The sequence below is a fragment of the Haliotis rufescens genome, unplaced genomic scaffold (assembly GCF_023055435.1).
Source record: "Haliotis rufescens isolate VD_foot unplaced genomic scaffold, xgHalRufe1.0.p SCAF_31, whole genome shotgun sequence".
Classification (NCBI taxonomy): Eukaryota; Metazoa; Mollusca; class Gastropoda; order Lepetellida; family Haliotidae; genus Haliotis; species Haliotis rufescens.
The window spans coordinates 3,420,495-3,486,340 of record NW_025964013.1 but is presented as its reverse complement, the minus strand read 5'-3'; the positions used below and the strand labels follow the sequence as shown (position 1 = coordinate 3,486,340).

The 65,846-nt window shown below is 40.6% G+C and overlaps 3 protein-coding genes across 7 annotated transcripts; all 3 read right to left on the bottom strand.

Annotated features, from left to right (window-relative positions):
* Window positions 1-6,004: 6,004 nt before the first annotated feature.
* Window positions 6,005-12,900, bottom strand: LOC124136740. Its single transcript, XM_046502738.2, has 7 exons — window positions 12,754-12,900; window positions 10,731-10,904; window positions 9,402-9,491; window positions 8,432-8,485; window positions 7,844-7,936; window positions 7,448-7,529; window positions 6,005-7,035 (listed from the first exon to the last, which is right to left on the bottom strand). Exons 1-7 carry the CDS (start codon window positions 12,860-12,862, stop codon window positions 6,873-6,875), a joined length of 765 nt encoding a protein of 254 aa, XP_046358694.2. The 5' UTR covers window positions 12,863-12,900; the 3' UTR covers window positions 6,005-6,872.
* A 5,107-nt stretch (window positions 12,901-18,007) lies between these two features.
* On the bottom strand, window positions 18,008-23,977 carry LOC124136829. Of its 2 annotated transcripts, XM_048380477.1 has the most exons (8): window positions 23,748-23,976; window positions 22,008-22,184; window positions 20,860-20,916; window positions 20,407-20,481; window positions 19,658-19,684; window positions 19,330-19,377; window positions 18,999-19,080; window positions 18,008-18,850 (listed from the first exon to the last, which is right to left on the bottom strand). In XM_048380477.1, the coding sequence occupies exons 1-8, from the start codon at window positions 23,833-23,835 to the stop codon at window positions 18,466-18,468; spliced, it is 939 nt and encodes a 312-aa protein (XP_048236434.1). In that variant the 5' UTR covers window positions 23,836-23,976; the 3' UTR covers window positions 18,008-18,465. The 2 variants fall into 2 exon arrangements, with proteins under 2 accessions (XP_048236434.1, XP_048236435.1); XM_048380478.1 differs by lacking the exon at window positions 19,658-19,684 and having other exon boundaries at window positions 23,748-23,977.
* An 8,682-nt stretch (window positions 23,978-32,659) lies between these two features.
* On the bottom strand, window positions 32,660-65,644 carry LOC124136742. Of its 4 annotated transcripts, XM_046502739.2 has the most exons (19): window positions 65,468-65,643; window positions 60,483-60,662; window positions 59,752-59,802; window positions 58,652-58,732; window positions 56,780-56,806; window positions 56,352-56,399; window positions 55,537-55,615; window positions 51,569-55,191; window positions 51,173-51,226; window positions 50,640-50,819; window positions 50,095-50,196; window positions 49,319-49,363; window positions 39,231-39,404; window positions 38,534-38,596; window positions 38,055-38,129; window positions 36,918-36,941; window positions 36,655-36,702; window positions 35,306-35,396; window positions 32,660-35,121 (listed from the first exon to the last, which is right to left on the bottom strand). In XM_046502739.2, exons 8-19 carry the CDS (start codon window positions 51,669-51,671, stop codon window positions 34,977-34,979), a joined length of 1,104 nt encoding a protein of 367 aa, XP_046358695.2. In that variant the 5' UTR covers window positions 51,672-55,191; window positions 55,537-55,615; window positions 56,352-56,399; window positions 56,780-56,806; window positions 58,652-58,732; window positions 59,752-59,802; window positions 60,483-60,662; window positions 65,468-65,643; the 3' UTR covers window positions 32,660-34,976. The 4 variants fall into 4 exon arrangements, with proteins under 4 accessions (XP_046358695.2, XP_046358696.2, XP_046358697.2 ...); XM_046502740.2 differs by having other exon boundaries at window positions 35,306-35,387; window positions 55,537-58,732; XM_046502741.2 differs by lacking the exon at window positions 36,655-36,702 and having other exon boundaries at window positions 55,537-58,732; window positions 65,468-65,644.
* Between the last annotated feature and the right edge of the window lie 202 nt (window positions 65,645-65,846).

Below are 65,846 nucleotides of genomic sequence, written 5' to 3'. Positions count from 1 at the left end.
TATCAGCCAAGCAGCTCTCCGTCGATGCTGGCAAGATATCATAAGTTACCTCCCTTTAATCGCATACCAAGTTTTCAACGCCTGTTACAAACATTACGACATTGGTCAATATCATGCTCGGTCCAACTGCACCTTCCTCCGCGGATGACATCATTGTTTTATTTTGTCAAAACTGAATACTGTAATTTTATTCTCATCATATTATTTAGATGGACTTTGTACAACTGCAGGTACAATTGTATCAATACAACGCCATCCACGCCACCCACGTCTCCCAGAGGACATAACTTTTAGAATTTGGTGTGAAAGCAACAAGCAACCAACAAATGGTAAACAATCAACAAATGTATTACAAACTCCACCAAATACTGCACAGCCTTACATTGGCAGAATGGTAATACAATATTCAATAGCAATACATAATATAATGGCAGTCTTCAGTTTCAAATACAAAAATACAGTAGTCATAGCAAACGTCAGTGATAATAATATGTAGCTGAAAGATTTGATTATTTCGGATTGCGATCTGAGTTTTAAGACTTCACAGGGAGGGGAGGTAACTCAGAAGTTGGAAGGCGGTTCGATGGGTCCGGTGTGCTTCGCTGCGGTGAAGTTACCACATTGTAGGCATTTGGGGGTCAGAAAAGATGTAAGTATGATTATGTTAAGTGAGCAACATGTTCATCTATCCAACAATTGCATAATATAAACCTGACATTGCCAAATTCAACAATAATGTGCTGTTATATCTAACCATGCGAACATGTCTAGACCACGTGGGTTAGCCTGAAATGGTGTTACATGTTTTCGTTAGTTTTACCTAAGAAGCACTTCAGTTCACTGTGGGTAAAATTATTATTATTATTATTAATATTAATATTAAAGTTAATAACATTCAAAGTACAGTTTCATATTTGATATGATATTTGAATATTATCTTGACTTAGTAGAATCATAGTATTTGTTTTATCTTGAACTGACGACTAGATCAAGGAATACTATGTACAAAACACTGCGGTGTAAACAAAATGAAGAAGTAAAAATCGAGTACAAGACACAATTCCCTTTTGTTATGCCTACATAATATATTCACCCAGCGGCGACAGTTATATTGGTTCCGAGGAAGGCCAAAGCGAAGGATTAAGGGGTGATGAGTGATCTTCTCACGAAAACTGGTCTTGATAATGTCAGATAAAATGTGTGACAAAGTGTTTGAGAGATACGAGAGGCGCGCTGTTGGCCCCTTATATACAGTCTAACATGCTTCTGGAAATGTCCACACAGCGCCGTCACATCACAGGATATTTCACGTGTTTCTGTAACGCTCTGTCTCAGTCCACGGTATTCAGGATGTTTACACTCGACACAAACATTTAAATATAGTAACTTCCACACCACTGCTTACATTAAACATCACTACATTCCTGAAAACTAATCTTTGTCCAAATACAGTGCAATGAGCTTCTATCGAATCTCAACAGAAACAATGTAGCACAGTCACAGTCATTGTTTAACAATAAAATAAACTGACATACAATGGGCTCTTATACCAAAGAATTCAAAGATCGTCTCACCCAAGCTTATGACACAGCATCCGCCACAGGCAAGAAATCTCAGTCCTGGCACCAGAGAAGCAAGAGCAGCTGTGTTTGAAAAGGGATGCAGAGTGGTTGTTAAGGTTGATGACCGGCACAAGTTAGCATACAAACGGGAGGAAGGTATTTGTCATCTTGGACCAACCAAGTCCATCCATACAAGTGTTTGTCATTGGTAAGGAAAATGGGCAAGGACCTTTGGGACCTTTTCTGACACGAGAAGCGCTGTGTGTTTTTTGGATGCATGTTTTTCTTATACAACAAACATCGTATACATTGAGAGGCTTTCAGTCTGAATTGTATGTGTCTGTATTTATGGAGAGGTGAGGTGAATATATATTGCCAATGCAAGAGAAAAAACAGTTTACATTATCCGCCGAAGCAACTGAAATTTGGCGTGAAGGGCAAAATAGCTGCGAAATTATATGAATGGAACACTGAAATCAGTGATGACACCAGGTGTTCGCAAAAGGCGTAAACAAGTCCTGCCCTACCAGTAGCACCTATCATTCACACAATTTGCATTAAAAGTAAGTATGTATCGACTGACGCCGCGCTGCAGAACTCCTGCCATGCGACGGCTGCCTGTAAACAAACCAGACAATCAAATGGTCGATAAACCAGAAAATCTAGCATCACGATACTGCTTTGTGTGTATGGATGCTTGTACTGGTCAGTGCTGGTCAGGATTAGTGCCTATTTTATAGTGCTAGCCCACTTAGTTACAATGCCACAGTTTATCACGGATACCCCACTCGGGCACAGTATAGTAACTCCGAGCCGAGTAGTCCATGTTTTACCCCCTTCGTGCCGAGCGCCAGCAGGGTAACTACAGGTACCAACTTTTAACGTATTTTAGCGTGACTCGGTCAGGGATCGAGCCACTGATCTTCCTCACCGGACAGACGCTCTATCCACGAGACCACGGACGAATACATCGATTAACAAAGCCGTACGTGTTGATAAGAACTAAATCACATTAAATTGTCCTTAAAGTACCAAAAATATATTTTGCATCCTTGAGTAAAATTCATATTATATAGACTTATAGCATGTCACAGTATAGTTATCCAGACTGTGTAAACGGTTACATAGGTTTGCTGTTCAATTACGAATTGAGATATTAACATTTTAAGACTATTACTGCCTGTGTTGTTAATCCATATCACTTCCACGTCAAGAATTCCCGACTCCAAAACGACAAGACCATAGGCCACCTTCAAATCATCATGGGTGAATATGGTTCCACTTTTCTGTCTGCAGTTGGTCTCTGCCATGGGTGAGTGTGCAGGTAAATATGATCCATGGAAACTTTTTTTCATGGAAGGACTTCAATACTGAATGGCGTGTCAGGATGGCGCCTTTGGCATGATTTGTAATTCATACCTTTGTAAAGCATATATGCATGTTAAAATACCGATATTTGAGTATATCGTCTATCACTGAAATTATATCTGTTAGGTTGATATGAGATGATGAAATGTCTTTTTAGTATTGAGATAGTAAACAAATAAATAAGAGCAGCGTGACATAATTTTGATATGACCCCGCATTAACTTACTGTATCTTTGTTAAACACCATTTCGCGATGCAACTTGTTTTTTCTATCATCACGTAAAACGAATGTCACCAGCGGGAGTTCAACCCGCGAAGTCCGCACCGAAGCACGTGCCCTTCGAGCATGGAGATGAGGTGCATGAAGACTATTTCGTCTGACCCGTAACGGGCACTCCAGCAGCTTGATGGAAGTCTGCAGCAATTTGATTCGCCGTTTGGACTCGATTTCGTAGAGCCTGGTTTTTGGATCAGTCGATCCTGTACTCTTGTCGTTGACCTGGGACACCTTGAACGGGGTTGATCGTCAACATTGCAGGTTTGCTGATACCTGTTCCAACGTCAATTAATCACAGACTGTGAAACAGTGTGTGTAAAAAAGCAATGCCACCTGACGTCTGTCAGTTTCCAGGATGCCAATACCCCGAAGACGCTCCGGGCATTGCAGACGTCGCAATCATGATCATGTGTTTATGAGTCACTATGAAATAGTGATAATATCAGGTGTTCGCGAACAAACAATGACTGAAATCAAGTAAATCACAAAAAGCAGAATCAATAAGATTGACAGAAATAATGGTCCACAGAGATTAACCGACCTTCCTCGAAAGTGTAACAATCAGGAATGACACCCTACGCACCAGCATGGCGCTATTGCGTGCGACACGTGCAGACTATAGGATGTGTTTTGGTGTATATATGTTAATCATAAATGTTCTTGTATAATATGTTGGTCGACAACATTAATCTTTATTCTAATACTTAAATATTAACAAATATATATATATATTAAACTATATATATATATAATCACGATCCCCTATTTTTCTAAGAGTATCTACGAGCGGAGAGTCATGTCATATTTACATTCACAAAGGTTTATTCCAGGAAGTCAACTGTCTTTTTTAAATATACATGTATATCCTGTGATATAATAGATATATGCATGTTATTAACATTTATGGTCATCTTCTGTGTACACACATACAGTCAGGCGAAGCTTATGGTTCTCATTGCCGTTCCCTTGTTAAGTCCCCTGTGACCGGTTTGCTATGGGTATTGACGCGGATAGAGAAGACATAAAGGAAATTAGCAATTAAGTGTGAGCAATATTTGAAAATTATGTCGAACTTGAATGCTGACTGTGTTACTTTAGCATCATCCAGGTCAGTGTCAGTAACATTATCGTTGCAAGAGAAGGACGTACACAAACAATCGTTGCTGTGTCGTGTTCATGCCGACAGAGCCTGAGAGTGCTTACTCAGCTTCCGAGTAGCCGAATGACACAGGACGGGTTATTGAAATCAACACTGGTTTCAGGGTTTTATCGAATGAGGAGATGACTCGGGGCTTGTGTGTTTATGTGTGTTTTTGTTTAAGTGTGTGTATGTATGTGTGCGTGTTTGTGTTTACGTTTGAGTGTGAGTGAGAGAGAGAGTGTGTGTGTGTGTGTGACTGTAGAGTGTGTATGAGTGTGATTTGGCATGAGGGCGTATGTATGAGTGTATGTGCGTTTAATATGAAAATGTAAGCTAATAATATACTGAACACCAAAAGAAACGCAAAGTCTTCAAGTTCCTATTTAATATTGGAAAATGGTTGTGAAAACGGTTGGCTGCTATGGCTCCATTGTAATGGGCTTTAATTGTTTCAAAATGACCCTAACCAGAGTTAAGGGCAGTGAACTCTTAATCCACAGATCTCAAACGCACCGATGTTGAAGTCAGTGTGGGATGGATACGCACGAAATGCACGTGCTGCTTATGCCGCAAAAACTGTCCGTGAAGATGTTGTCTTTAAAAGCCACGAAAGTGTCACTGTGAATCATTCACTCATGAACGTCAGTGACAATGCCACCACTGTCACATATCGATCGAGAGAGAGCTATTGGGCAACTTCAAGCTGGTGAGAGTGTTCAGCGAGTTGCAAACACCTTTAACGTCCACGTTTCCACCATCTACAGTCTGCAGGAAAGAACCCAGACAGCACCAGAGACAGGCATCGTACCAACACAACGTCAGGACCGTCACATTCACAGGTCACATTTGCAAGGACGTTTCCTGTCGGCCAGTGAAACTGCTAGGAACGTCGTTGGAAACCACGGGAGGGCTGTAAGTTCCAACACAGTAAGACGCCGACTTCGTGACAGAGGGCTTCAGTGTAGGCGACCATCACAAGGTCCTGTTCTCACTCAACGTCACCGTCTCCTGAGACTACAGTGGGCCCAAGCACGCTTGAATTGGCGTCATCAGCAGTGGAGAAGAGTTCTGTTCTCTGATGAAAGTCGGTATTATGTTTATCGTGCCGATGGACGTGTTAGAGTATGGCGACGTCGCGATGAGCGCTATCATGACCAGTGTGTCCTTGAACGGAACTCGTGGGGTGGTCCTAGTGTCATGGTTTGGGGTGGAATAGGGTTAAATCAGAGAACTGACCTTGTAATCTTTCAGAACGTTTGAGCTGGTAGGGGCAATGGTGTCACTGCTCAGCGTGTTGAGGTGTTGAGGTCCCCAGGTTGTACCGTTTTTTGCAAGACATGGCAACTTCCAATTTCAACAGGATAACGCTCGTCCCCACACCGCCAGGATTACTCAAGCCTTCTTGCAACAGCACAATATCAACACTATGCCCTAGTCGGCTCTTAGTCCTGATCTCAACCCTATTGAACACTTGTGGGATGAAGTGCAGAGACGTTTGAACATGGCGCGTCCGAGGCCAAGGACAGCTGCACAGCTCGAGGTTACCATCCTGCAGGTGTGGCGTCACATCCCCATGAACACTATCAACCGTCTTATTCACTCCATGCACAGACGGTGTGTCGCGCTTGTGAATGAAAATACCAGGTATACCAGGTATTGAGTTGTACCCATACTTCAGTTGACTTCAGCATGGTCACGTGGTGTTGTGTTGATGGATACAGAAGATGTCTGATGTCCAGAGAACTGACTCTTTCTTATTGCTAATGAATTGTGTTGTATCCATCATTATTATGTTTATACCAGCTGAAACAAAATACATCATGTTTCCTATACCTTCTTGATTTGCGTTTCTTTTGGTGTTCAGTATATATTCACCACTAACGTTCAAATGATATACCGACTGTTAAAGTGTAAATGACAAACTCGACTTTAATATCCACAAACATTATGAATGTGATTGATATTGTGCACATGAGAAAGGAAAGGAAACTAACGCGTTTTTCCAGCTAGAACCGGACAACATACTGTGGCATCAACACGATTCTGAAATATTGAATAGGAAAAAGATAGCACCATATATTATAGTAGAAGTGGTATTTGACGTTGGTGGTCTTATTAGACACTGTACAAATCATATCTGAGAGACAAGGACAAATTATAAAGAAATAATCCTGTTTGAGTTTTCTTCTATGATTTTCTATTGCAGATTGTTTTGTGATAAAATGAGACCATATAATTGTTGTTGCTTATGGCGTTAATACCATAAACTAATTGCCATTGAAACTGTAAATACTTTTAAATCGTTTCGTCTCCACGCTTCCTCAGGTTTAAAAATTTGTATACACGTAGAATACGACGTATATAGAAAGGAGCAAAATAACTGACAGTTTTCTCGTTTCTAAGGACGAGAATTTGTGGATGTCAATTTCTTTATTATGGAGCAGTAAGCATATACCCCCAAACGTTGTTCCTCATAATAAAGAAGTTGACATCCATGAATTATCTTCCTTAAATCACACAGAGTTCATAACGAGACATTCATGCCACTGTTTCCACCGTCAGCTTCTGTAGGACATATCAACTGCACATCTGCCAGTTGCGGTTCTTCTACTTTCCCAGGATCCGGGTGCTGTCTGTGATACATAGCACTCTCAGCTCTCACTGCGTACTTGATTGGTTTCTTTTTGCTGAATAAAGAAAAAAAAATGGGCTGAGCATAAGTGTAAGAGATCCTGGGTGAAAGAGATTATAATGTTATTTTTTTCTAATCGATACCCGGGGTCACGGGTGGCCCAGTCGTGTATGGTGCCGCAATTCGCTGTGCAGAGTTCCGTCCCTTGGGACACCAGAAACCTATGGTCATGGGTTCGAATCCCGGTTCGCCCCGATTATATTTCTAGGTTTGTTAGCACCAAACCCGTGCTCGTGGGTTTCACCAAGGTGGTAAACATTCCAGACCTGCATCACTTCGGGCTTTCCTCCCACATTAAGCTGACACGCGGTGATATAACTGGAATACTGTTAAAAGCCGCGTTACATACCCATTCATATTAACATAATTATTAAGTAAATTGATGTGATCAATATTTGAAATCTCACCGATTGATGATATAGCAGACTGTGATTATGAGAACTGCAACAAGAGCCACTATCACACATGTCACAGTGGTGATAATTGTAACTGAGAAAAAAACAAAACAAAACATTTGAAAATAGGATGCTGAATGTTCATGTGATTATCATGATATTAAATTTCAATCAACGTGTAAATAAAAACAGAACTTACTTTGGGGGAAAATATGAGCAAAGAGATATTTGCAGCTCAAACTATATCATTCAACACACAGGAAATTTGATTCAAACATTTTTTCATACAAATATTGTTTATTATAATCAATGAAATAATTGTCTCAATAAATCACACGACCTAAACTCCGACTACAAGATGGACTACGGACAATGTAGCATCAAACAGTTTTAAGTCTTAAATAATACCTGTTGTGTATGCTTCTGGGCTTGTGGTGTGATTCCGTGATGTCGACACTGTTGATCCTGCAGATCCTGATGATACTGTAGATCCCGTAGACCCTGTGTGATACCAGCAGATATACAAATATATATGCTGCCACAGTCCGTTCATGTGAGCGAGGACAAGCTCTTGATAGCTATAAAGAGACACACGATCATATGGATATCGACGTTTGTATTCTCTCTATGTGACGTTTCCGAGGTACTTCTTGTCCATTCATTTGGTAAATGAAGGGCCGAATGCTAGCGTCGACATTCGTGTTTAAAGAATTCATAAAGGGAAAGCTATATATGTATATCGTATGTCTCTGTAGCATCAACAAGGATATAGATCTGTACTTACTAAGGTAAAAGTTGATAACTTCGTGATGCATATTATTAGATCTTGATTTACGCAATTGAATACTGTTTTATGAAATTAAGGCGTATATGTTAATACATGTATACATGATCCAAAAATAATCGCCAATTAAGATTCGTTCTGCTTATCAATGTACATGTCTCAAATAGAAGACGTAACACTGGTCGAATACTAAGGTACTACTGTATACGTACCTTGCGTGGGCGTGTCCGTATATCTGTTTGGACAATGCACATACCAATTAGAACCTGGCAATGTAAGATAATTTAAACTGTGAAGGAAAACGTGATTGTTTGTTGTAATATTTCCATTTAATTATAACAGAAGTGTTTCCAATTTTACATGCGGCACTCGTCAAATCGAGTTCCGACAGCCTACAATGTGGCAGCCGTGTTGTGACATCTTTCGCATTTGACAAAGATGGATATGTCACTGGTCGTGTCAAATTGTAAGTATTTGTCCTGAGAGTTGATGCCTAGGTTAACCTCGTCACATCAGCGTGTAGTTTTGTATTTCATATGCGAACACATAAAGTTAAACAAAAGAGACGAAACCCTGTCAATACCCACAAGAAATCTCAGCTAAAAGCAGATTCCATTGAAGGACGAGCATGTGTTTATGAATCACAACCAAGTAATTATAATACCAGGTGTTCGCGAAAAGGTTAGCGTATCCTACCCCAAAGATAGCATCCGTCACAATTACGTAGAAAGGAAAAGTCATCAGTTCAACCGAATGAAAACACGGGAACATATGGTAAAAGTCAAAAGGAGGGCATTGCATCGGACATCATTTGTGTCACAGATGCGTCAAATGTGAAACTATTTCAAACTTTTACTAAGGCCTTGAAAGTTGTAACCTTGATGAAACAACTTTTGAACAAGAGTCGTACGACGCTTTTTGAAATCTTCGTCACGAAAGAATGAACGATATCTGATCATCGATATTCTTGAAGCTTAAGTTGAACTACTTGGCAAACTTGCCTTGTTTTGACCTTGCCAATCAGAGCAGAAATCCCAATTCATATGCATAAAGAAACTGATCCACAAGAAGGGGAGTACAATAGCAGCCTATTCTCACAACTGTCAAGATTCATTGTCCTGAAGATACATGTGTACATGTATGACCAAATGTCACAAGGTACTTTCTGTAACAGATACTTACTGGTACTTGTCCTTGATGTGCAGACATAATAGTTGGTGTCACTACAGACAGCCGCTTGGAACGTATCATTGAACGCTGCCCAGCATGTACCTGTTGGATAAAGTACACAATATATTTTTTATTAATTTGAAGTTCACACAATATACGGCTTTTCGGTTGGACGAGCGGTCGGTCACGTAACCGCGAAATTAACGTTCGTAAGTGTATGAACGACACAATTTAACGTTCATACGTTTTTCATGAGATTGTACTCTTGATATGACGTAAACACAGACGGACTTCTCCCTCATTCCTTGGGAAACCCCTAGGAATTCCCTAGAACAGATAAATATAGAAGCGTTTTTTTCTGATCATTTAGACATTTTAATCTTGAACGCACTGTTTTAGCATACGTTGAGAAACGTCAGAGGGTTTCACTGCATGTTCGTTCACGAATATCCTCGCTACGACCCATCCTAGCGAACAAAACGAAGAAATGCACATCCAAACTATCGTAATATGGACTCGATTCGTGTATAGAATGACAGTGACAGTCTGCAGCAATCTATGAATTTACGATAGTGTCTATTTGGCACATCTTTATAATCACCTTCCAATGATCGGCCAAATGATCAATGATGACCAACACCTGTAACTTCGGGAATCTCTCCCGTCACGTTTATCGTGTTGCCCATTTGACGACGCGCTGTCATTGTGACTGACTTACTGAGGTCGTTCTTTACAGACTTTTCTCATCCAATGATGATATTGTTTGAATACATTTATTGTAAACATACTACAACATATGTCCCTGTAGAGCATACATACTCTCACGACACCTCTCTTTTAGATTAAATATTTAATTCCTTCCACATCTGGTTGTTCAATGATTGTCAGTGTAAACATGCAGTCACACGTTCTACATAAGATTGTGTACAGATCTAGGCCTCTGACCTGTGTCATTCGAAGTAAAAAATAGTGATATAAAAAGCGCCGGCGTTCGTACAGTTCGACCCTCATTCTATGAAAGTCAATTCACCAAGGAACTCACACAAATTGAAAGTCAATTCTTAATATACACCCACGACAGTAAGCATGCTCTTTAGAATCCACATGAAATGAAAACGCTCGATTGTTACTAAAACGTCGTGAAATGTATACACCAAAGGCTGGAGCTGCTGGAATATTGTGTGTGTTTTTAACAATGGCTAACCTTTAGTTTCGCTGTTCTCTGCGTGAGGCACATGAATCAACATTGTAGAACTGTGTCTTATGTCACAAGCTTTATTTTATGGAAAGTGAGGTTCAGTTAGAGTAATAATAACGATTGATCAACGTGTACAACATTACCATTATTGTGTATCCATATCTTGGTATGTTCATTCTCAGCCTTCTTTAACACTGGGCCCCCGATGGCTGTACGTAAATCTTCAATGGTGAATATTGCGGCGCCCTTGTTGATGCAGTCTGTCACTGCTGCCGACCAACTGCGAGCAGCACAGGAAGATTCAAACGTTAAGTTGTCTGAGGGGAAACAATCATTTACAATTAGTCCAATTTGTAGTTCATACTGTGCAGGACATTTAAAAACATAATTTGAAACAGTCTGTATTTCAATAGTATTTTTATATTGTTATTGTGGATTCTGGATTTTGAAATTGGTATCCTTATGACAAGTATACTTGTTTTGAAAAATATATTATTAATGGACAATGAATTGTTTTGTTATTTCTAACGCTTTGTTTATACCTTTTTACTTTCTTTTCAATTAAGTAGAATGACCTAGTTGTTAACTTTCCAGAAACGCATGGTATGGAATGTTCAGAATTATGCCTGATTTACTTTCTCTACAGACAGAAACAAACACATAATATTGACCTCCTTTCGTGATGAGAGTAACACAAAGCTAAAATGTATCTTTGCTACCATCAAGGATTTATCAGTTGCAGAATTTCAAGATCTAGATAATTTTTTTTACTGGGCATGCATAGCAAAACTGGTCCTTCGTGTTGGTATTCCCTTTCAAATTGTCTTACGATAAGATATGGGATGCGTGTACCCGCGTTTTTATTAGAAGATGCAGTGTTGGATGTTATACAGTTTTATAAAGACTTTGAAATATGAAATAGAACATGCTTACATCTGTATGACGATGATATGTCTACCTTGACGTAAACTTCATAAAGCCATTTCTATAGTTCCAGCGCTTGCCGGAACATGGGAATCCGAAAATATTACCAGGGAATGAATTCGTTCTCCATCCGTTCTCCAGAACATTTCACACTAACGCACATGTCTACTCTTGTCCCACTCTCATGTCATCTTATCTGGATAAAACTCCTAACAGTTATGTCTACCCGGTACTTTTTGTTTTGTTTCTTATCTTATACACATGTCAGTTTTTGACGTTTGTACAGAAAAATACATTGTGCGATCAAAGTAATGATCTGAACTTATGTACATATCCAGACGGGTTGTACCAGTAGTCTTCACAGAGTATATTTAAAAGAGCGTCAAAGAACTCTTGCTCAAAGGTTCTCTCATCAATGTTACAACTTACAGGACCCTAGTAAAGCTTCCAAAACGTTTTATGGTAGACATGCTAAAAACATTTCTAAATTTGACCCATCAGTGACACACATGATGTCCGATGCAATTACCTATTTTGACTTGTACCATATGTTACCGTGGGTTTTATTCGGGTGAACTGTTGACTTTCCTTCGGATGTGTTTGTGACGGGTGCTACGGGTGGGACAGGGTACGCTCACCTATTAGCGAACACCTGGTATCATCACTTTTTGATAGTGATTCATAAACACATAGTAATGTTAATATTGTAGTCAGAGTTGTACAGTTGACTCTGGCAAAAGTCTAATACGATGTGTAGCATTGCGTTGCAAAATGTTTAAAGTAGCTAATGTGTTCCTAATAAAATCAAAAGATAGTATTAATAACCTACGCGTCTTATTAAAAAAAGTGTTATTGATCTACACAGTTACCAATAATTGACATAAATATTCATGCGTGCAAGTTGTAGAAACAGGTACCTGTAGGTGCCCCCGCGATACATATTCTAATGTACTAGGTTTAACAGAGCAGGATGCGTGAAACTGAAGCCAGCAATCTCAATAGGTTCATTTGGTATCCAATCAGGTCAGTGTGCATATTCAAACTGTGAAGTATATAACTTTCGTAATACAGCGTGAATTGAAGTCAACTTGACCCCCCGTGCAACAAACATAAATGTGCTATTATATAAAAAGGAAATTTAATAAATGCACGTGCATCTGTACATGAACAACACGCCTCCATTCATACACAAAGCGCCACAACACACAACATTAATACCTCAAACTATAAAGGTGTTCTCACCTGTAGGAGTATTGCTGGTAGTACAGTGTGTGTGCCTCGCGTTCGTCAGTATCACAACCATCAATACAAAGCTACCAGGTTTTACAGAGGCGTTGGTTGATGAAGCCATCTTCCACACAGGACGCTTTATGAATACTGACCTTTATACTCGCGTGTCCCGTACAGACAATGCGTCTCAGTTTCCTGCCTGCCTTGTAGCGATTGCGTGACTCGCTAAGACTGCAAACATTCCTGGGCTAACGTTCGCAGTACAAGTGGAGAAAAATGTTTTATCTAAAAGGCAGGAACTTGTTGCGCACATGGATGTATATATTTCATGATCAAACAGATTTGGACAAAAGAATTGCTTAATAAGCAAGTGAAATGAGACATTATGAAGGCTTATACCTCATAATGTTCTAACTACCACGTACTGACTCTAATCCCTCCCCCAACCAATTCCCTTTTCGATAGTGTGTTATTATGTATAACGCTTTATACTAATATGTATATGGTACATGATTCATATAGTTACACATATAGTACAGAACCAAAGGTACGTTTAAACAACTAATTCCTCCATCTGAGGACGCGATACTGTTATGGGTGACAAGAGTTACCTCCCTCAGAGATGAACAATTTGCGTGTTTACCTTGCAATCCATTTCATGTGATAACGACATTATTAAACGAATTTACGTTAGCTGGCCGTCGTTGTAAGTGATATTATATTTGATTCATCAGTTGTAACTCAATTGAGACGATCACCACTGATTCATACACAAAAATATCGGAATTAATCGGTTGCATCAGTCATCTTAGAAACTGTCAATGTCATAATATGCATGCGTAGACAGTTGGCGTTAGTCAATTCAAATGAGTCCGCCTCCATGGTCGAGTGGATAGAGCATCTGCCAGGAGAACGGAAGGTCGATGGTTCGATTCCCTGGCTACTTTATACCAAAAGACGGTTATGTTACACACCCGCTCGCCATTGATGGGCTAAAACAAGGACTGGTCGACCCGAAATCAGCAAAACCTGCCTTAGTGGGGTATCCATTCTACACAGCGGCATAGCATCTCATGATCAGCGGGCTAGCACAATAGTACCGGCATAAGACCAGACTAATACAAGCAGCCACACACACAAACGCGCGTGTATGCAAGTCGTTATAGGAAAGAAATATTCACTGCATCACTTTTATTTCCACATTAAGCTGACACGCCGTGATATCACTGGAATATTGTTAAAAGAGGCGCAAAACCCAACTCGCTTACTCACTCCCTCACTAAGATATAATAGCATAAACAAGGTTTTAACATATCTATTGAGACGTTGAGACACCAGGTATATAGATATAAAACTCTGTATTCTCTACAATGACGTGTCGGGGCTTCTTCTTGCCTCTTTATCATGTGAATGAAGGGACAAGATTTCCCTTCGACGGCAGTGTAAAGTTGTTTTATTCGAAACTTCGGTATTACAACAGCATATTTGATTAAGTAGATGCATCAAAAGGGCGTGTCACGAAAGGAAATACACGAAGATATGAAACTATTAAACATCAGCGTCAGAGAATAAAAGTTCTCGATCGGCCAACGAAACAGATTACATTGGGCGTAAAAGGCAAAATAGCTGCGAAAATTATTTGAATGGATCACTGAAAATCAGCTATGTCACAAAAGCATGCTTGTGGATGACTGCCAATCATTCAACTGTAAAGTAACATTTCCAAATACCGTCGTGATTGTCATTTACTTATTGGGAATGAGGTGACACTGGTGTGAAGAGTTGGGTCACTTATGCAAAAAATATATCTATATTTCACATTAGGTGTCATGGTGCCACGCATTTTACAGCAGGCCCTACTGGACCACGTGGCTGAGAGCGGTGCCTCAACGTACATGCTGGTCAGCCGATATTAGCATTGTTAGTTGAGATGTTACACTGCTCGGTTAGGGCACGTCGTCCTGTCTCCTGTTACCAGGTATGGGCTACGTCAATGGATTTGTTGTAATAAAATCTTGATCAAACAAAGGACCAATTATAATGTTATTTTTAATACGTTCCAATGACAATGAACAAGTCTATTTCACAAAATAAGTGCAGGTATACTTAATGTCAGGAAACTCGCTGTGAAGATGGCAGGCGTCGTGGGGTGTGTCCTGTGTTTGATTAGCATCAGTTGATGCCTAAGTACATTGTCTGATATCAGGTAGTCATTCTACGTTTACTGCAATTAATCCAATATGAAGCCTATCTTCGAGTGTAATGTCGCATGTTAAGTTTTACCAATCTGTTAATCAATTATGTCACCAACTCTTTTCCATATCTAATATTGGTTTGAACAGCCCACCTTAACTGTGGTCTGTGAGGTACATCCTGGGCCCTGGCACATGCAGTCCCTGCAAATGATGTAGAGGCAGATCACATGACTGTCCTCTATAAAGACTGCATGTATTAGGAACCCAGCACACACCATGCCGAACCACCAAGCCACATAACATTTAATTTTGTTATAATTACAGGTATGTTGAATGAGTTGCGTGAATGCTCTTTTAATCTTTTTTTTATCTAAATTAAAATAGGTTAATTCTTCATGTGTGAATTATATTAGTCCAGATAACTATTTAATTATTGAAATGAATATCAATAATATAGTAGATTACTGTTTATGAAATGAATATCAATAATATCGTAGTTAAAAACAACTACATGGTCAGTGTGGGGACACACCATGCCGGACCACCAAGCCACATAACATGTCATTTGTTATAATTACAGGACTCTTCATCATCAATAAAACATCAGCCCAGAGCACGAACTTTGTTGTTCCTGTCTTCGAGTGTAATTTGTAATTTTCGGAAATCGTGTTTTTTTCGCAGTGATTATTTTTGCCTTTTACTGGTAAATTATCTATAGAAGTATATTCAATCTGATTCCAATACTACAGGGGCAACAATATGTAAATGCTTTTCAAATGCATTGTTTTTGAGCTTCAGACAGTCAATAAGCTCCCTCCCATTAACCTGATACCAATGTTTCAATGCCTTCCAACAACATAACGACAAAGAGCAATACCATGCTAGTGCCACCTGCTCCTGGCTTAGCAGATGAAATATATTTAGACAAAATACTACAAATTTAATTTCATCACTTTATTTAGAAGCTGAACCTTGTTCATTGTGTATGTTCAAGGGTTTGTCCGCATTATTGCATGTGCACATCTGTATAATATCAATTCAACTTGAACTTATTGATCCTTATTTTCTATTGCGCAGCGTGAGGTTTCAAATGTTAAATTTAGCGCCGTTAAATCTACAGGTCACCTAGCTCTACATTGAAAACACAGTATGTTTATCTCCACTCTTCCATGACTAAATAAGACGCGAACTCTTTGGTGTTAGCAAATATACTGAGTGAAGCGGGATGGGTTGAGTCTAGTGTTTTGAGTGGGTTATCGATCTGAATTAAGGAATCACCGAACAAAATATGGCGCTGTGTATACTCAAGCAGTTTGTTTACACCGTAATACTTCACTCGAACATATGACAGGCATTGAAAGCATTATAAGCACGGCAACTTGGTAAGCTAACATGAGGTGGGAATCCCTAAAGAAAACAAAGCAAGATTATCCAGACTTTCGCTCTACATCGAACGTCACCATTATGACGTCATATCGCTCACTGTGACTCAAAAGATATCACGTCACAGTCGTATATAGAAAAGCGCCAATGATTATTATCTATAGTGCAACACACAATGGCAATCTATGAAAACACATTATTATCCCAATTAAGAATAACCTCCCCTTAACTATCAATGCGGAGACAGAATATGCATTTATAGTTCAACTTCTATGTTTTCTTCAGGCAAGGGACACGATGTACCTTAAAATGTTTATGAAGAATAAACGCTGAAATCGATAACTTGTTTCCCCAAGAACGTCCAGTGCATGACTGTAGCATTCCACCACTATTTAGGTTATCTGCCGCGGATACAATTGTCCTGCGTGTTGCCTACCACACTACGCATCCAGTGGCTGTATCTGATGCTGATGCTGAAGTAGGGACATCCGGTATGTCCAACGTCATTTCCCCAGCACTCAACTAGCAGCCCGTTCTACACATGGATGAGTGAGTGAGTATGGTTTTACGCCGCTTTTAGCAATATTCCAGCAATATCGCGGCGGGGGACACCTGAAATGGACTTCACACATTGTACCCATGTCGGAAATCGAAACCGGGTCTTCAGCGTGACGAGCGAATGTTTAACCAGTAGGCTACCCCGTCGCCCTCTTTTCCTTATAGTTTGTTATTGTGAATCTTCATGTATAATACATACAATAATATAGAAGGTTGGTCTATGGACATGTAGTTCTTGAAGAAGATGTCGTCGAAACTCAAGCTGAAACTAAATTGTAATTCCGCGTTTTGCAGAACATCTTTTCCCGACCGCCCTCACAAATGGAATAACGAGAGCAGAGGAGACACGTATTCAGGAAGTGATGGTGCATCACAACAGCTTCCATAAGTGAATAGATTGGTCTGACACAACAGTCTGAGTCATGCTTGTGCCATATTAAACAAACACACACATCAGATGACGGTTGCTATGCCAACGTTGATGCCTATATGTTGTAAATAGCAGTTTTCATGAATAACATGACCAGGAAGTCGACATTCTAGGAATATTTTGAGTGAGTCAGGGACGTTTTACGGGTCATCGGCGTGACGAGCGAACGTTTTAACCACTAGGCTACCCGACCGCCTCAGGAATGATTTGAAGGCGGAGTACCTTGTCATCAAAACAACAGGTACGGTTGGTTGGTTGGTTTTTTTATGCCGCACTCGGCAATATTCCAGCTTTATGGCGGCGTTCTGTAAATAATCGAGTCTGGACCAGACAATCCAGTAATTGATATTATAAGCATCGATCCACGCAATCAGGTTCGATGACATGCATCAACCAAGTCAGCGAGCCTGACCACCCGATCCCGTTAGTCGCCTCTTACGACAAGCATAGTCGCTCTTTACAGCATTACAGCAAGGATGGGTTGCTGAAGACCTATTTTACCCCGGATCCTCACGGGTCACAACAGGTACGGAATATATGTGGCTAGGTTTTTCCTCTGGCAACACAAGACATAATCTCAAACATACACAGCAGATGACGGTTGCTATGCCAACTTCGATGCTGATTGTAAGGATGCTAACTTGCACACTCTAGGAGACGCACTTTATGTATAAACAAAATAAAATAAAACAAATCATGTAAAAAGCATTTAGACAATAAGGAAGTCAAAATGAAATAGATAAGCAAACACACAAAGTAACTATATAGCTGGCCAGGAAACATATCGTGGGCTTATCCAAGTCCAAGGTATTTGTGGACGATGTCATACATAGCAATATGGCATATGTTAGAAAGTCTGTATGATACATATTGTAACATTTAACAGAGGCGGAGATGGCCAAGTTGACTGTGGTATAGTTGCGTTCTCTGATCGTAGGTTCGAATCCCTGATCGCCCAGTATGTGATCCCTGGGTTGCCAACCAGGTCCGTGTCCCTTGTTTTCAGAGGTGGGCCTACTCACAAAATTAAACTGAAGTTCTACAACGGACAAAGTGTTCAATCAGGCGTTCAATCCAAATCATAAAGTCATTTTCAATAGTACAAGAATTCAAACTTTAAAGCGTCATAAAAAATTATAGCTTATATCTGTTTTATTACTATCTGTCAGATGCATGTGTTCTATCATATATCTTATCAACAGTCCTCCTGTCATACAAAGGCACACTGGTGGTGTCATAATGGTTTTCGGTGGTCCAGCCATGCAGGTTATTTTGTCCACACAAATGACCGTACACAGGGGTGACGTCTGACCTATGATTCAACACGTTGCTTTCTGTACTCCCTGTTCTGCACAAGGTGTCATAGTCATCACCCTTTGCTCCTTTAGTGTGTTCTTGAATGATGTCATCAGATTCCGGGGTGAGATTATCTGCAGCTGATGTATCAGCAACTCTGCACTCTTCCTTGTTGTGTGGATCAGGATGTTGTCGGTGATATATCGCACTCTCCACTCTCACAGCGTACCTCTTCGGTGGCTTATTCCTAAATAACATAGAATACAGCGTTCTCTTTAACCATGTACAACCAGCCAATGTACGTGTATCTTTAACACAAAAACATGATGCTTAATATGTCAGTTTGAAGAAATAGATATGATCACAATACATGTATATGAATGTAATTCCCTTACAGTCTGCAATAGCACCAGACTGTAATACCAGCCACGGCCATCGTTATAGTGAGAGAGGTGCACACAATGATGACAGCAATTCCTGAAACAAAGTAACCTAACATGTAACATGATCTATCTCTGGTAGAGGAGAAGGTACGACGAACAGTGAAAGTCATAGCTTAAATTTACGGAAAGCACTGACATCTTAAGTCAGATACTGGTATCGGAAATGTGCCTACATGCATGACCCACAACCAGCCATTGTCTCCGCCCATGTCGTATCAATGTCGCATTCTTGTAAGTAAATGAGGCAGTATATATAGACTTGTGAAAAGAGTTATCAGCTTACTCGTTGAAGACGTCTCGTTCAAGCAAGGGACGTAGAGATGTTGTGTTCCTGTGACATAGAAGGAAAATAGTCATGTACATCTTACTTTCAAACTGCCTTCTCATCTCGAACACAACGTGTTATCGGAAGCAATGCAACTAACAGAACAATTTTAGGTTATGTCCCATACATGTGTTAACCTATCCTATTTCATATCTGAATCACAAACCACTGATATGTTAAAATAAAAACATTAACGTTTAAAGATGAATGGTATAATTGCTGGTTTGTGCATTAATATATGTTTACACCCAGGGCTGTTTTTTTTGCGTGTCTACGGTATACTTACCATTTCGCTCAGGCTCTTCCTGGGCAGCTGTCGGTAACAATGTGCAATTTTAGCACACACACGACAAATTCGAAAATTATATATCCGATAATTGGACAGACCACTGTAAACATTGTTACAAAGAAGATGTGAAAATCTTGACGTTAACAGCAGACGTCACTGATGCACATCGGATTCTAGATTTGATACAATGACACCATCAAGTCTTTGAAAGGCATTTAGAAGTGATATACATAAGAAAGAGAATTTATGGATGTCATCCTCTTTATTATGAGGAACACAACGTTTCTGAGTATATGCTTACTAATTACCACTGGCCTCCCGTTTGCCAATTGTCCATTGCCAATTACCAATCAGTAGTAATTTCGTCCTGCCTTCCAGGTAGTTTTACATCCCATCCCATCCCATCCTGAAGGAGTAAGCATATACTCCGAAACGTTAAAATTATCTTCCCTCATAACACCATCATTTGAATAATATGAATGTTTGACATGGCATATACACGTTCATATGACAGGTTGCGAATATCGGATCAAGATATCATGTTATTACGTGTTCCAAGTTTATACAAAAATTCTTATGTTGTATCTACTTTCATCCTATATGATGTGTACACTTTCCTGTTACTAATTAACGCCTGTGCATGTTGAATGATGTTCCACCATATCATAATTCATTATGTATACACTAGAATCATTTTAAATCACACACAATAGTATTAAATTACAAATGAACTCAGTTGTACTTACTACTGTTCATATTGCAAACATAATGATACAGGTCTGTACAATTGGCGGGCTGGAATACGTTCGTGCCATTCGAATCTGACAAGAAAAGAAATGAACTTCTTCCATCAAACAATAATTCTCAACCAATAGCTTGAAGTATGATGACATCGTCGTGAATCCGTGTGCTACTATGTCTACAGAGAAGCAGGTTCTAAATATCTCAATGGTCATGAGAACAAAGTCAAATATTAAACGATTTCATTGATTCCATTTGTACAACTGAAACATGTATCAATGGTACAATACAATGCACGTCTACCATAAACGTCGGATAACATGTTGTACATGTAGACCAACATACATCTCTCAGATATTATAGGATCTCATATATTTCCTACATGTGCAACACGTGATAGACAAAGGTCAGATGCAGTGTAAGCATACTACAGTAATATGCAGGAAGTCTGTACTCACTAATAACCACGCAACAAATGTGCGACTTGTTTCCAGCTGTGTTATTTCGACAGGCATCTGTAACGTTAGTTTGAACAATGTATTGGAAACATTGAAAACATTGTATCTTTCAATGTATCAGGAATATTTGCAGATTATATCTAAAATGTGGTCAGATGTGAAATACGATGACAGCTGTGTATATATGTTTAAGCTAAAACATTTATAACAAATGCCCAATGTATATTCTATACAAATCCATTATGCTTATTCTCTAGTGCTACCAGTAGCATATGAATTATTGAATGTTTTGTGCACAATGTTAGAAGACGAGCAGATAAATTCGTTTTACAGCGATACAAGCGATACTTCTTTTGGCGACTATGTCAGTAGAAATGTACATCTTAGGGGATCGAATGGTTATGTCTGATATTGAGTGGATACGTAGCTGCATAGGGGTTAAACAACGAATGTAACATACGCGAGTAATCAATACTGTCAAGTTCCGGTTTGACGTCAGCATCATCAACACTTGCCAATGTGTAGACACACGAGAGGTTTGCATAAATGCGCATTGTGTTTCCTGCTTTGCATGTACAAAATGTAATTCGCTATACCAGGCAGATTCTCTATACACAAGACCACAGAGACGTTCATCTATTATAATTTACAAATATGTCCTTAAAGTGTGGATCACCACAAGAACTAAGTTACATTATATCGTCCCTCAACTGCTAAATTCAATCTGTTCCGTTGATATATTCCTGTAATACACACGTATACTACATACCGTTTATAAAATGGGAAGTTTAAACGGTATACAGACCGTATAAACGGTTACATAGGTTTGTTTTCCAAACACAAGGGGGCACGGGTGGCACAGTCGTCTAAGGCGTCGCGATTCGCTGTGCAGAGTTGCGTCCCTTAGGCATGCCAGAAACCTATGATTGTGGGTTCGAATCCCGGTTCGCCCCGATTAGGTTTCTAGGTTTGTCAGCACCATACCCGTGCTCGTGGGTTTCACCGAAGTGGTAAACGTCAGAGACCTGCATCACTTCGGGCTTTCCTCCCACATTATCACATTACTGGAATACTGTTAAAAGCGGCGTTAAACCCAACTCACTCACTCCAAACACAAATATTAGATAATAATATCATAAAACTATTACCGCCTGTGTTGTCAATCCATACCGCTCCGACGTCAAGAATTGCCGACTCCAAAACCGCAAGACCATAGGACATCTTCAAGTCATCAAAGGTGAAAATAGCTCCACTTTGCTGTCTGCAGTTGGTCTCCGCCATGGTTGAGTTTGCAGGTAAACACGATCCGTGGAAACACTGATTTACTACAAATAAGAAGTAATTTATAAGGACTACAGAACCGGATGGTGGCCTCTTGAAACCTATGGAGTGTTTATCTCTGTAATTATTGCCTTTGTAAAGCATTTGTACGGTGTATGTATATACCGATCTAAGAGTTTATCATTGAAACTGGATGTCCCTCGATTGATATGAGATAATGAGAACTCAATATGGCATTGAGTTGGTAAGAAACTAAATTAGAATAGCATAACGAAATCTCAACTTACACCATGAACCTTTTGATCGTGCATTAAGTAGTTGTAGTTTAAGTGTTCTTTGAATGTAGAGGAGAACACTTTGCGCCTGTTGTCTAATAGTTGAAATGGCTAGTTAGAGACACAAGGGACTAGTGCATTGACCTATATACCCCAGCAGGCACTTGACATTGGTTGATTGTTGAAATGTGGTTGATATGATGTTGCTACGTTGAAAGACATTACATCCACAATGATTCAACACTAGTCTTTCGTTATTGAGAATATGTTGAAATCTTACGTTGTTTTCAACATTGATTTAACATTGGTTTTCGGTTTTATGTTGTGTTATATAACTGTATGTGTCAAATATCCAAACCAACATGCAACCTTGATATCTGATGTTGATTCAATGTCGACATTACAACATCATCAAAGATTTCAGATCCAACAACATATCTTTGTCATTTCAATGCTGAATCATGACATTGTTTCAACATTGAAATCTGACATTGCATACACTTGAAATATATATTGACACTGACATTTGGTTCGGCTTGTAAGTTGAAATGTTGACGTTGTACCAACATCAGATATCAAAAGTTGAAAAGATGTCATACTTGAATGTTGACATTGTATACATGTACATTTGAAAATTAGATTGACGCTGGCTTTTGTTTGGATTTAAAAGTTGAAATGTAGACGTTGTATCAACGTCATCACAACACCAAATCCAGCCAATATTCACTGTCATTTCAATGTTAAAGCACGACATTGTTTCAACATTTGTATCTGATGCTGATTCTACTTAGACATTCCAACATCATCACCACTTTCAAATTCAACCAAAACAACTTTCAAAGTTGAAGAACGACATGTGTTCAACACTGATTCAACATGGTTGTGCCCGCTGCGTTCACATATAGCTACGAGCGGAGTGTGAATACATGCCCCGTCTACTCTCATCTAGCGTTATCCCAGTCAGTCAACTGTTTTTTAAATATACAGTTTGTTTTGTTTGTTGTTTAACGCCGCACTCAGCAATATTACAGCTACATGACGGAGGTCTGTAAATAATCGAGTCTGGACCAGACAATCCAGTGATTGACATCAGCATCGATCTAGGCAATTGGGATACGATGACATGCATCAACCGAATCAGCGAGCCTGACCACCCGGTCCCGTTAGTCGCCTCTAACGACTAGCATAGTCGCCTTTTACGACAATCATGGGATACTGAAGACCTATTCTACCCCGGATCCTCACGGATCTCTTAATATATATATTGGAACAGGTGGAAAAGACATATATGGAATTAGTGTGGGCAATATTTGTAATAAAATAGTGACAAACCTGAATGTAGACAGTTTGTTACTTTGTAAGTATCCAACGTCAGTATCAGCCCCATTGTCACAGCAAGAGATGGGCGTACATAGTCCATCGTTCATACGTCGTGTTGTGAAGACCCGGAGACCGTGTAAGTAAGCGTTTAAGTGTGAGCATGTGATAGAGAGTGTGTGAGCATGAGTTGAAGTGTGAGTGTGAAAGTGTGTGTGTGATGCGTGAAAGAGTGGGTGTTATGTAAGCGTGCTTGTGAATGTGTGTGAATGCGCGAGTAAGTGTGTGTGTGTGTGAAACAGTGGGTGTATGTGTGTGAGTGTGTTTGCGCGTGTGTTTAATATGAAGATATAAACAAATTATGCACATACATAACATAACGTACATAACATATGTGACTATGCTTGTCTGAAGAGGCGACTACCGGGATCGGGTGGTCAGGCTTGCTGACTTGTTTGATGCATGTACTCATATCCCAATTACGTGGAACGATGCTCATGATGTCAATCACTGGATTGTCTGGTCCAGACTCAATTATTTACAGACCGCCGTCATATAGCTGGAATATTGCTGAGTGCGGCGTTAAATAAGAAACAAACAAACAAACAAACAACATAGCATATGGTTAATGGATGATAAGGTATGAATAACAAACTAAACCACTAATAACCACACACATTATTTATGAGATTGACATTGTGCACAAGAGAACAGAATGAAACCATGGCGTTTCTTGCTCCCCAGCCGGACAAATACTGTGTCCTCAACACGATTCTGACATATCAAATATTTGAGGTTAGTGACTAATTAATGATAAAAACTGTTGCAGAATATACAAAACTTTATCTGAAAGAGAATGAAAAAGAAATATATAATAATAATCATCATCATCATCATCATCATCCTGTTTTGGTTTTCTTCTTTGATTTTCTATAGCAGATTGTTTTATGATGACACTGGGACTATGAACCACGTGGCAGTGATAACCGCAACCACAACAGAAAACGTATGTTGCTTGTGGTGTTATTATCCTGTTATTATTGAAACTGTACATAGTTTTAAAATGTATCGTTTTTATGTTTCCGCGGATTAAAAAAGTTACTCGTTGGCTACGAATCAATTTTAGAATGTCAGCTTATGACCCGAAATGTGAGTTCACCCGTCTGCTGAGGGCGACATGCAACGCCGGCACTTTAAGGATATCCTGCTGATGAGCTCCTTTCTGTCCTCACATATCTACACGAACGGGATATCCCAGAGTGATGTGTGATCCTGATATCGTAAACGGAGCTTCCTTGACATTGGTGTTTATTCTGCAGCAGTACTTTGTCATCAGCAGTATTTACCCCAGTATAGAGTTTGTATACAGATTTGAATAAATCTTCCGAAATGTTCATGTTGGTAATGTATTTTAAGCCACTATATATATTTATTCATATCAGGAATCGATGCACAGCAGCATTTTTTCCAGTTTGATTCTGTAAAAAAACTGCAACTGCTCACGGGTTTTCCAATAATTTCTGCAAATATTCTCCACATCTTAGGATAAATATGACTGAATAAAATTACATAGCGCATTTATAAAACAGCATTATTCACAGCCACAACTTCGCTTTCGAACTGTATCCGAAATAGATGGGCTCTGGGGGCCCAGTTGTGTAAGGCGTCACACAAAGCCTCAACAACGCACGCTGTCATGCCGTCAAATAACGGGAATACTGTTCACAGTGACGTTAATCGCAACATGCACGCTTTTCTTCAGTGTATATTAGGTTTGTTTTTTTTAGAAATATCTGGTATATATACAAACTTTACAAATTTATTTGGAGATGTACGGTGAGGTGCAATCCCTTGTTGTCACTGTTGATCAACTTTGTTCCACATATTACAACATGTTGGGAAATCTCCTTACCACGTACAGTAAACTACGGTTATAACGAACACGCTTATAACGAACTGACGGATATAACGAACAACTATTTTTTTGGTCCCGACTATTTGCTGTAGTTATGCTGTATATATGCTTATAATGAACTACGGTTAAAACGAACTAAAATCCGTAGTCCCTTTGAGTTCGTTATAACCGTACTTTACTGTACAGCTTAGTTTGAAGCACGATATTATAATGAAGCTTAAATGGGTGTGATTAGCCACGTTTGCGTGTACACTGTACAGAGGCGTTTACCAAAATAGTCTTTTACACCAGAGGACAAGGAATGCACAAAGCCTACATAACATCAAAACTTTACCTGATCAGTTATATGTATGATCAATAATATAATCAACATAAACATGTACATGTATGTAGCATGCTACAACAACACATGAGTCAACAGACACCACATACATATTATTTATGTTTAAAGTATGTCTGCAATAATTCCACATGTAATTATGATATTTTTCAGTGCATTTATTGGATGACAGATCCACAATTAAACGTGGCTTATAACTTTTCTACGCTCAATACCATGACAAGCGCGGTCTTAACAATATATATTACGTACCTGTTGTGACCCATGAGGACCCGGGTTAGAATACATCTTCAGCAACCCATGTTTGCCGTAAAAGGCGACTGTGCTTGTCGTATGATACGATTAACGGGATCGGGTGGTCAGGCCAGCTGACTTGATTGATGCATGTCATTGATCCCAAAATTTGCCTAGATCGATGCTCATGATGTCAATCACTGGATTGTCTGCTCCAGACTCGAATATTTACAGACCGCCGTCATATCGCCGAGTGCGGCGTTAAACAACAAACAAACAAACAGACATGGGTATATTTAATGGTCATCTCATTCGTCTGATTGTTTGACGCAACATTTGTTGCTATGAAATACCTCGACAAAGACTTACAAACAAGAATCATCAGAAGATGACAAATCCTCCGGCCCCTACAAATTCGAAAGAACAAATTATCTGCCTGTTAAGTGCACTTGATGAAGAATTTCTGTCTGTCAGTATACAAGAGTAGTTATTGAGCTATCAAAACAATTCCGTGGAATTGGGATTCGGAACTTTGTATTTCTATGTCAGGTACACCCCAACATGAACAGTCAAAGTCAAACTTGTTGCCGGGGAAACGGAAAAAAATATAAATTCTAACAATCCCTAAATAGCAAAAGGCACCAGATGACACACTGGTCATATGTGTGCATAGTTTCAAGGAAGAATACCTATTAGTTTTAAAGATGTAGTCAAAGTAAAACCTCTTGCCATGGAAACAGGAAAAACAATATCTAAATTCCCAAATAGCAAAAGGCACCACTTCAACCCCTGAATAATTCATGTTCCAAGTTTGATTTAACACTGTTGAACAGTTTTTTAGTGCCTACCTCCATTTCAGCAAAGTCTAACTTGTGTCCATGGATACACGGAAACATTCTTAAATAGCAAAAAAAATTTTTTGGAAAATTGCAAAATAGCAAAAGGCACCACTTTGGCGTGTGACTGATTCATCTTTCAAGTATCGATCAAACATACTGATAGAGATTACTACACGAGTGTCTGTCAGATACTATTGTTCTTACAACGAGTTGTTTCAAAACGTATCTAACGAGCGAATTAGATACGCTTTGTAACAACGAGTTGTAAGATCAATGATATCTGACAGGCACGAGTGCAGTAATCTGTTTCTTACCCACCCTAAAATCGCCACTTTTTAGCATCGAACCGATGAATTTTGTCTATTCTCATGATTGCAGTAGCGCATTAATACATAACACCACAGTCACAAGTGACGTCATCCTATGTGCTGCTTACTTCTCATAAATAATGTGACCCTACACAAAAGTTTTCCGTCATATCTGGATTATCAAGGCGATGATGAAAATGCAAAGTAGACAAAAACAAAGAACACGCTGGGTGCCAAGTTAAAAGTTTACACCTCAAAGAAATGACCAAATATGGACAACAATGTTTACTTCCGTATGACATCACTACCGGAGACCGACTTTTACAAAATGGCGTGTTCACTGACAACAGTACGTTGGATTTCCAGAGGAGGATTTTCGTTGATTGAGGGATCGTATACACATAAATGTTTCACGTAAGTAATCAGAAACATTCTGACAATCTGCGTACTGTTATTTGTTTACCATGTTTTCCAATGTAACAAAGAGAATTAGTCAGAAATGCAGATAACTACCGTCATCGTTGTGCGTGATTTAGCGTCAGTCATGGCGTCACACAGGACGGAAACTTTTACGGCTTCTGTTGAATTTACCACATCATTATAATGTATATATGTGTAATTCCATATTTAGTGCAACGATACTCTTCCCATGAATATTCTCAAACGCGTGATCGAGCCAATGTATGCAACAATTTGACGAAAGTAACTCTAAAAATGCTACAGTGTAAATTCTGAATTTTGCTGTGTTTACATTTCAGCAAGTACAGTTTTCCGAGCACAGTTTTCGTTTCCATACCTGGACTCCAATTTGTTTCGCATGATTTCATCTAGATAATTTGCATTGGTGACAAAGACCATTTATCCATTGTTTCGAAATTGTATGAGGAATTCAGGGATGCATGTATAGCAGCTGAGTTTGAAAAATACCTGATTGAATAGGCGTCTCATGGCCGGCATTTTGTAAACACAATCCAATCCAATATGGCGGAACGTATATACCAAAACATTCTAGACGATTCTAGGCTTATCAGCGACGTTTCAGAATTATCATTAGTGATTTGATACCCATGATCGCTAATATGCTATTTTTCTTCTTTAATTATTCGAGTAAATATCCGATATTTAGATTTCTAAACACACAATAAATATTTATATAACGCCGTGAATTGTGATTTGGCGAGGTTTACAATGTATCTAATTTTCAGAAGTCACTTTCAGTTATTTTGAATTGCCTAAAATGACAGTAAATGATAAACAGAAGGGGGAATTCAAAACTGTGCACATGAAGTGTATTAGTCTGCGTGATGTATTTTGAATTTTATTCCATTTCGAAGTGAGGGTTGAAGAGGAGGGACATATGTGTCGTTGTGGCATCCAGGGGGTTTACACTCTGAAAAAAACGATAATGTTGACATAACAACAGATAATGTAACTGATAATAATACCAAACAAACTCGCAGACGAGGACGAGTTTGTTTATTTTTATTATTAATTACACGGTCCCGTTGTTCACGACAGGCGTAGGTGAACATTCGACTGAAGCACGAGCAACATATGAATGACTTACACTCAGGAAAGTAGTCCGTCATCATCTGACCCCAGGTCATCACCATGGAGTAGCCAATCACGGGCCTGGAATTCGATCTCACACATATGTTTGATACCAGTTATCTCAAATGGGTTTCTCACCCACAGGTGTGTAAGAAAATGCTTTTTCGAATTCTGTCCCGGAAAAGGAAATGATTACGGATAGACAGATGGACAAAGAACGGACAGACAGACTGGCTGATCGCTATATCCCCCGCATTATACGCCGGGGGATAAAAATACAGTTTTACAAGACTTAGTGTCCCCAAAGGGCACAAATCTCCAACGATGAACGCGTGCTATACGTGCACCAGTATATCCCCAGAGGGACTGTGTGAGAAGCAAGTCTGTGGATACACAGACAGCAGAGCAGTACGAGTTATTCCCTCTTAAGTATGTCTCTACTCGATTGTCGCACCCGGGGGTCCACTTGACTGTAACCGTCCCTCGTATAGGAAACCCGTAGTTACATTTCGTAACATAGCCTCGTATAATACACGTCACAACTGAACCACATTGGTTGTCGCAGCTGTTTGGTATAGCATGTTTGAAAACAGGTCATTTACACTCTTCAATAAAAGGTGAGGTGAAATTGGGTTTAACGTCGCGTCCAAGATTATTGCACTTATATAGCGACGTGCATGCACGTGTATGTGTGTGTGTGGCTGCTTGTACTAGTCCTGACTGATGCCGATTTATAGTGCTAGCTCACTGAGATACCATGCCGCAGTTTAACATGAATACCCCACTCAGACACAGTATACTGACTCCGAGCCGACCATTCCTTGTTTTAGCCCCTTAATGCCGAGCGCCAGACAGGGTAACAACAAGTACAATCTTTTAACGTCTTTTTGTATGACGCGGCCCGGGATCGAACCCTGGACCTTCCGCTCTCCGGGCGGACGCTCTACCACTAGACCACGGAGGGGGTCTCTTCAATAAAAAGAAACGCACAGGTAGTATGTATTTAATTGAACCTGACTACACAAAGAATCCGGTATGTAGATTAGATATATGTTATTGGAAAATGTTGGTGGCCTGATATTCGACAAACGGTGCGTCAAAAGCAGCCATTTTCGATTTGCAATGTCTTAAACGGCATTGTTTTCACACTTGTTAAAACATGTCATGGACGAAAACAGTAAAGCAAAATGCACGTGTGAGTTATGGCATTCGTAAATCGTGGTAGTGGCAATAAAAAGCCAAGCATATAAGCCAATAATTTGTCATTCAATTGTTAACATTTTTCAAGTTCGAAAATGCCGAGACTCAGCGCTGCCCAAAGGAACATCGCCATAGGAAGTGAAGTGAAGTGAGTATGGTTTTACGCCGCTTTTAGCAATATTCCAGCAATATCACGGCGGGGGACACCACAAATGGGCTTCACACATTGTACCCATGTCGGGAATCGAACCCGGGTCTTCGGCGTGACGAGCGAACGCTTTAACCACTTGGCTACCCGACCGCCCCCATCGCCATAGGACGTATCCAAAGAGGGGAATCGCAGTATTCACGCCACTTCAACGTCCACCACAGCACCATTTGCCGCCTTTGTGGCCGACACACACAGTTAAATACACACCGTCCAAGAACCGGCCGGCCAAGAGTTACCACACCTGCACAGGATCGCTACATTCGACTGTTCCACCCACGTCATCGCAATGCAACAGCTACGGAGACTGCAGGACGCAACCTGGTTTGAGGAGGATATCGTACCAGACTGTCAGGAACCATCTTCGCGAGGGCAGAATCCGACCAAGAAGACAAGTTATCGTCCCTCTTTTGCAACAGTTCCATCGACAGCGACGCTTGCGTTGGCGCCATACCTTACAGCTTTGGGATTCGAGAAACTGGAGCTGCGTGTTGTTTGGCGATGAATCACGATTACTTCTTCGCCGCCGAGATCGAAGACAACGTGTTTATCTTCGTTGAAATGAGCGTTTTGCCCCACATTGTGTACGTGAATTCGACAATTGCGGTGGCGGTAGTGTCATGGTGTGGAGACCATATGGGAAATGTGACACAGCTTGTGTCACGGTAGACTATCTTCATAATGCCAATATCAACGCCTGCCCTGGCCGTCAAGATCACCAGATCTTAACCCAATCGAACACCTCTGTGATGAACTCGGTCGACGTGAACGTAAACGTCAGAGTACGCCGCAGAAACTCCCACAACTGGTCAACGCGTTACAAGCAGAATGGCGCAGAATTCCACAGGACAGAATTCGTACACTTATCAAGTCAGTGCCGAGGAGATGCAGAGCGGGGATTGCTGCCCGGGGCGGTCACACGAGATACTGAGTTCAGCGCAAACTTGTGGCCTTATGTGACATGATAATGAAGTTTTCAATGCCATTGTACAACGACAACATGTGACTATCGAGCTCCAAAATTTCATATTTGTATCTATGATATTTAATTATGAATATATCCACTTTATTAGGTACAGCAAATTTACTACAATTGTACCTGTGCGTTTCTTTTTTGCAGAGAGTATGTTGTCAAGAGACAAATATCTCTTAGTGTGTCATGTGACGGAGAGCACACACATTGCCATGTGACACAGATCCCTTTCATTTTCATGTGACAGAGATCCCTTTCACTGCCATGCGACAGAGATCCATTTCATTGTCATATGACAGATATCCATTTCATTGCTGTGTGATAGAGATCCCTTTCATTGTCATGTGAAATAGACCACTCACAGCTTCATGTGACAGAGATCCCTTTCATTTTCAGGAAACAGAGATCCATTTTATTGTCATGTGAGTTTGCTTTAAAGCCGCTTTGAACAATATTTCAGCTGTTAAACAGAGGAAGGCCAGATGTGATACAGGTACCACTTTGGTGAAACCCATTAGGACGTGTACTGTGCCGACAACCCTAGAAACATAAAAAGCCGAATTTTGGATTCGAACCAACGATCGTTGTGTTCAGACACGCCTAAGGATATGAACTCTGAATAGCGTATTGAGGCGCCAAAGACGATTCGCCTACCCGTGCCTTTAGTTTGTCTCCCTTACAGTGCCTGAATTATAATATATCCTCTCCCGCTTAGGGCTGTATGGTAGCCTGGGAAAACCTGGGTTCGATTCCCCACATGGGTAGAATGTGAAGCCCATTTCTGGTATTCCCCTTCGTGATTTTGCTGCAATATTGCACTCTCACTCACTCTCTCTCTGTGACCCTACTGTCACCCTAGTTGTTTGTTTCTATCAAAGTTAAATACTTTCAGAGACTAATCGTAGTCTACCCGTGCCTCCAATTAGGCAGGGATGTAGAGTGTGTTTGTGTGTGTGTGTTTTTTTGGTGGTGGTGGTGGTGGTGGGGGGGGGGGGGGGGGGGGGGGGGGGGGGAGGTGTGTGTTCTTTTCAGTGTGTATACCGCTTTCTTGTACTGATTTTAATCATTTACAAATGTAAGTACACCTTCAAGGACACATTTCTGCTGTTACATGATTTTACAATTTGACAATTTTGACACAAGCACACTTCAGCTCACAGTCCTTGATAAAATACTGAAACATTGATTTCGTCTGTAAAACCGAAACAAGGATGTTATATTGAAAAGCATTCACGGACATTCCACGTACACGACACATGTAGTGTATTATCGAAAGTATCACTTGGTCTACAACATATGACATAACATGGAAACCGTAAAACACAAAACTCAAAGTCCTGGTATGGGTACATGCTTTAATTCTTTGACACGAGATTAAATATATATTGGTTATTGTATAACATTAACATAGTGTTAATGTACAAACGGACGTAATTACAATTATTGATGATACAATGTACTACGTGCCTTCCTTGCACATGTAAACATGACCACTTGCTTGCTCTAATGCCTAGAAGGGATAATACCTGCATGGTCTAGTCAATAGAGTGCGTGCACGGAGACCGCGTGGTCGGTTATTCCATGCCATGGCCGCGTCATACCTAGAAAGCGACAAGTCTTAACAAACACACGCACGCACGCACGCACGCACGCACGCACGCACATGTGCATGCACGTCGCTATATAGTGAAACAATGTTAAACCCCATTTCAGCTCACTTAAACATAACATGAAAATTTTGACAAGCGCTGCCTTTGTGTTTGTCATTTTGCATGTTATCCTGGTGACAAAGCATACAGTTCTTTCTTGATGAGAGACGACTGTGCTTGTCTTAGGATGCGACTAACGGGATCGGGTGGTCAGGCTCGCTGACATAGTTGATTGCATGTCATCGTACCCCAACTGCGTAGATCGATTATCATGATGTCAATCACTCAATTGTCTGGTCCAGTCTCGGTTATTTACAGATCGCCGTCATATAACTGGCATATTGCTGAGTGCGGCGTTAAACAACAAACAAACAAAGGAAAGTTTTCTTTCGTGAAAGGAGGAAACACTGAAGACAATGGCCCGAGAAAGATTATAACATCACATCAAGATGATATCAAACAAACAAAGGAATGAATGTAAAGACGTATCTGGATATTAACACAATTTCACAATATTTTCACAACATATTTGACCGAAATAGTCAAAACAGTTGCAATACAACTTGCTGTGCTGAAATGCACGGGTTAAATATATCAATGGAAGTGCACAGGTGTACACGAATATGATGTATGTCTGATGATTCTACCAGACTTGTCAATTATCATCCGTTACTACTTGGTCTTAATACAGTCGAAAACACATAGAGTAAATTAGTTGCAAGTTGTCGATGTCGAATTGGAGCTCGCCTGGTCTTACTAATTGTTCTTTTACTTTATCATCCAAAACTGGGCCCCTAGGATATATCCTAGGGTTTGGTCAATCGATATCTACACTGTAATTGCCGCTGCAATGCAATTGCAACACAATGCTTTGCAGACCATTGTGACGTCATTGTTACCATGAAATCACAATCGGATGACATCACTAATGGCTCTGCCACTGAAGCTGTTAGCAGTACTTTTTACACTTAAGACACTTCTTATTACTGTCTAAAACTGTAAGAGTTGTAAGAATGATGTTTGGTGACCTTGTGTCTTTTGATATCAAATATATCAACACTCCGTCTTGTGACACAGATTACTCGTGTAGATATATTTGATATAATCTCGGGTGAAATTCTCCATATATTGCTATATATATTATGTTGTAAGACAGGGGCGCCCAACACTGGAGCCTGACACTGACGCCAAACACTGGCGCCCGACACTGACGCCCGACACTGACGCCCGACACTGGAGCCCGACCCTGACGCCCGACACTAACGCCCGACACTAACGCCCGACACTGACGCCCGACACTGACGCCCGACACTGACGCCCGACACTGGAGCCCGACACTGACGCCCGACACTGACGCTCGACACTGGAGCCCGACACTGACGCCCGACACTGACGCCCAACACTGGAGCCTGACACTAACGCCGAACACTGGCGCCCGACACTGACGCCCGACACTGGAGCCCGACACTGACGCCCGACACTGACGCCGAACACTGGCGCCCGACACTGACGCCAAACACTGACGCCAGACTGTGACGCCCAACACTGGAGCCCGACACTGACGCCAAACACTGGCGCCCGACACTGGAGCCCGACACTAACGCCCAACACTGGCGCCCGACACTGGAGCCCGACACTAACGCCCAACACTGGCGCCCGACACTGGAGCCCGACACTGACGCCCAACACTAACACCCAACACTGACGCCCAACACTGGCGCCCGACACTAACGCCCAACACTGGCGCCCGACACTGGAGCCTGACACTAACGCCCAACACTGGCGCCCGACACTGGAGCCCGACACTGGCGCCCGACTCTGACGCTCGACACTGGAGCCCGACACTAACGCCCAACACTAACACCTAACACTGGAGCCCGACACTAACGCCCAACACTAACACCCAACACTGGAGCCCGACACTTACGCCCAACACTAACACCTAACACTGACGCCCGACTCTGACGCCCATTGCAGTTTGTAGTTGCACTCGACGTCAACGCGTGTATGTGCAGCTAGTTTTTTGTTCATGTTTTGTTGAGGTTGATCACATGTTTGGCTAACATATCAGCTGCTTGGGTCGGTCCGTCCGCGGCTGGTCCAGGTTCCGGGTGATGCCGGTGATACAGGGCACTCTGAACTCTCACTGCATACTTGATCGGTTTCGTCACGCTGCGGCAGAGTAACAGAAACGTCGTGTCACACGTCATCAACATGTTGCATAATTACTAATGTAAAAAATACAACTTGTCAGTTGAAAGATCAGAATATCTTCATAATCCAGAAACATAATAATCTGCTTAAAAAATCAAATGGATTTGTGTATGTGTGATTCAGTAAGAAATGTCATCCGTACCACTTGAATAAGCAACATCCACCGAGAATGAAACCCAGCACCACCGCCACCGTGACGACCACGACGATGATGACGACAGTAGCTGAAATAGCTATATATTGTTATGTTTCAATGATCTCAAATAGTCTCCTGATCATGTTAGTATTCACTCACGTTGTTATTTACACCAAGTTTCAGTGTGTATTAATAATTCAGCTTTTAGGATATACTCATTCTAAGTGAGTGACTGAGTTAGGTTTAACGCCGCTTTTAACAGTATTCCAGTTATATCACGGCGTGCCAGCTTAATGTGGGAGGAAAGCCCGAAGTGATGCAGGTCTCAGACGTTCACCACTTCGGTGAAACCTACGAGCACGGGTATGGTTCTGACAAACCTAGAAACATAATCGGGTCCAACACATTCGAACCCACAATCATAGGCTTCTGGCGTACCCATGGGACGCAACTCCGCACAGCGAAACGCGGCGGCTTAGACGACTCGGCCACCCGTGCCCCCTCATTCGAAGTATGTAATCTATATATGCATACTGGTATCAGAATAAATGAATATACAACAAGACTGATATATTAGTTTGGGCATTACATGACGTAACAGTAAAGGTAATATACATGTATAGAGTCGTTATACATGATACATTGTCTTTGTGACAATGTCACCACAGGTATTGTGTGACTAAAAAACATACAAGATTACTCATCTTTACTAATAGCCACGTAGAAGACAGTTGTTCTCATAAGCTATGTCAGAGTATCAGTGTTTTCTATATGTGATACTGTGAAGCCATCATTGGCCTTGACTTGCCTTTGCATGTGTTTGTGACGGGTGCTACCGTTGGTGCTAACACCTGGTAACATCTCTATGTGATAGTGATTAATAAACACATGTTCATGATAAAGTCGGAATCGCACATTCGACTCTGCTTTTAGCAGATATTTCTATTAGATATGGGATGAGTTTTGTAGCTTTTATTTGGGGAAACAGTGGAATCATACAATCGCAATTAATAAACTTTCAAACCCTTCGATCGTGTGCTCACACATACTATACATCACAAGCACCGATTTGTACATTAATACCACAACAACCTGCCAAACGAGTCAGGTAAAAGGTTTGAATAAAAACAAATATCGTAAGTATATGAGTGAGTATGGTTTTACGCCGCTTTTAGCAATATTCCAGCAATAAAACAGCGGGGGACACCAGAAAAGGGCTTCACACATTGTATCCATGTCGGGAATCGAACCCGGGCTTTCGGCGTGACGAGCGAACGCTTTAACCACTAGGCTACCCGACCGCCAAGTCTACAGTTTGTACATTGTGACACGGGCAAATGTTTAATTATGCCTACCTGGTGAAGACATGTCCTTCTTGCATGGGATATACGTTTCGTTTATGCCTTTAACAAACAGGAAATAATAACCAAAAAAAAGCAAAGTAAATATGGTACACAAAAGGCTCCATCAGCTGACTGGCAAGATTATATATCACATATTTACAACGGAAGCTTTTGTTCATTATGAATTACTTTTTGTATATGAATAGCAGCTTAAACTGACTAACACATGGTGATCAGTTTATGAGGATATGCAACTCTTTTACGTCCATACTTACCGTTTCTGTGAAACACTTGACCAGCTGAAAATGCAGTGCAATGTGTTAATTGTTCTAAACCATAAGTTCGATGACGATGTTGTGCTCAATATAATCAGGGCATGTATGTACACGGTTCATTAAACCAAGGTACAGTTAATTAAACCACGGTACAGTTCATTAAACCAAGGTACAGTTCATTAAACCAAGGTACAGTTCATTAAACCACGGTACAGTTCATTAAACCATGGTACAGTTAATTAAACCACGGTACAGTTCATTAAACCAAGGTACAGTTCATTAAACCATGGTACAGTTCATTAAACCACGGTACAGTTCATGAAACCACGGTACAGTTCATTAAACCATGGTACAGTTCATGAAACCAAGGTACAGTTCATTAAACCATGGTACAGTTCATTCAACCACGGTACAGTTCATTAAACTATGGTACAGTTCATTAAACCATGGTACAGTTCATTAAACCACGGTACAGTTCATTCCCGTAGGAATACCGGGTTAGAATTCATCCCCAGCCAACAACGCACATCAGGCGAGGCGACCTACATGCTACACTGGGTGGTCAGGCTGGGTGGCCTAATTCATTGCGTTTAGACGTATCCCGATGGCACTGTGATCACAGTATCAATCACTGGTTCGTCTGGTCCGGACTTGAATATCTGCAGGTCGTGGACATATAACTGGAATATTGCTGAGTGTAACAAACGAACAAATCCAACGTGAATCGTCTGACAAGACGTTACTTGGAAACAGATGTAGAATAGATCCGATAAAAGGGGCAAATCTAGCGTGAATCAATAAATGAGAGCACACAGCATAAGGTACCCACTGAATGTTAACACAATTTCAAAGTCGATGTGAGTGAGGTTGAACCTTATTCCAGTCATATCACGTCGTGTCAGCTTAGTGTTGGAGGAAATCCCAAACTTACCACTATGGTGAAACCCACGAGTACGGACAAACCTAGAAGCACAACCGAGCCGGGATTCGCATCCACAGTCAAAGTTACACAAGGGACACAACTCTGCACGACGAATTGCGGAGCCACTCGTGCTCCCTCACAAACTTAACACACAATACTCTAAAGGATCAGTAGCAAACACAGTATATTTATCACTTTAAATAAAGTATACTTACTGCTTTTCATTCTGCAAACATAATGACGCAATTCCTTACAGGTGACTGCTGTGAAAGCGTTAACGCCTCTCGAACCTGTAAAAGCAAAACCAAAGGAGTTTTCTTGTCAATTTTCGTGTCCATTTCTCCTTATAGATACAATAGCTTCCATGTAAATCACGTGCATGTGTCAAATTTTATGTTTCGGGTGTTTACATGTATAATTCTAACCAGTAACCAGTAGTATTCTAGGCCACCGTTGGCAATCTTACAGCAACATCAAGGCGGTGACATCTGAAACGATCTTCGCGCAAGGATACCCACGTGTGGTATCAAACCCGGGGTCTAGTGCGTAGCGAGCGAAGGCCCCACAATAATTATGTATATAACTGACTGTTACAAGAACACTACTTGGCGTAGTATGGGATTACAGGTATATCAAAAGATACATAGTGCAACCATTGTATTTATATGTAAATGAACCAACCAAGGGTACATACCATTTCCCGCAGACTTGCAACATCCGTGTAAATTCCCGTAGATGTCACCTTCAGTGCAGGAACCTGCAGCATTGTAAAATAACCTGCAGCATTGTAAAAGAACCTGCAGCATTGTAAAAGAACCTGCAGCATTGTAAAAGAACCTGCAGCATTGTAAAAGAACCTGCAGCATTGTAAAAGAACTTGCAGCATTGTAAAATAACTCGCAGCATTGTAAAAGAACCCGCAGTATTGTAAAAGAACCCGCAGCATTGTAAAAGAGCCGCAGCATTGTAAAAGAGCCGCAGCATTGTAAAAGAGCCGCAGCATTGTAAAAAAAACCGCAGCTTGGGCTAATTACGGTAAGAGTTTACAACAGTTTCACGCGTGCCTCTCACGTTCAGATAAAAAAAAGGTAACAAAGCGTTAATATCAACGAATTGTGTAGCTTGAGAATTATTTCTTTTATTTATAATCTACCACAGCCAGCGTATCGTATTACGTCAAACTGTCATTAGTTTAGGTTTAACTCAAACCTTTTGTTATCCATATTTTTATTCAAACTTATGTTTTTGGCATATCTTGTTGTTTTAACAGTCGAGTATATTATTTGACAGCCTTATTTGTATTTATCATCAACGATACTATTTATCCAAAGCAGTAAACACATAAAAAATGAAGGATGTGATAATAAGAATTCTATCTCATCAGCATGTACCATTACTAAGCATCCATATATCTCCCAGGTCCTCTATCGCTGACTCCATGATACGGAGACCATAGACCATCCTCAAATCATCAATGGTGAACATGATTCCGCTTTTCTCCTCGCAGTGTTTCTTGGCCATGGCTGCGTTTGCAGGCAGGCAGGACCCATGGAAACTCGGCCTTTCTATAATAACACAATGGAAACACACGACTTTCAGACAGCGCTGAACAGCAGTTGATATTATAGGGATGCATAATACGGAACAGTTCGTGAGCTCGAAAAGTGCGTCTCATTATTACTACATCATGAAATATGCATTTCATGAACAACATAAAATATATGTCGCATTTTCGGTATATGGAATATTGTTGAGACAATAGGTTCAAGTCAATTGGTTCAGGTCAGTACAGCAGTGTAAGGCATGGGTACACAAGAACAGTTATTTGTTTCGCCACCATAAAACAAAAACAAGAAATACATATAATGCACATTGAAAATGTTCCACATCTATACTCTTCATGTCAGAATCATACACTGAGCTTGGCACACCCGGTCCCTGGTAAACACTTTCAGAATGTAATATGTGGCGAATATTTGAAAAATATCAAACAGATACTGATGTAATATTCTACATTTCCCCCCTTAAGAAAACCACAGTAAGAAAATAAATGTATTAACCTCAGTAGAATATCGTCTTCATTACGACATCACATTCGTGATAGTAGTGTTGATCACCCATACAGCCTTGTCATCAGTTGATCACCCATACAGCCTTGTCAGCAGTTGATCACCACTACAGTCTTGTCATCAGTTGATCATTTATACAGTCGTATTGTCAGTTGATTACCCATACAGCCTTGTCATCAGTTGATCACCGATACAGCCTTGTCATCAGTTGATCACCCATACAGTCTTATCGTCAGTTGATCACACATACAGCCTTGTCATCAGTGGATCACCTATAGAGTCATATCATCAGTTCACCTTAATACAGCCTAGCCATCAGTTGATCACACATACAGCCTTGTCATCAGTTGATCACCGATACAGCCTTGTCATCAGTTGATCACCCATACAGTCTTATCGTCAGTTGATCACCTATAGAGTCATATCATCAGTTCACCTTCATACAGCCAAGTCATCAGTTGATCACGCATACAGCCTTGTCATCAGTTGATCACCCATACAGTCTTGTCATCAGTGGATCACCCATACAGTCTTGTCATCAGTTGATAACCCATACAGTCTTATCATCAGTCGATCACCAATACAGTCGTACCATCAGTTGATCACCCACACAGTCTTGACATCAGTTGATCACCCATACAGCCTTGTCATCAGTTGATCACTCATACAGTCGTAACTTCAGTGGATCACCTATAGAGTCATATCATCAGTTCACCTTCATACAGCCAAGTCATCAGTTGATCAAGCATACAGCCTTGTCATCAGTTGATTACCCATACAGTCATATCATCAGTGGATCACCTATAGAGTCATATCATCAGTTCACCTTCATACAGCCAAGTCATCAGTTGATCACGCATACAGCCTTGTCATCAGTTGATCACCCATAACGTCGTATGATCAGTTGATCACCCATACAGTCATATCATCAGTGGATCACCTATAGAGTCATATCATCAGTTCACCTTCATACAGCCTAGTCATCAGTTGATCACCCATACAGCCTTGTCATCAGTTGATCACCATTACAGCCTTGTCATCAGTTGATCACCCATACAGCCTTGCCATCAGTTGATCACCCATACAGCCTTGTCATCAGTTGATCGCCCATACAGTCTTATCATCAGTCGATCACCCATACAGTCGTCTTGTCAGTTGGTCACTCATACAGCCTTATCATCAGATGATCACTCATACAGCCTTGTCATAAGTTGATCACCCATACAGCCTTGTCATCAGTTGATCACCCATACAGTCGTATCATCAGTTGATTACCCACACAGTCTTGTCATCAGCTGATCACCAATGCAGACGTATTATCAGATGATCACTCATACAGCCTTCTCATATGTGATCACTCATGCAGCCTTGTCAGTAGTTGATCACCCACATAGCCTTGTCATCAGTTGATCACCAATACAGTCGTATCATCAGATGTTCACTCATACAGCTTTGTCATCAGGTGATCACCCATACCGCCTTGTCATCAGTTGATCACCAATACAGTCGTATCATCAGTTGATCACCCATAAAGCCTTGTCATCAGTTGATCATTCATACAGCCTTGTCATCAGTTGATCACATACACAGCCTTGTCATCAGTGGATTACCCAGACAGCCTTGTCATCAGTTGATCACCCATACAGTGGTATCGTCAGTCGATTACCCATACAGCCTTGTCATCTGTTGATTACCCACACAGCCTTGTCAACATTTGATCACCCATACAGTCGTTTCCCCAGTTGATCACTCACACAGCCTTGCCATCATTTTATCGCCCATACAGTCGTATGATTAGTTGATCAACAATACACTCTTATCATCAGTTGATCACCCACATAGCCTTGCCGTCATTTGATCACCCATACAGTCGTATCATCAGTTGATTATCCATACAGCCTTGTCAGCAGCTGATCACCCATACAGTCGTATCCTCAGTTGATCACTCACACAGCCTTGCCATCATTTTATCGCCCATACAGTCGTATGATCATTTGATCAACAATACACTCTTATCATCAGTTGATCACCCATACAGCCTTGTCATCAGTTGATCACCCATACAGTCGTATCATCAGTTGATCACGCATACAGCCTGTCATCAGTTGATCACTCATACAGCCTGTCATCAGTTGATCACGCATACTGCCTTGCCGTCATATGATCACCCATACAGTCTTATCATCAGTTGATCACCCATACAGTCTTATCATCAGTTGATCGCCCATACAGTCGTATCATCAGTTGATCACCCATACAGTCTTATCATCAGTTGATCGCCCATACAGTCTTATCATCAGTTGATCACCCATACAGTCTTATCATCAGTTGATCGCCCATACAGTCGTATCATCAGTTGATCACCCATACAGCCTGTCATCAGTTGATCACGCATACTGCCTTGCCGTCATATGATCGCCCATACAGTCGTATCATCAGTTGATTATCCATACAGCCTTGTCAACAGCTGATCAGTGATGTTTACACAATAGCATTACGATCAGGACAGCACTGCATTACCGGCATACTGCAATCCGTTACTGTGTGTATCATGTCACCCAGCATCTACATATAGATTCAATCACAAATGATCTTTCCCTTTGAAATTGATTGACAAAACGGCTGACACGCGGAGGTGATATATGTTCTCTCACGTTGTTATCTCCTCTGTATCCATGACAACAAAATGACGGGAACTGACCATGCTGAGTAATATTTAGTTTAATTTGTAGAAAATAGGATCTGCATGTGTCAATCACTGTCAAACACTTCAGCTCCCTCTACATCGCAATATGTCATCGCACTACGGATACCTGCATCGCCCTATTTTGCAACACAATTCTCTTGCCACTACACAGCCGTAATCTAAATATAAGCATAACCACAATAGTCGTGTTGTATGTACACAACCTACCTGCCAGTTGCTGAGAACTATCCAGCATCATCAGTATCAACACAAAGCGTACAAGGGTAGCAGAGTGAACAGGAGACAGAACTGTGCCCACCATCCTCCATGTGCCGTGTACGTGCAAAAGTGTGTTTCCGTGTAAGAGAGGTGTAATGGTGACACGTCTTCCTGGTAGGGACACAGAATTGTTTCGAAATCTCCTATATTTACAATCAACGTCGTTTCGGTGTTTTTATCATGAGTGAAAGCTCTAGAGTGTAATCCAAATAAGTATGTCTCTATTTTTCCAGGATATAAATCAACCGGTGAATCTCTTTATCTATCTAGAAAGACTAATGTAAGCTGCACAGTACTATGAAGAGAAACGGGTATTTTGAGGAGAAATGAGTGTTATGACAGGAAACGATTATTATAAAGAGACTCGAGAGTTATGAAGTGAAACGGATTTGTTAAAGGGAAACGAGTGTTATGACGAGAAACGGATGTCATGAAGAGAAACGGTTGTTACGAAGAGAACTGTGTTTTATGAAGGACGGCGTACTATTCAAGGCACGTCCTACGTTTATTTATATGTATGACAACAATGTAGTCAATAAAGTAGGCGTTGCCAGTTTAAAGCATATTGTCGTGAGGAAATGTTTAAAGCATTAGTTTTCAGTTTCAAGTTAGGTATGTTTCCTCGAAAAGAAATGACCTATTTCATAGAAGTGTCTCAGACATTGCAACATTCCAACAAGCAACTCTTGCCACTTGCTCGTGAGAGATATGTTTGTTTAGTTGCCACGTGGTTTTATGACTACGAATGTACACACTTTCTGAAAGTGATTCCCATGCACTGCCCTATAAATGTTTCCTTACAGTCAATACAATGAAAATCAATGGTTCCTTACAGTCAATACACTGCCAAATCAATGGTTCCTTACAGTCAATACACCGCCAAATCAATGGTTCCTTATAGTCAAAACTCTGCTAAGTCAATGGTTCCTTACAATCAATACACTGCCAAATCAATGGTAACTTACGGTCAATACACTGCCAAATCAATGGTTCCTTACAGTCAATACACTGCCAAATCAATGGTTCCTTACAGTCAATACACTGCCAAATCAATGGTTCCTTACAATCAATACACTGCTAAATCAATGGTTCCTTACAGTCAATACACTGCCAAATCAATGGTTCCTTACAATCAATACACTGCCAAATCCATGGTTACTTACAATCAATACACTGCCAAATCAATGGTTCCTTACAGTCAATACACTGACAAATCAATGGTTCCTTATAGTCAATACAGTGTCCTGTAAATGTTTCTCCTTCCAATGAATGTTTCTTTAAATGGCTTCTCCTGTCTAAACACTACCCTTTAAATGGCTGATTACAGTCACCGCCCCGTCTTATAAATGGCTCATTCTGTAAATGTACCACCCTATACATGGCTCCTCGTGTCTTTGCACTGTTCTATAACTAGTTCGGTATAGCCAATGCACTGTCGTATAAATGGTTCCTTATAGTCAATACACTGCCAAATCAATAGTTCCTTACAGTCAATATACTGCTAAATCAATAGTTCCTTACAAGCAATACACTGCCAAATCAATGGTTCCTTACAGTCAATACACTGCCAAGTCAATGGTTCCTTAGAGTCAATACACCGCCAAATCAATGGTTCCTTACAGTCAAAACTCTGCTAACCCAGTGGTTCCTTACAATCAATACACTGCCAAATCAATGGTAACTTACGGTCAATACACTGCCAAATCAATGGTTCCTTACAGTCAATACACTGCCAAATCAATGGTCCCCTACAGTCAATACACTGCCAAATCAATGGTTCCTTACAATCAATACACTGCCAAATCAATGGTTCCTTACAGTCAATACACCGCCAAATCAATGGTTCCTTACAGTCAAAACTCTGCTAAGTCAATGGTTCCTTACAATCAATACACTGCCAAATCAATGGTAACTTACGGTCAATACACTGCCAAATCAATGGTTCCTTACAGTCAATACACTGCCAAATCAATGGTCCCCTACAGTCAATACACTGCCAAATCAATGGTTCCTTACAATCAATACACTGCTAAATCAATGGTTCCTTTTAGTCAATACACTGCCAAATCAATGGTTCCTTACAATCAATACACTGCCAAATCCATGGTTACTTACAATCAATACACTGCCAAATCAATGGTTCCTTACAGTCAATACACTGCCAAATCAATGGTTCCTTATAGTCAATACAGTGTCCTGTAAATGTTTCTCCTTCCAATGAATGTTTCTTTAAATGGCTTCTCCTGTCTAAACACTACCCTTTAAATGGCTGATTACAGTCACCGCCCCGTCTTATAAATGGCTCATTCTGTAAATGTACCACCCTAAACATGGCTCCTCGTGTCTATGCACTGTTCTATAACTAGTTCGGTATACATAGTCGTATGAATGGTTCCTTACAGTCAATACACTGCCAAATCAATGGTTCCTTACAGTCAATACACTGTCGTATAAATGGTTCCTTACAGTCAATACACTGCAAAATCAATGGTTCCTTACAGCCAATGCACTGTCGTATAAATGGTTCCTTAGAGTCAATACACTGCCAAGTCAATGGTTCCTTACAGTCAATACACTGCCAAATCAATGATTCCTTACAGTCAATACACTGCCAAATCAATGGTTCCTTACAGTCAATACACTGCCAAATCAATGGTTCCTTATAGTCAATACAGTGTCCTGTAAATGTTCCTCCTTCCCGTGAAGATTCCGGGATAGAATAGGTCTTCAGCAACCCATGCTTGCCGTAAAAGGCGACTATGCTTGTCGTAAAAGGCGACTAACGGGATCGGGTGGTCAGGCTCGCTGACTTGGTTGATGCATGCCATCAATCCCGATTGCGTGCATCGATGCTCGTGATATTAATCACTGGATTGTCTGGTCCAGACTCGATTATTTACAGACCGCCGTCATATAGCTGGAATATTGCTGAGTGCGGCGTTAAACAACAAACCAACCAAACCAACCAATCCTCCTTCCAATGAATCTTTCTTCAAATGGCTAATTATAGTCACTGTCCTGTCATATAAATGGCTCCTCATGTCTATGCGATGTCCTATAGATGGCTCCTCATGTCAAAGCACGTTCCTATACATGGCTCCTATCCATGCACTATCCTTATATGGCTCCTTCTGTACCGTCTTGTATATGGTTCCTCATGTCTAAGCTCTGTTCTATAAATAGTTCGGTATAACCAATGCACTGTTCTATACATAGTTCCTTACAGTCAATACACTGCCCTGCAAATGTTCCTCCTTCCAATGAAGTTTCCTTCAAATGGCTCCTACTGTCAAAACACTACCATTTAAATGGCTAATTATAGCCACTGTCCTATCATAAAAATAGCTCCTACTGTACCTCACTAAAAATTGCTCATTGCAATACTCCATAAATTGTCCCTTCACAGTCAATGCACCACCCTTCATGTCCCACCTATGTGGCTACTTGAGTGGATCACAACCAATTTGACACCTTGCTGTTATATTCTTATCAAACGTATAATCAATTCGACAACACCAACAACCGAATAACAAATTATATGTTGTTCATTGAGTTTATTGACAAATGTACACTTGAAGACCCAATGAACATACCCTATAACTTAACAAGCTTGTTTGTTTCTCCAAAGTGGTAATCGTGGATTCGAACACGATGGGATCAATACACGCCTCTGCAAAGCGAACTGCGGCGAAAACATACTGTTCAGGATGATTCGAAACTATCAGTTAACAAATTCGTTAATCGCTATTTTGTGAAGGATTTGAGTGTCCTTTTCACGGAACATGCGTACATAGGGTGGTTCTACGTTTCCAGTAATTCCATCACGTTTCGTCCTGAAAGATAAGAGTGAATATGGTTTCACACCGTTTTGTAATACATACATTGTACCTATATGGGGATTCGAACCCGTTTTTTTATCGAAACACGAGCGCCTTTAACCACTTGGCTACCACACCGCCCCATGTAGTTAGGACTGTAGGAAAGGTATTCATGAAACAGATGTTCCAGGTAAGTGATACAGAGTTTCTTGACGCTGCTTCTGAGCTGCGAGAGTGTCTGTATGTGTAATGGAACAACTACCAGTTTTTCTAACTTGATTGAGTGGTCGATTAATCTATCAATTTCCGTTGACATGACCACGAATAAAAAAATCACGAAAATAACTGTCGTACCGTTTTGTGAAAGAGTGAGCTATGATAACATGAAGGCCGACATCACAGCGACGAAGATAGCTGGCGTAATACCTGGATACATAGCATGCAATAGTGAACACACAACCCTAGGTAACATATCGGGTGCATAAAATGTAGTATTATAACTATATCTTACAATTGTTTACAACCATGATTCAATACTAGGAAGAAAATTACATTTAAAAAATTACTATAAGTATTAGCAACTGCGACAGTAGAACATATATATACTCTTCAAAAAAAGAAACGCAAAGCTAGATTTTTGTGAGGTAGGAAAATACATTTATACGAGGAACAGTGCAAGGTATTGAGCAAAAATGTTGTTGAGAGAACACTTGGTGATTGTAGTCATCTCAGTTATCGGTACATAGGAAAAGTCCAAGGTGAAGATCAGCCTTAAATAACGCGTATGTCCCCCTTTGGAATCGATAGCGGCCTGACATCTCCTGCCCATGGAAGAGACGAGTAAGCGAATCACATCCTGGGGAATGGTAGCCTACTCTGCCTGCAGCGCAAAAGCCAACTGCTGCAACGTCTGGGTTGTGGTTGACGTCGGCGTAGCCGTCTCTCTAATTCATCCCACAGGTGCTCTGTCGGGTTCAAATCCGGGGATATGGAGGGCCAGGGAAGAACATCAACGTTGTTGTTGTGTAGACAGGCTCTTGTGATCCGTGCTGTATGTGGTCAAGCGTTGTCCTGCTGGAATAAACCGTTGCCTTGTGGTGGTGGTGGTTACCTTTGGTCGTCCCCATCTTAGCCGATCACGTGTTGACCTATGCTGTTGAAACCGATCCCATAGCTTTGTGATGGTGCTGGTCACTACATTGAAAACACTGGCTACAGCTGATCGGGATTCCCCTGCTTTCAAGCGGCGTATGACTTTATTTCTTTGCACTTCTGTTAATCTAGGCATGTGGTTGAACTGTCACGGTTCTATTGACGCAGATGCCAGGTAATCAAAAACCTTGCACTTTAATACCGTTCATAGTGCTGCTGTAGGTGCAGTACGCGCATCTCCATGGCCCTTTTTGTTAATGCACTGGGTTCGTTTATCCGAATCGTACGTGTTTCCCGACTAATGGTTTGCATGTCCTTGATGTGATCATTTTGATCCGGGACATGTGTCACTGACACTATAACACATTAAACCTCTTCATTTTGCACCTCTTGGTCCGCTAATATTGCTTTTATGGCAAAAAATATCCGTATTGCGTTTCTCTTTTTGAAGAGTATATATAAAATGATTAAAATTGTTTCACATCCATTTCGGGAGTACAACTGTATGAAAAGTGTGTGACAGGCTCACATGTTAATTCAACCTCACACACGGGCTCGTCAATATTAATTGGGGTTTCAATCATCTGTCAAAAACATGTCATTATGATTTTCCTTATCAAACTGTAAGGCTGCGTTCAGGCATCATTGCAATCCATAAAAAAAACTATCTAATACAACTTTATATGCCAGGGACAGGTTGTTCCAGTTTAATACAGAAGCAACGTAGGCATTAATATATTTTGACATATATCTTATAATGTTTACATATAATTATATTTTCAAACAAGATAGGTTTAATATCCTCCCGAGAAAACTGAACCTCAAGGAAGTTAAATAAATCTCGACAATAATAAGTGTGGATATACATATCTATGACCTCGAATCGTATCTTCTCTGTCACATGCTGTTCCGCATTTCACTGCATCAACGAGGCGGTTTCAGGGTATGTGTCAAATAAAGTGAAAACGAAACCGCGTCGTTGTGTTCTTACAGCTGCGTGGTATTTCTACGTATATGTTGATTTATTCGGTAGAGATGTGTCGACATTCTAAAAATAGGCAGCAAAGTTTAACAACACAAATGGCGATTGTTTCCTGAACATAGCACAATGTGTACACTAGATGTACAAATAAATAGGCTATTCCACGTGTGTTTGTGTGAGTGAGTGAGTGAGTGTGAGTGTGTGTGCGTGCTAGCGTGCGTGCTAGCGTGCGTGCGTGCGTGCTAGCGTGCGTGCGTGCGTGCGTGCGTGCGTGCGTGCGTGCGTGTGTGTGTGTGTGTGTGTGTGTGTGTGTGTGTGTGTGTGTGCAAAGGAACCTGATGAATATCATGGTGTTGACCACGGTCTTAACGCGATATCACTTTACTGGAAGAGCTATGTCACCTCACATTGTAAAGGTAAAAAAGCACCTGCATTACAATAACAAAACGCAAATTCACATTTATCAAGACCAAAAACGAAAGACAGAGATTACCTTTGTTAGAAGAGTCGTTTGGACAGGGTATGTACCACTCAGAACCTGTCAATGTACAGACATACATGTTTGCAATTTTGATGCACTTAATTCCATCTGTTCATGTACCCCCTGAAAGTTTATCTGTCCGAATCATGTCTTTCATAAACTGTTTCAAGTTTCATATTTTACTGATCAACTGACAGTGTAGACTAACATTTAGTCTATGAAATCTTAAATCACAACAATGCCCTTCTCGACTCTAAAAATAAAAATAATGATTTTCCCTATGCTGATATCATGTGGAATAGAGCTAGTTAGAGCTGGCTAGACTTGCTTTTGTATACATTTCTCGATTTTTTCTTTTCATAAAATAAATATATTCCACAGTCATGGTGCAGGGCTACTGACAGTGACATGAAACGCATTTGCTACCGTAACGTATTATACCAATACCTTTTCAATTTATCGCCAAAACTGGTTTTCACAGATGTCGCTTGATTGAGATCAAACGATATCTTCTTGGAGATATCGGTACAATTAAATTGCGTCACAATGCTTTGCAGAATCGGAGGTTCAAACATCGACTTGTGTTGATATATTTGACACCAAAAGATACTCGAGTGAGATTGTCCGTATAACGCACTGGTCATGGTACCGGCATTACTAATATCACTAAGACTACTCCTTCACAACAGAGAATAGAACTGTAGTTGAGTATTCATTATGTAACCCTCCATAACGTATTTAAACAGAAACATCCAAAGGGGTATTATGAACATTGCCTGTGTACTCACTGCTGTTTGTACTCGATCGCGATGTGCAAAGGTAGTGGTTGTTGTCACTGCAGCTGGTGCTGTTGAAGGTCATGCTGTCGCCCACTGCGGTGTAGCAGGTACCTGTTGAATTGTGATAAGCATGTCGTAAGTCACCATAATTGTGCCGCGGCCATACAATTTCCGAGTCCAGTGATAGGAATCGAACCACGGAGCTTCTGATCCGAGGTCGGACGCCTTGTCCACATGACCAAAGAGGTTAATCCCGTCAGCAAACTGACAAGGTAAGGATGTGATCTGTGGGATGACTCAATCCCCTGATACAATTGCATAAGTGAAGGTGTCATTATCTTAGTCAGTTTACTGCATTCATCCTGTCTTCCCTACCCCCTCCTCCCTTAAATACGCCACACACATGGCACATGCTTGACATTCCAAACCTTGAATTCGTTTTACGGTTTACCCATGTATAGCATTTGAATTTCATCTTTGAGATGATAAATTCATGTTCAATAAAGATTGATAAAATGTATCAAGCCCTCTTGGAAACTGCGACACGACATTACCATTAATGTCCATATTGACCCATATAGTTCCATGTTCCGCTTGAGCTTTCCTCAAGGCAAGGCTGCCAATTGATGTCGCTACATCAGAGAAGGTGAATATGGCGGTGCCTTTCTTCACGCACGCTGTCTCAGCTAGGGACCAGTTGACAGTTGCACAGGATGACTCAAATACATATTTTTCTGAATGTAAAATTTGTTTAAACATGTAATTGGTGCATTTAGTGCAAAGCACACTTCTTCTGATTTCGTCACAATTCTCTCCAATGTGTGTCTATATACATGCTCGTATTATACAAATGATTCATGTGGCAATATTTGAACACTCCAAGACCCATGTCCTCAAAGGTAGAGATTGGAATACGTTCAGTTAACACGAACTGTTCATCAGATCAGTTAATAGCACAAACATTATACAGGTATAGAGTAATGTATAACCATTCATGTAATGGAGGTGTACTATTATGAATAATGTTTCCAGTTACTGATTTCTTAACACAAATTGACATTTTCCAAGCGTTTAAGAAACTGTATACCTGGATTGCGGTTTGGAGTTGTGGAGAAATGTGTTACAGGTGTCACTGAACCCACTGAAAAACATTATAAGATTATACTTGTACTTATCCTTGCTAATTGACATACTATGTACATATGTTTGAATATTTAAGAATATGTGTGCCTTGTAATATTACTTTCATAATCGTCGAATTTGACTTTGTGCAATGTTCATACTACAGAACGACGGTCTGTAAAAAATGGAGTGTGGATCAGACCAACTGGTTGTCAGCACACGCACTACCCAACAGAGACAAGTAACGATTACACTGACCATAACTGATAGTGCAAGTCTCATTTAGTTTCTACAGTGTATAACTTTCTTTAGAACTACGAGTACTTTAAATTGGAACGAGGATGTACGATCGTTTACCAACCTGATGTAGTGCTGTTTGCAACACTGTGGACGAGTCCCGCCCACGCAACTATCAGAGCCGTCAGTGCACAACCAGCACATTGTAGAGATAAAAGAAAAGCCATCTGTCATTAACAATGCTTTTGAACATACTAAAAGTCGCCCTCTACACGTCCGTGTACAAGGTGGAGGACGTCCGCAAGTGACATAGTTTCCTTGTTGACATCACTTTGACGAATAGATTTGGGCGGAAAGGTTGGGGATGACTGGCAACAAGGAATCTATGTACGGCCACGCTGCTCTGTGATTGCTATGAACGTCAGGTTATTGGTTTATACTCCCCTCAAAAAGTATCGCTTATGAAGTGTCAAAATCGAGAATAACCCCCTACCCGCACACAAGGAGACATCACATGGTGTGTTAGGTTTTCGTTCTCTGCTCGTCATTTTTCAAAGATGGTCTTTTTCTGACGACGGATCATAACATATATATGTCATGATTCCCTACTTTTTGTGGAGGGTATATACAGTTGATGGTCTTAGGGATGGGAGATGAAGGCTTGAACGTTTCAGAGGACGCACGTTGCTTAGCATTTAAACACCGCGTGATGACGCGTGATGACACTGATAACACAATTATACTCTTTTTCTATTCATATGTTGCACATTGTCAGATACTCACGGTCACGAGCAGTCACAACTATTTCAATACATTGTTGTCCGGTTTTGAACAGGAAATATAAAGTTGTGTTTAATTTGTCGATCGAATGAGCAAAATATATCCTGTATACATTTCGTCATGACAATCAACTGTATTTAAGATAACATTGGGTTGTCAGAAAGTACATCAAGTTTAATTACTAACATAGATCCGATTAGGAAACCCCAGCTGACGTCGGTCCTAAATCATTACCTATGTCATTGTGTGTTGTTCACACACAAAACCAAAATGTGTGCGCATTGCATGAACATGCACGTGCAAACTGTGAATCACGAACTTAAAGTCGAGGAAATGTCTTCTAATGAATATACATTGAAATATGCATCATTTGATTTCAGAATAAAATTATTTTTGTTGAACTTTACATGAAGCACAGTTACTTTTTTCAGTCAGTATACTACTTATAACTTATCGACTAATCGATGACATAAGACAAGACTGTATTAGTAAAACTGTCATTCTGAAAAGGAGGTTAGTATTATAACAAAATATTCACAGCTTCGAAACCTCGAATTCCGTTGTTAAACAAAAAGACACGAGGTACTTCCTGTATAATAAACACATATTATCTGACTAGCTGGGTTGGACAAATCGTTCAGTAACTTCCTCATTAATTTCAATGCTGTTTTGTTTTCTATATTCATGATATTCATTAAAACCATTGTATTTGGGTTAAAGCAAATCCTTTGTTGACTAACAATCAAATTTACAGAACAATTACAAACAACATGTTGTGGTGTGCTGGGACTACAATTAAGTAGACACATTCGTTCTCATGTAAAAGTATCGTCACGATATGGCTGAAATACTGCCGATGTGACGTTAAATCTTAACTCACTCACTCACACGTAAAAGTAAGATGGCATAACAATAGTGATAAAGTGGAAAATTACATTTTTATATGGTATATTTAATACACGAGCACGGAAACACAGTAGAGATTGTGCACTGAAACTATCTGTACAATAGTCAAAGAATAACACAAAAACGAAAAACTTTAAAACAAGTAAATTATTTCAAGATAAAAACATAATGCAAATGTATAAATTCTGTATTCTTGATATAAGTAAGGAGAGAATAAAGGCGCACTCACAAATGCTAAAATCATGAAGAGTTCATATTTGGTGTGTAAACTAGAAGAGCATGTTGGGTATTAGATTAGATACGAACAAAAGCGACAAGACTCTATCCATAGCCAACGGAAATCTCTGCCAAAAGCAGTGTCGATTGCAGAATTCGAAAATTAATATTTCCACATTACTAGTAATCAAATGCACGTGCAACATCGTGTAATTTTGTATACATTGTAATGACAAAAGCAGCAATATTTGTATTCACATTTTAGTTGCACATATCACACATGCATTGAATAGTGTCTTCACAGCTGATGACGCCATACTGCGTTACTATGAATGATTTTGCTACACAATACGATCTTGAACCACCGGTGACGCCTGTGGGGCAGGATACGCTCTCATCTTTCCCTACACCTGTGTCATCACTATTTGATAGTGATTCATAAACACTTGCTCATGATATAGTCGGAATTGTACAATCGGTGGCAGAGATTTCTTATGAAAATGGAAAGTGATTTGTCACTATTATTTTATACAATTAGCGATAATGTACTCTTTCATTTGATTAGATGTCTCTGGATCGCGGCACCGTTTGCATGTTTGATATACATGTATGTGAAAGCATCAGGCGTGGAGCCTCCGTTGTTGACGCAGAACGACGTAGAAGACGTGTCACTGGTCACTTGACGTACACATGTGTCACTGGTCTGCTCGTCCAATAACAAGGTGGTGGATTTTGATTTTGAGAGCACCAAAGAGTCTTTCAGAAGACATGTAGAACTTGACTTACAGGTGTGAGAGAGAGTCAAACAGTCAACAGTGAGTGAGTGAGTTTGATGTTACGCCGCTTTTAGCAATATTCCAGCAACATCACGGCGGGGGACACAAGAAATGGGCTTCACACATTGTACTCATATCGGCAATCGAACCCGGGTCTTCGGCGTGACGAGCGAACGCTTTGACCACTAGGCTACCTGACCGCCCACATTACTACGACCAGGTTGTGGGTGTGTCTATACAACGAAAGGGGAACTCCTGTGAAGCTGGTGAAATCACAGTGGCTGTAAATGGTATCAGATTTGACAGTGTTGTGGGCTGATATTAAACTCAGAAAAACAAAATAAGTAGATACAAACTAAAAAAGATGATAAAGGATGAAAATATATACACATGTAAAAAACTGTTGTTACTATCTGTTAGATTGGATTTTTAATGAAGTATTTTTATGAACAAGTTATCACAAGGTTATCTACCTTCATCATGTTTATGTTGCACACACACAGACACACAGACACAGACACACACACACACACACACACACACACACACACACACACACACACACACACACACACACACACACACACACACACACAGAAGCACATGCGCACACACGTACCCACGGACACACACAAACGTGATGAAGTTGTTGTACTTATGTGTCTAACTCAGGCAGACATGCTATTCTAACATGATTATTGTAATCATTGAATTTCCCAGCGTTTAAGAAAGTTCACTTCACTAATCATAGTGGTAGGTTACGTTGTCGTAGCAGTCGGACACCACGGCAGTTCCATCGTCTGACAGACTGTCATTGAGGTGGCCACCAGGGTTGTCAGTTTCAGCAGCAAAATCTTCATACGTGTCAAACGTTTCGTCGACCAGCAAAGAACCGTTATCAGTATCTTCAGAACGCTGATCAATCTGTTCTACAGGGAAACCAATCTCTTTGTCACCATCTTCAGTCTCAAGATCTCTGATGTCAGCATCATGGTCAGATTGGGTATCATTGAGGTCCTGACCACCATCTGAGTGACCCCCGGTCAATCGACCACCAGCGCCACCAAGTCTGAAAGATTATGCCATCACTTTAGATAATCTCCGCTCCAAACATAAAAGTATGTGATTATACACATATTTGGGGCATGCCAGAGAGAAGGAGAGGGAGAGGTTCTTTGAGCAGAATTTCAGTTGACATGACATGATGTGTCAGCTATATATGGAGGTCGAAAATACGACGTCGGGTATGTTGACAAACTAAAGATCAGAATTAGGACGAATCAGGGACTCCAACCCACCAGGGATCCTTGTACGTCTAGGGGAAGCAACTCTGCACAACGAACTGCGTTGCATTAGGCCGTCGTTAACAGTAGCAGTTAGTAATCAACATACACCTTCCAAATGCCCTACCTACCTTCTGACTGAGTGGTAGACGGCTATGATACTAACGACGAGTACAAGTCCGACGCCCAACAAGGTCATGTAGATATAGCCTAAAAAATATGAACGTTTGTGAGTACATCATTTGATTAAAAGCGTACATACAAAGTTCAAATAACCTTTTAACTAAAACGAATTCATTAATGACCTAATAAAACACTCATGGATTCCGTACATGGATGTGTAAAAAAATTATCATTCTATTACCATTTGGGGTCGCATCACTCAAATGCTGTTGTAATGACTTATCTATAGTAATGTATAATATCTATAATCTAAACACTTAATCCCGATTTTATGTTCGCTCCTGTTTATGAGTATATTTTGTGTCAGTTGCGGTTTTCGTCAGTAAGAGTGAGTAAGCGAGTTAAAATTTTAAGGCACATCGGCAATATTTCAGCCATATGCTGACTAGAAAAAGTTACATATGAATAACAAAAATATGTTAATATATGTGAACGATGGACTCTTCAATAACTGGCATTATAACCCATTTTTGTGAAACAAGTTTATAGCATTTAAAAGTGGAATTACTACGCAAAAGCACAATTATATCAATTATATAATCAGGCTATTGGTCGTCAGCTACTAAAGTTAGGATCCCCGACAATTGATCGTGGGAACTTACAGTATCTCTGCTATCGTCATTCAGAAATAGAACAGTTGCATGGCTACAAAAGGCTTAGTTAAGATGCTAGTCACCGTTGTCATACCTCAACGATTCATCTTCCTTTAAGCACACATAGTCGTCTTACATTTAACCACAGGATGTCGGTAGGACGACCTTACCTGAACTCGCAGGATGACCTTGACAAGGAACGTAATGTGGCTTTAAATCTAAACCAATGCACAGAAATAATGATGTTAGGCTTCTTACGGGAACATATCGAATATAGAATACGCTTCCTTAATGCATAAATACGCTGAACTGTAGCTATCAGAGTATGAGTACGGAGATCAACAATAAACTATTTGCCGTAATCATTTCTATTAACAATGATTATTAAGTAGACTTGGTCTCAATCTCTCCTTCTCAGCTAAATGTGTCTCACAACCTCTCCTCCTTCACATGTAACAATAATATCAGTGAGATAATTGATACCTGGTATCTGTATTCCTAAAGTGATTTATAGGATTAAACATCATCTTCTACCGTCATAAGGACATCAGTTACGACTGTCTCGCCTTTGCATGCTCTATGAAACATAAATACGTACCTTTGGCCTGACTCCTCTCTTCGGATGCTATGAATAACCAATACATGAAGTGTGAGTAAGTGTGTGAGATTGTCTTAACGCAGGTTTGATCAGCATCTCACTTATACCAGTATTTCAGCCTAATCCCATTTTGTCAACCGCACGCCTTATGATGCAAGATGGTGCTGACAAACCCAGTAAATATGGGAACCGAACCTCCGATCAAAGGTTTCTAACATACATAAGCGAAACTGAACCTCGAATTGTGCCTAACTTGAATTATGAAATATATACTCTCCTAAATAAGAAACGCTCATGGGTTAGTTTTAAAAAAGAAAACCTTAATGATGAATGAAGCTAAAGCGAAAATGAATCACACAGATGTCAAGTATCACATGATTAGTGTCAATGGTCAGCTGCAGCTAATGACATAACTCAATGCCACCACAATTGTAACACTGCACTTGACGGCGGCTTTGACGTCAGTATCTGTTGTGACCACCATCAGCTTGTAGCACTGCTTGGAATCTCCTGGGCATTGGCAGTATAAGTCTCCGGATCCGAGCCTGGGGTATTCTAACCCATTCCTCCTGCAAACCTCGCCGAAGTTGTTGCAGCGTCTGGGGTCGTGGTTGACGTCGCCGGACTTGTCGATCGAGATTGTCCATTAGTGCTCAATTGGGTTTAAATTCGGGGATTTAGACGGCTATGGAAGCACTGTGATGTTCTGATTGGTGAGGTGGGGTCTGACGTTGTCCTGTTAAAAACATTTTATCTATCGATCGATAACTGGAAGCTAGGTTACGTTGTAGGATTTCATCTCTATAAAAAGGGGCGGTAAGATTCCCTTGCACGTGCACTAGGTCGGTTTTGCGGTTGTAGGAAATGGCGGCCGACATCATCACATTTCCCCCTCCAAATCTGTCCACCTCAACAACAAACGGGCGTAGCGCTCATTTCGACGTCTGTCGGATTCTACTATGACGACGTTGCAACAGGAAACGTGATACATCGCCAATTTCTCCAATTCCAACTTTGGTCTGCACCATCGAACACGTGACGGGCGATGATGACGTTGCAGCACAGGTCCAACATAAGGTCTTCTCACAGGTTGTCTGTGCCGTACACTTGGGACATTTCCTGCGGATTCAATTGCTGGGACCGATCTGTTAAGAAGATCGAAAACCCGGATGTAACGATCCTGCACCGCAGTTGGGATCTTAAACCTGCCTACCCGTTCGAGACAAGTCGTGGGTGGATCCAAGCTGTTGGTAACGCCTCCAAAGGCGCGAAACGGTGGATCCCTTTCCACGTGAAATGTTCATGCATTTGGCAAAATGACGTGTTTGGGGGTGATGTTTCATCAGGCTGTGTGTTTTGGCGATTGGTTACGATTATGAACTTACATTCACAAGCTCCTCACAGCGGTCAAAGCTCCTCACTGTGATAGGTGGCGGCCACCTAAATTCAACATTTATTTTCCCCCTGTGTGTTTCTTTCTTGGGACAGTATGTACACCAACGACACCATACGCTCGCCAAATTATATAATCTCAATATCATCAATAAAAACATAAAATGACAGCAGAAGAGCCCTGCAATGACTGATGCATGGTTGGTTGCGCGGCAATGATGGGGTTGGGGATGGGATGTGTGTGCCACGGGTGGCCCAGGCGTCTATGGCGCCACAATTAGTTGTGTATGATCGTGGACTATGTTTCTAGGTTTCATACCCGTACACATCGGTTTCACTGAAGTGGTAAACGTCTGTGACCTGCATCACTTCGGGCTGTCCTCCCACATTAAGCTGACACGCTGTGACATAACAGGACTACTGTTGAAAGCGGCGTTAAACCTAACTCACCCACTCTTAACTGGATTGAAGTATACTAACTCATGTTCAGTTTGCAGAGATATTAATGTAATTCAGAGCAGCTGGTTTTCTTGAAAGCAATCTGGTCGGCTTCATCCGCACCTGTTATACAAAAAGTTCTAGAGTTGTGTGATGTACATGTTAGGCAGTCATACAATGAGCACACCTCCGTGTTTTTGCAAGCTGCTTAAAGCACTCAACAATATCCCAGCTTCATGACGGTGGGCTATAAATAATAGTGTCTTGACCAGGCAATCCAGTGATTGACCAAATGGCCATCGACCTACGCAATTGGGGTACGATGTAATATCTTATTTTTATCCGCAATAACGTCTATGAAATATTAATTTGATAGAGGAAGTTTCAAATTTATATTGGCTCGGAAACATACTCATATTGGAACACCCATTATCAATTTAAGAATTAAATACTGACGAATCCCCTTGATACATCAGGTTATATCTAACCGCCTACAGTTGGCTGTTGTGGGCCAGGTTTATACACTGTTCAATGAATTGTCAGGAAATATTTATATCTGCAGCATGCGCTCTACCATGTGTGTGTGTCTGCTTATACTAGTCCGGATTGATGCCGATTTTATAGTGCTGAGATACCATGCCGCAGTTTAACATGATTACCCCACTCAGACACAGTATACCGACTACGACCAGCCCTTGTTTTGGTCCCTTAATTCCGATCGCCAGCCAGGGTAACAACAAGTACCATCTTTCAACGTCTTTCGGTATGACGCGAGCGGGATCGGATCCCGGACCTTCCGCACTTCGGAAAGACGCTCTACCACCAGACCACGGAGGCGGTCTCATAACCAACCTAGTCCGCCGGAATAATTCCCTTAATGGACGCTAATCCCAGCTACCATGTACAATAACGTATGCTAATGCCAGAGTAACATGTATGGTATCGCATTTAGTTGTTTTCGAGGGAGGTCTGTACCTATGCATTACACTCTCAATTCTACATTCTGGCGTCCTCCACCGTGCTGGAATACTTCTAAAGGCGGTGGAAAACCGTAATCACGCACTCACTCACTCACATGGACAGACATGCTATATATATTTCCAATATGTACTGCTACTCCTATCATATATTGATCCACTTACTTGACACCCGGTCGGTTGTTTTCTTGGATTTGACAGCCTTCATACACCCACCTGTGACGTCAGGAGAGATTATTTCACGCATCTTGTTAGTACTGTTACTTGTGACTGACACTGACTGAACAGATGATGATGGTGTCAGTCTGTCAGCAGCCTTTAAGTTAGAAATTAATTTAAGGAAAACAATTTTAAGACTATTCCTCAGACTGGATGCGTTTACAATGTTTAACATTTGCTATTCGTTTTATCCAGTCCCAGTTTGTAGAAAAATCGAAGCATTTTGAAGCAGCCCTTTGCTCTGAAAGCTATTAGTCAATGAGAAAACTGCCATCATTGGATTTCTGCTTGTCCCTAGCACAAATTAGCAGTCTCGGGGAACGGACTAGCATGAATTTCAAAGGCAGCTATATCAATCGACCTGTTTATACCATAACCGAGTTTGCACCAGACACATCATCGGTTCGTCTTCTTTTAAATTACACGTAATCACGTCACCGATCCAATATAGTCGCCTCTTGCAACAAGCGTGTTTTGTCCGGTCCTCGAATAGATATTTAACTTGAATATTAATCAAAGCGAACACATATCCAACTCATCCAATAAATACTCTTAGGAGCCGCTAAGGGCATCATCTTTCTATTAATGTATTAGTTCCCGAATACGTGTACATTCCTGGTCCCCGAATACGTTGTTCATTGAAACAAAGTGAAACAATACCATGATTTGTTTATTACCGTTTGTGTCCTTGCTTATCCACATTTCCCCAACATCCTGCAGCGCTGCTTGCAAGACTGACTGACCGTAGTTATGCTTCAGATCGTCAAGCTCGAATATGGCGCCTTGTTTCTTCTTGCACATCATCTCAGCTGCGGCCCAGTGCACAGGGATGCACGACGCATGGAAGCTCTCATTCACTACACGAAAACGTAATAGGTTATCAGGTCGGGAAATCAGACCTATTTTCCTTTAAATTTAAGAAATTGGCTTCAATAATATTTGTTTGCGTTAATGGAGGCATAAACGTAAAAGCCGGTTTGTAAATCCGCGTACTGACACCGAGATGTACGTTTATTTAAGATAGAATCGAGACATGGGAGCTCCGTTGTTGATCGTACATTAGGACACTGCAGGGAAAATAAACCATGAGGGGCGTAGATAAATACATATGAGATATCAACACTATATACATCCTCTTCAAGGATGTTGATAAAATATACAAGTTTTAAAAATATTTACCCACATTTTAATTGTGATAACTCCCTGAATAGAATTCGACCTCGGAAATGTCTGACAAATCAATTTACGAACAGGTGGGTTCAGTTTGGTATTTCCCGCATTTTCTCACAATCCTCAAGTCGATTATCTGTAACTTTTCTCCTAATACCGATTGTCATATCTCTCCTATTTTGGATGCGATCGTTCGGCCACTGCGTTTATCTGCGTAGCCCAGCATCAGACATGGGGAACAAGTAACAAGACACTTCCCTCTCAAACATAACGTCGTCCCATACATGACGTCATCAAGTTACAAGAGCATATTTGAATCTCCAGAGCTGACATCCTGATAGAACAATGTTTTATCGTGACATAAACCACACTTTGTTCTTTATTGTTCTTTGCGATTTATGGGGTAGCTATCTTATATACTTCCATAAATGTCCACTGGAATTAATTATATACATAAAACAGTCAATAATAATACGTTCACGGACTTCATTTATCTGATGAAGTCTGTGAAGTTATTATTATTGACTGTTAGCTACTCCATAAATCGAAAAGAACAATTGAGAAAAAAGCGTGGTTTTGTTAATGATAAACCATTGTTCAATCATGACGTCATAGCTGATGATTCGAACAGTGTACGCTCGCAACTGGATGACGTAAAGTTGACGACGCCATTTATGTGAGGGTAGCGAGTCACTCTTCTCCTTAGATGTAGCAGGGCGGCACAGATAAACGCAGTGGTCTAACGATCGCATTCAAACATCGGCGAGATGTTACAATTTATAAATGGAAGAAATGGTACAGCGACTGTCCCTCCATTGTTTTGATGTTGTGTGAGAGTATTTCGGAAACACCACACTCATCCCCCCTGTTTATAAAATGGAGAGATCGACAGACAGACAGATTTATGAGGCCAATAGTACAATGACATTTGGCTGCAGGACAAGTCGCCGTGGAGCATCACTTGTATACTGGTGAGATTGTAGCGGAATAGGTGAACACAGTTTTATTAATATTTAATATATTATCCTTCTTTCAAATATCTTATAAAAAACTGCAAGTCTGAGAAGAATATGGCTATTGTTAGTGTTCAATAACTGTACAAATTTTCTTTGTGATGGATAGGTATACTAATAGTTAGGCAGGTATTTGATTCTTATATCTTCCTATACTGGACATATCAATAAAACATTCCTCTTCTTGGTAATATTTGCATCGATGTTTAAACATCATTATCTTTGGATTGTCTGTATAATTGTATATTGAGGGTTCGGATTCTATTTGAATTTAAATAAGGGTAACAATTTTCCGGGTACGTATCCTTAAAGTGGTTGTAAATATGTTTGGTATCTCATATAAGAAACATACAACTCGTGTTCCCTACAGTGTTTTGTTGCCCGATAAACAACTCCTTCGTCGTTTATTTCTTAACTTATGCAACGCAATAATACAACCCAAGTCCCCCCCACCCTGTCATCAGCCAATCAGGAAAGAATACTCCGCTAGTGGGCGTCGCCTACTTTTATTTTACTTAGGTTTATTGGATAAAAAACGTAACAATAAATGCTTGCTTAGTAAAGCAAATGCCATTTATCATCCAAAACTTGCTCCCACAGGAGATATCGCTTGGACTAGATCAAGCGATATCTACACTGTAGATATCACTGCAATGAAATTACATCACAATGCTTTGCAGACCATTGTGCCATCACTGGTTACCATGACGTCACAATCAAATGACATCACTAATGTCTCTGCTACCGAAGCTGTTTGCAGTACTTTTTACACTGAACACACTGCTTACTACTGTCTACAAATTGAAAAAAGTTGGAAGAATGATGTTGGATGATAAATAAAATCTCACCCTCGTGTCTTTTGATATCAAATATATCAACACTCGTTGATAAAAGTGGCAAAAAGCCTCGGCAAGCCTCGGAATTTTTCCACTTTTATCAACTCGTGTTGATATATTTGATATCAAAAGACACGAGGGTGAGATTCTCTATTCAACCACTTGCTATTTAATTATTGTATTATGACACCTGTATTCAATGTTGTTCATGAATTTCTAAAAAACATTTAAAGACACTCACGGACATATTTAGTATCAGTTTCGGTACTTTGATGTTTTATTTTGTGCATATATTTAACCGATCGTATAGCAATGCCTTACACTCTGTGACATCACTAAGTTTCAGTTATCCATTTTCATAATGTCCATCATTATGTTGACTTTTACGCCCAATGGAATCTGTTTCGGCAGATAACTGAGACTGATTATTCTCGGGTGTTGGTATTTTCAATTTACATGTGTGGTTCACACAACTATCCCAAAAATACCCCGCATCTCCACCACGTATCCAAGGTATTTTTAAGATGTTAATCGACGGTAATTGTTGTTGATTACCAGGGTGGCAATTCGAGTACCTCTTTGACCTAACTAATCCCCTCGTTCTTGGTGCTGACGCTCAGTGATGAGCGAGAGGTACAATGTCAGTACCCGAGGGCCTTGGATCTATTACCGTAGTTACTCCAACAAGCACCAAGAGTGATCTTCGTTCAACAGCTTTTATTTACTCTAGTGTTGTTGGTCAACCCACTCTATGGTCACTTGATTATTAAGAGTCTTCGGCCGCAAGGCTTCAGTCCCTAGTCAAAATACTGGAGGTTTATATGTTTCTTTTCCGAATATTAGAACGAGACCACGGTGCTCAAGTGGGATCCTCCAGCCGTCCCGAACCTCCCGTTTCCTTGTCTTTTTACTCCCGACCTACGTCATGGCCTTACTCATTTTTTTCATTGTCATTGGCCATCCCCCTATCTCCCCTGACATTAGGTCGTCCTAGCCCACTCTTGTCTAATCTCTAGGTTCTTTTTAGGACTTGTGGTAATGTGACCGCCTTGACTCCCGGAGTCTGTACTATCCCCCCCAAAAAAACATATATGAATCCGAGGGCAATTTCCTCTACGTTTCCTCTCTCAATCTATTTTGTCTTTGGCAACCTGTATATTCCCTTGCCATGTTACCTTTATTGTTTTGCTCCAGCACCCTGACCCTCGACCAACTACTGTCACCCCTGGTTAACAGTGACCCAGTATGTCTCCTGTGTTCCTCAATTCCTATATCGCCTGCCCTTCCTATATCTTTCCATGTGTTATACCTATTTCTTACTCTGTTAGCAAACTGGAACAATCACTCCAATCTAATAATGTGAAACTTTTTTGGTCGTTATTGAGACCAAAAACAAAATCACAATTAATAAACATTACACCACTTGTGTGGATTGAACATTTTAAAGAACTGTTTAGTGGAACAAACCATGATCCAAACTCACTTGATTTTTATGTTCATGTAAATGATTTCATTTCAGGTATAACTGACAATCTCATTGATGTAACTACTGATATTGATAATGAACTTGACTATGACATTACTATGTCTGATATACAGGATGCAATCTCCAGTATGCACTGTGGAAAAGCCCCGGGGTACAGTGGCTGCCCAATAGAATTTTTTAAGAATGCTCCCATGCAGTGTCTAGATATGCTGAAAGAACTGTTTCTCTCACAGTTTCGCACGTCGAGCAGTGATCTTATGGTATCACAGGGTAGAAAGTTAGGTATTCCAAAGTGTGAAAGACTTTGTCCATTTTGTATCATTCCAAGTGTAGAAACAGAATACCATGTTTGTTTAGTTTGTCCGTTTTATGACGATCTTAGAAGAAACTTTCTGCCAAGTTATTATTATACATCTCCATCAGAGCATAAATGTAAGGTTTTATTTACCACCAGTAATGCTTTCACAATCAATAATCTTGCCAAGTTTACATTCTTTGCTCTTAAAATGAGGAGCAAGCAGTTGTCCATTATATAAACTACTAATTCTACCACCATATGTATATGGTCTCAGATACCCTTGTACGGATTAGTATTGATATTACTACATGCACTTGTGGCGCAACATGTTTGAATGCTTGAATATATATATTGTAAAATGGGCCTGTGGCCTGATACACAGTTTAACCGCCGCACTCTGAAGGGGCGGGCGTTATATAAGTTATCTGACAGGACCCTTGACGACACGGATGTTAAAAAGTAGGAGCAGATAGAGTGATCGTTCTACGCAATTGGGATACGATGACATGGTTCAACCAAGTCATCGAGCCTGACCACCCGACCCATGTAGTCGCCTGTTACGACCAGCAAAGGTTGCTGAGGACCTGTTCTTGTATCCGGACACCCCACGCTTTATCCTGCACGTGTATCCTGACGACACCATTCCAACCGTCATACTCCGGCTAACAAACTTACGACTTTGTCGACATTAAGGAGTCAATACCCAATTGTATCAATATCTATTTTTCTAAAAATAGTCGTGGTTTGGCGGGTTCCGGATTATTGGGCTGTTGCTATGAAACCACAGTTCAGTAGGTCGGTAACAGAAGTGACATGGAAGTGATTGCATACAGGCTAAAAAGAATAAAATGCAACGTACCTGCCCTTGAAGGACTCTCGTTGTGTTTAGCATTAACCATAATTAACACCAGTGTCATGCAACCAGCGACAATTTGTCCAGGACAGGCCATTTTTATCAGAGAGGCAAGCACAATGTCCGTGTGTATGAGAGAGGTCGCGCACATGTAAACTTCACATGGGACACTGTCGCTGATGAGCGAGTTTCGTTGGTTGCAATAGATGGTGAAAGCAGGAAGGCCAAACCACCCCCATGACATGTTCCTTTGTGCTTTTGCTATGACCTCAAAACTGAATACACACACACTAAACATAGTGACGCTTTCACCGGGCTATAGCTAAAACGACACCTCAGGAGACGTCAACGATTTGCGAAAACAGCACCGATTTGCGAAAACAGC

Coding starts and splice junctions, on each gene's coding strand:
- LOC124136740 (XM_046502738.2), bottom strand. CDS start 12,862: ATGGCTTCATCAACCAACGCCTCTGTAAAACCTGGTAGCTTTGTATTG. Junction 10,905..12,753: donor TACCAGCAATACTCCTACAG/GTGAGAACACCT, acceptor GTTTCCCCTCAG/ACAACTTAACGTTTGAATCT. Junction 7,036..7,447: donor GTCTGCTATATCATCAATCG/GTGAGATTTCAA, acceptor TTCTTTATTCAG/CAAAAAGAAACCAATCAAGT.
- LOC124136829 (XM_048380477.1), bottom strand. CDS start 23,835: ATGGACTATGTACGCCCATCTCTTGCTGTGACAATGGGGCTGATACTG. Junction 20,917..22,007: donor ATGGATTGACAACACAGGCG/GTAATAGTTTTA, acceptor CTAACGTTACAG/ATGCCTGTCGAAATAACACA. Junction 19,081..19,329: donor GAACGAGACGTCTTCAACGA/GTAAGCTGATAA, acceptor ACTTTGTTTCAG/GAATTGCTGTCATCATTGTG.
- LOC124136742 (XM_046502739.2), bottom strand. CDS start 51,671: ATGGCTTTTCTTTTATCTCTACAATGTGCTGGTTGTGCACTGACGGCT. Junction 50,820..51,172: donor AACTCCAAACCGCAATCCAG/GTATACAGTTTC, acceptor TTTTACATTCAG/AAAAATATGTATTTGAGTCA. Junction 39,405..49,318: donor AAACGACTCTTCTAACAAAG/GTAATCTCTGTC, acceptor GTGTTATTATAG/AAAGGCCGAGTTTCCATGGG.